General features: G+C 38.2%; 1 long non-coding RNA gene and 1 other non-coding gene across 2 annotated transcripts in view; both read left to right on the plus strand.

Annotated features, from left to right (window-relative positions):
• LOC116874511 overlaps nt 1-3723 on the plus strand; it is an 11466-nt gene extending 7743 nt beyond the window's left edge. Inside the window, exon 3 of the long non-coding RNA XR_004384015.1 lies at nt 3703-3723. This is a non-coding gene — a long non-coding RNA (uncharacterized LOC116874511). The remainder of the gene's footprint in view (nt 1-3702) is intronic.
• Nucleotides 3724-19926: 16203 nt separating this feature from the next.
• On the plus strand, nt 19927-20061 carry LOC116874582. Its single transcript, XR_004384036.1, has one exon. It is a non-coding gene; the product is annotated as a U4 spliceosomal RNA (small nuclear RNA).
• Nucleotides 20062-72089: the final 52028 nt, after the last annotated feature.

A 72089-nucleotide genomic window follows, 5' to 3' on the forward strand; every position in this document is an offset into this window, starting at 1 on the left:
TGGTAGCATTTTGAATAGGCATACTTTCATCTATCATATATTACACTGGATTTCTAATGTAATATGTGTATTAAATGCTATTTCACAATTACTTTTCAAAGAGAGTTTCAGAGGACATCTGTTTCTCTAATTAGATGATAAGCAACTTAAGAGAAAGTTGGTAAAGAAAAAATTGAGAATCACTAGCTTTGAAATTACAATAATCTATAAAGTTCAAAACAATCCCAGGACATCGTCATGAGAATGGGGAAGTTACCTAGCTTCCCTAAGCTTCAGGTTTCTTATTTGCAAAAAGGAAGAGAATATAACTATCTTGAAAGTATATTAAAGGTTAATTAAGATAATATTACGTAAAGATGGCAACCACAGAAGTAATGTAAGTTACTCTCAGTAAATGTAAGTTTTTCTTTTCCCATTGTGTTCTCTAAGTAGCTTACTCACAGTGGGGACTTGGTCAAAATTTTTGTAACAATTTTAAATTTTTAACATTTCTTAGGAAAAAAGTTGCTAGACCAAAAGTGCATGCAAGATGATAGAGAGTAATAAGGTTGACAATGTCGGCTGGTGCAACCCTGAGGAGAGTGTGGATTGTCAGGCTATGGGCTGTTTTTCTCACTTAATCTGAATGAGACGCTGAAACACTTGACCTGAGAGTCCTGTGAACTATTGCTCTCTTTTTAACCTGCTCCCCTAGTAATACGTGGGTAAGAACCACAGGGAAGAAGAGGTGCTAGATATTTGTAAAAGCATGCACTTGGTTTCAGAAGGCTGGGTTGAATTTCTGGCCTTGACAGTCAATAGTTATGTGACCTTAGGCAAATCCCTTTACCTTTCTGAGCTTCTGTTTCCTTACCTGTAAAATAAGACTAATAATTTTCTTCTCATGGAATTTCTTTGAAGATCAAATGTGATTAAACATATAAAATAGAATTCATAAGACATGGGGCGCCTCGGTGGCTCATGGGTTAAGCCTCTGCCTTTGGCTCAGGTCATGATCTCAGGGTCCTGGGATTGAGCCCCACATCGGGCTCTCTGCTCAGCAGGAAACAGATGTCCTCTGAAACTCTCTTTGAAAAGTAATTGTGAAATAGCATTTAATACACATATTACATTAGAAATCCAGTGTAATATATGATAGATGAAAGTATGCCTCTCTCTCTGCCTGCCTCTCTGCCTACTTGTGATCTCTCTCTCTCTCTGTCAAATAAATAAATAAAATATTTTTAAAAAGATATGAAGTGCCACATGAATATAAAATGTTAAAATATGTGTCCTGTTTCTTAGATGACCGTATTCTTTAGATTTGGTGAGATACACTATATGGTTTATAAGTCTCCACACACACACAAAATAAGATGCAGGTCTATGTTTATGGTGGGATGGGAGTTTAACAACTAAGTAATGGTGGGGTGAATTCCCATTTCCAAGGAGGGCTATAGGTATAAAGAAAATAACAGTACCAAATGCAGTGAACCCTGTAGGATGGGTGCATTTAACTGCTAGTTGTCCCTTTTTCTTTCTTTGGTCTCAGTGCTGCCAGATTTCAAAAGCAGGTGGAAATGCTATAAAACAAAATAATGTAATTTGACTGCTTACTAAATGTATAAGACAACATTGACCACTGGAAAAAAGTAATAGCATTACATCAAATGAAACTAAATTCAGACAGCAGAAAATTCAATAGACTATTGCAGAACAAAAGCATGCATTGTGCTTGGAGCCTGAAGGACCAACAGGGTAATGGTATTGTGGAAGCCCCCAGGTGAAGACATTGCTGTGTTTCTGTATTCAGAAATGGGAATATACCCTGTGAGATGCAAAGGTAATTAGGCCCTAAACCTTATATGGCTTTATGGAGCAAAGATAATTCAATTCAAATTCAGAAATCAATAATCTGAAAATACCCACAAATTGTAAACAGAATTAAGGAATAAGTCATTATCAGTAATATTATGTTTCTTTTTTTTTTTTAAAGATTTTTATTTATTTATTTGACAGAGAGAGAACACAAGTAGGCAGAGAGGCAGGCAGAGAGAGAGAGGAAGGGAAGCAGGCTCCCTGCCGAGCAAAGAGCCCGATGCGGGGCTCGATCCCAGGACCCCGGGATCATGACCCGAGCCGAAGGCAGAGGCCCAACCCACTGAGCCACCCAGGCGCCCCAGTAATATTATGTTTCTTGGTATCATTTAGCGGCATTCATCATTGACTTTCTGGTTGCAGAAAAAAAAAGATTATGTTTCTTTGGTAACAATAAGTAATACAAAAGCAGTATTACATAACTAAATCAGCTTATAAATTTCTGGATTGGAATGTCGATTAAGTATACAAGATACTTAGAAGACAACTCAGCTAAGTTAATATCACTAGCCTTTTACTGAAAATGAACTCAGAGCATAAGGACATGAAAAAAGTTTACTCAAAAGTCTAGCTTTGATTATATAGTTTAATTATTTCTGGCTTGTATTTAAGCCTTCAGGCTTGACAGTCTTCCCATTTAAGGTTAAAAAAAAAAAGAAAAATCAAAATACATATTACTTTTAATTAAATTTCTGGTATCAAAATATTACAGAGTTTCCATTGATAAAATCAGCCCCAACAGTGCTTTTGTCTTTTCAGTCAATGATTAGTTTCATGGTGTTTCACGCTATTTTTTTTTTAATATTAGGATATATAGTGCTTGATTAGGCAGTAGGATTTCACTATTTCTAAGTTACAACAGCATAAAAAGAAACAAGTACCCATACAGGATTCAAACTCTTTGTTGGAATATGTATGGAAAATCTTTTCTTAATAATATGATATGCTTGGTTACTTAGTTGCAGAACTCTGAAGTTTGTGAGAATGAGTTGTTTTTATTTTTATTTTTTTTTAAGATTTTATTTATTTATTTGAAAGACAGAGATCACAAGTAGGCAGCAGAGAGGCAGGCAGAGAGAAAGGAAGGGAAGCAGGCTCCCTGATCCTGGAATCATGACCTGAGCCGAAGGCAGAGGCTTTAACCCACTGAGCCACCCAGGTGCCCCGAATGAGTTGTTTTTAAATACCAAAACATATCTTTGGATTTCTTAACAGATCAGATGCTTATAACTTACATCTGAAGCTTTATCTGTAATTTAAACATCAACAAGGCACCGGGGTGGCTCAGTCCTTAAGCATCCCAAGGTCCTGGGATCCAGGGGCTCCCTGCTCAGCGGGAAGCCTGCTTCTCCCTCTTCCTCTCCCCCTGCTTGTGTTCCCTCACTCACCGTCTTTCTGTCAAATAAATAAAATCTTAAAAAAAAAAAAAAAAGTAAAACATCAAGAAAAAGGCCATCTTGAAATTCTTAGGTCTTCAATAGGTATGTCTTATTTTAAGAGCACATGCTAAATTTCTAAGAACTTTTGAGAGAAATGGAACAAGACTCAGGTTGTCATTAGAATTCTTACTGGCAAAAAGTTTTCAGATTTCTGAATAAAAACGATCTTAAACCTAGAATTCTCTACTTGGCTAAATTACCAATAAAATCTGAGGGAAAGTTAAAAAGATTTTTAGATTTTTAAGAAGTCAAAATATTTTCTTTTCATTTATTATTTTAAAATATTATAAGTAGCTTACTTTATTTTTTCCATATAATTGTAATTGTTTATTATGGTAAAATAAACATAATATGCAATTTATGATTTTAACCATTTTTTAAAAGATTTTATTTATTTATTTGACAGAGAGAGAATACAAGCAGGCAGAGCAGCAGGCAGAGGGAGAGAGAGAAGCGGGATGCCCATGGAGCAGGGAGCCCAATGTGGGGTCAATCCCAGGACTCTGGGATCATGACCTGAGCTGAAGGCAACTGCTTAACTGACTGAGCCACCCAAGTGCCCCTGATTTTAACAATTTTTAAGTGTATAGTTAAGTGGCATTAAGTACATTCAGTTGTTCGCAACCATCACTATTATTCATCTCCAGAACTTTTTCATCATCCCAAACTGAAACTCTATAACATTAAGCAGCAAATACACATTGCTCCCTTCCCTCAGACCCTGATAACTACTATTCAAATTTTCTACCTTTATGAATTAGACTATTCCAGGTACTTCATAGAGGAATCATACAATATTTGACCTTTGTATTTGGTTTATGTCACTTGTTTTTAAGGCCCATCCCTGTTGTAGCATGTATCAAAATGTCGTCTCTTCAAAAAAGAAAAAAAATGTTGTCTCTTCAATGGCTGAATAATGTTCCATTGTATGTATATATCACATTTTGTTTATCCATTCATCTGTCACTGGAAGTTTGGATTATTTCTACCTTTTGGCTATTGTGAATAATACTGCTGTGAACATTGGTGTACAAATATCTGTTTGAGTCCCTGATTTAAATTCTTTTGAATAATATCCAGAAGTGGAATTTCTGGTATATGTTTAATTTTATTAAGGAGCTGTCATACTGTTTTGCACAGCAGCTGCACTATTTTACATTCCCACCAGCAACGCACAAGCATTCCAGTTTCTCTATATCCTCACCAACACGTGTTACTTTTGGATTTGTTTGTTTATAATAACCATCCTAGGGTATGAAGTAGTATCACATTGTGGTTTTGATTTTCATTAATGCTTAGTGATGTTAAGCATCTTTTCCTGTGTTTATTGAGCATTTATGTATTTTCTTTAAAGAACTGACTATTCAAATTCTTTGCCTATTTTTTCTCCAGTTTGGAATATAAGGTTTTATTGTAACTCCTTGGTTTTGTCTATGTTTTTTTTTTCTTTTGCCTATTTTTTAATTGGGTTGTTTTTGTTGTTGAGTTGTAGGAGTTCCTTATATATTATGGATATTAATACCTTATCAGATGGTTTGTAAATATTTTCTCCAATTGTGTGGGTTGCCTTTTCAATCTGTTGATCGGGCTCTTTGATATTCTAAAGCTTTTGATTTTGATGATGTCTGTTAATTTTTTTGCCGATGTTTTTGATGTCTTTCCACGTTCAATGTGATGAAGATTTCCTTGTATGTCTACTTCTAAGAATTTAATAGTTTTAGCTCTTATGTTTAGGCCTTTGATTCATTTTGATCCAGTAATTTTTGCATGTAACATAAGGTAAGGATCCAACTTCATTTTTAGCCTGGAATATCCAGTTTTCCTAGCACTATTGGTTAAAAAGACTATCCTTTTTCCATTGAATGATCTTGACACCCTTGTTAAAAATAATTTGACCATGTATGTGAGGGTTTGTTTGGGGCTCTCTCTTCCATCCCATTGGTCTGTGTCTGTTTTTATAATGCTCACCAATTTTCAAAGTGATTTATAGAAGTGTTCCAACTAAACCAAGAAAAAAGACAAGGTAGTCTTTAGGAGATAGAAGTGCCAGACCAGAAGATCAATGGTATGTAATCCCTAAATCACAGTTTTACCGAGACATAAAGAGTAACTAGTCCACATATGAGCAAGAGATAGGTTTCCCAATCCAGACTTGGAAAGAGAAGGAGATTTAATTGATTAAAGAGAATGAGAGTTTTGATAAGCTTGGCAATTTGGTAAAGACATGTGGTGGAACAGAAAAAGGAGAATCCATTTGAACCTGACTAGGAATGTTTCCTTTGAATGGCACAGTGCTCATGACATTGGATCTGTATAAAAAATATAATCCAGTCATACAAGTTGGCTCTACAGGAAACAAAATTTACATACTCATAATACTGTAAATTTTAAATTATTCATTGAACTTTCAATTACAAAAATTAACTCATGGACAAATCAGAGACTTAATTGTACTACAAGAAAGAATGTAAAGGTTATCCATCTTTATAACATAAAAGGTATGAAATAAGGAGATGGGTTAGAGTTGAAGAGATGGATAGAAAACTGGTATATTGGTGTCTTGATCATTTATAGTGGAGGTCAAGAGATTGATGGCTGTGGTTGTTGGGTTAGGAAATGGAGATTTAATAAGTTGTTTAAAATTGCAGAGGCATCCAGTAGAAGAATTGTTAATAGTGATAAATGATGGGGAGGTAAGGAAAAGGGGAAGATGAAGTAGGGAGATATAGGTGAGATAAACCCTCATCTTTCAGTAGGATGTCAGTAGACACTGTCTAAAACTATTATGAAAACAAACTCTAATGAGCGATGAGCAGTAGTGAGCAAGTTAAGAGATTGTTGAGGCATCACAAAGGAACTAGAAGCAAACATTTTTTAAGGGTTGTGTCTAGGGGCACCTGGGTGACTCAGTGGGTTAAAGCCGCTGCCTTCAGCTCAGGTCATGATCCCAGGGTCCTGGGATCGAGCCCCGCGTCGGGCTCTCTGCTCAGCAGGGAGCCTGCTTCCCTTCCTCTCTCTCTCTGCCTGCCTCTCTGCCTACTTGTGATCTCTGTCTGTCAAATAAATAAATAAAATCTTTAAAAAAAAAAAAGGGTTGTGTCTAAAGAGCAAACTGGTGGGTTGGAAAGATACAGCAGCAGATTCCTCAGTCTATTTGACTTTGCAACCACAGGCATATTTTGTTTTGACATTGTAAAGTGAAATACAAAGTGCAATGACAAAAAGAAATTGTGAAATCAGATTAGAATTCATAAATCAGAATAATTTGGGGTACTGATTTGATTACAAAATATTACTCAATTTACTAGGGATTCAGTGATGGACATGTTTTAAATAGTTAGGGTGCCATCTGCATTTCATCATTAGTCCTGGATCATAAACTGCTTGATAAAGAAGGTCTTCAAGCTAGAAAATGAGAGAAGTAGAGCTATTAAATATTCATCTTAAAGTGTGTCTGAAATGAAAATGTAAATCATTTGCTTAAATGTTTTTCTTGAAAAATTCAATTCGTAAATAACTGATTTATAAAGTGAAGGCAATTAAAAATGCTGATATTATGTCTGTGTCTATAAACAGCAAAACTTCACTAATCCAGATCTCAAATATCTGACCCCTTAATCTATCCTTGGAAAACACACAAGAATCAGGATGTAAATTACAAACTTCTTAAAAGATAAAACCTCCTTAGTATCCCAAATCTATGAAGAACTTTATTAAAAATGGGAAGAAGACCATAGGAATAGACAATTTTCCAATGGAGACATACAAATGGCCAACAGACACATGAAAAGTTCCTCAACATCACTCATCATCAGGAAAATACAAAACAAAACCATAATGAGATATCACCTCATACTTGTCAGAATATCTAAAGTCAACAACACAAGAAACAACAGGTGTTGGTAAGGATGTGGAGAAAGGGGAACCCTCTTGTACTCTCTTGCACTGTCGGTGGGAACGCAAACTGGTGCAGCCACTCTGGAAAACAGTCTGGAGGTTCCTCAAAAAGTTAAAAATAGAACTACCCTAAGATCCAGCAATCACACTACTGGGTATTTACCCAAAGAATACAAAAATACTAACTCAAAGAGATACATGCACCCCAATGTTTATAGCAGCATTAACTACAACAGCCAAATTATGGTAACATATATATATAATGAAATATTAGTCAGCCATAAAAAGGAATGGAATCTTACCATTTGCAACAACATGGATGGAGCTAGAGAGCATTATGCTAAATGAAGTAAGTTAGTCAGAGAAAGACAAATACCATATGATTTCACTCATGAGGAATTTAAGAAACAAAACAAAAAAATGAGCAAAGGGGACAATAAAGAAAAAGAGGCAAACAAAGAAACAGACTCTTTTAACTATAGAGAACAAAGTGATGGTTACCAGAAGGCAGGTGGGGGAGGTGGGGATGTGTTAAACAGGTGGTGGGGATTAAGAAGTGAATGTAATGTGGTGAACACTGGGTGATGTATGGAAGTGTTGAATCACTGTATTATGCATCTGAAACTAATATTACACTGTATATTAACTAACTGGAATTTAAGTAAAAACTTTTGAACTTCCACATCTCAGTATTTACCAAGATAGCTCCTCCTGTTGGATATATTAATAGATACTGACATCAGTATGTACACACAATTCCAAATTTGGGGGAGGAGTAGCCAATCTCTATGTACAGAGTTTTTTAGTAAGTAGTCAGAAAAAGAAATATAATAGGAGGTACTTCACAGCATAAAGAATGAGTTTTAAAAGCAAGGGAAGAGACATTAAAAAAAAAAAAAAACCCACCTCAAATGATAAAGTAAGCACAAAAGCTTGAAAAAAAAATAGCAGTTGGAAGCCATTTAGTTTGCTAACAAACTGCCCCACATACCAGAAACCCCAGAGAGCTGGTGGAGCTCCAAAATTGCTATAATGAATGACAGACCACTACCTATATGTAGATGACTTTCAAGAATGGATTTCTAACAGACCGTTCTTCTGCATTCTGGACATACTTATTCAACTATGCGCTGGATGACTTCCAACTTCTCTTCCTCATTCTCTTCTGGAAGCTACAACTCGTCCTAATTTCCTGTCTCAGTGGCATGACTCCTGTGCACTAATCCACACTGTTCATATCTGCTGGATTTTATACACAGTTTCTTCTACTTGTGTTGTCTTCCTTTTGCACAGATCCCAAGCTGTGGGAAATGCGTGGCCATTACCTACTCATTTTCAAGACCCAATTGTGGAAGCATCAGCTTGCTGGATTAAGGTTTCCTATCCTTTCTGGGTCTCAAAAGGTGGCTCATTGCACTCTGTTTAGACAGACATTTCTTGCAGTGTTTGTAGCATTTTATCACGGGGCAAAGAAAGGGAGAGAGAGAACCTTCAAGCAGATTCCTCACTGAGTATGGAGTCTGTTGTGCGGCTTGATATCGGGCTGTATCCCAGGACCATGAGATCACGACCCGAACCCAAACCAAGAGTCTGAGGCTTAACCAACTGAGCCACTCAGGTACCCCCAGTCTGTATTTTAATTGCCACTGGTGCTTAGTTCCAGACTCTCACTATCTCCTCTATAATAGTGTTTACTGAGCAAATGAGTGAGTTATATAGAAGTTATGAAGTTTTTAATAAAAGCAAAGAATAGTAATAGGCAGTTCTGAAAGGAGAAAACACAAATGTCCGATGAACATACAAAAGATGTTCAGATTTGTACCTTGTTAGGGAAATGCAAAAAAAAAAAAACAAACAAAAAACCACCCAATAATTTAGAATGCCAAAGATGGAAAATGTTGATAGTTTCTGGGCTGGTCAGGGTACATGAATCCAGCATTCTCAAACACAGTTGTTGGAACTATAAAATATTATAGCTATTATTGCAAGCAATTTCATAATAATTATGAAAATATAAAGTGTATATATTCTTTAACCCCAAAGTCTCACTTCTGGGAATATATCTGACAAAAATAAGAGGGTAGCAACTTATTAGAGAATTGTTTTAGTAGCAGTTTCTCCCCAAACAAACAACAAACAAACCAACAAATGAAAATGTTCCTGGAAATCTAATTAATATGGTAATCAGTGGGTAAAATTAAGATACATCCATGCTGTGGAAAAATACAAAGAATAAAGTAAATCTATGTGCATTGACTGGAAGAAATTATCTAGGGGTGCCTGGGTGGCTTAGTCAGTTAAGCATCTGCCTTTGGCTCATCTGTAATATACTGAGTCAAAAAAACTTCCAAATATGTATTCTTGCACAAGCAAAAGAAAATGTGGCAAGATAAAATTGCCAGGGGAGACGGACAGAAGATAGATTTGCTTTGTGTATTTATACATTATTTGAATTGTTTTTTAATATTTTAAAATTAAGAACTTTAACATATGGGAAAGTACAGAAAATATAACTGATACCTTTTTTCCATCACTTAGATATATCAAATGTCAATACTTTAACATATTTCCTGCAGTTTTCTTTTTACTAAAGAATTTAAGTGTCATAGATAGAGTTAAAGCCATTTACCCACGTTCCTGTTCCCACTCTTCCTCCCAATCTCCCCAGAGAAAACCACTATCTTAACATGGGGATAAATCCTTCCAGTGCATGATTTCATAGTTCACCTGGGCACACATGCTTTCATAGGCATCCCAGATCTCTTTTGGTGTTTAAGTTTACATAAATGGTATCATTTTTACCTATGGTTCTATTTTTTATACTCAGCATTCCTTTCTAGCTTGACCAGTGTTGATGTAGTTAATTCATTTTAATTGCCTATAATATTCTGTTGTACAGGCTTACCACAATTTACTTACTCTCCTCTTGATGGAGATGAATGACGTAATGAATATGTTGTCTACCTCTCTTGCGCATGTGCCAGAGTCTCCCTGGTTATGTTATGTAGCAAGAAGCAGAATTGTAGGATCACAGAACATTTCTTTTTTTTTTTTTTTTAAGATTTTTATTTATTTATTTGACAGACAGAGATCACAAGTAGGCAGAGAAGCAGGCAGAGAGATAGGAGGAAGCAGGATCCCTGCTGAGCAGAGAGCCTGATGTGGGGCTCCATCCCAGGACCCTGAGATCATGACCTGAGCCGAAGGCAGAGGCTTTAACCCACTGAGCCACCCAGGCGCCCCGATCACAGAACATTTCTATTGGATTGATCAAGTTTTCTTTATTCCTCACCATTTTACCCATCAACCGGTTGAGAGTTACAGATTCTTTTCTTATTAATTTAATAATTATTCTTAAATTCTTGATGTGCATTCCTTTTTTACAATAATATGTGAAGATGAAAATTTATTACTTTTTAAAAAATAATTGATAATGGTTACAGTATCATTTGTTAAATAATCTTCCCGTTCCCTGTTGCTTTATTAAAATGCTTTATTTAAAATCTTCTAATTCATTTGACGTATTCTGGTTTTTTGGTTTTTTTTAAAGCTATTTTAGTTCATAGGCCTGTTTCTTCATTCTATGTCATTTTACCATGCGTAAATGTATTACAGCTTTATAGCATGTTTTAATGTTACTTATAGTTGCAACTGGGTCCTCAAACTCCATCGTATCAACCTTGCTTTAAAAATATAATTTTAGCTGTTCAACTGCTTTAATCTTTTAATCTTCCACATAAACATGAGAGTTTAGAGGGATTTTTTGGGTAATATTTAATTGAGATTAGTTTAAAAGTATAGGTGAACTTCTAAAGATTGGTGACATGCATTCTTGAATCTAAAAAGCTAATAATTGGGCGTCTGGGTGGCTCAGTGGGTTAAAGCTTCTGCCTTCGGCTCCGGCCATGATCCCAGGGTCCTGGGATCGAGCCCCACATCGGGCTCTCTGCTCGGCAGGGAGCCTGCTTCCTCCTCTCTCTCTGTGCCTGCCTCTCTGCCAACTTGTGATCTCTCTCTGTCAAATGAATAAATAAAATCTTAAAAAAAAAGAAAATAAAAAGCTAATAATCAAAAGGTCTGGCTTCAGCTTGAACTATAGAAGCATTTTAGAACACTTGTAATCAAATTACAGCTCTTCCTGTGGTCCGTGTCATGACTGGGAAATATTTTAGTTCCACCTTATTTTTAAATTCTCTCACTCCAAATTAGTCTTTGCTCTTGTTTTTATGGCATGTTTATTTGGATTTACCAGATGTTTTTTAATGCCTTTGTTCATCCCTTCTCCATACATCCTATTCTACTCCTTCCTGGTCACTTTACTTATTCCTAAAGTACATCTGTTAGTATTTTTTAAAATATTTGCCGAAAAATGTTTTTTTAATCTAATTCTTAAATGGTAGTTTAGATATTTTTTAAAACGGGAGGATCACAGCTATTTTCTCTCAGTAGTTTGACTTTGTCCCATTGGTTTTCAGCCTCTATTATTATCTTTGAGAAAATAGCCATCAGCCCAATGTTCCTTTGCTGATAATCTATCTTTTACCTCTGGGTGAATTTTAACAATCTTCTCAGTGTTTATGATGTTTCGCACTTTTTTTTTTTTTTTTTAAAGAATTTATTTATTTGACAGAGAGAGATCACAAGCAGGCAGAGAGGCAGGCAGAGAGAGAGAGAGGAGGAAGCAGGCTCCCTGCTGAGCAGAGAGCCCGACGCGGGGCTCGATCCCAAGACCCTGAGATCATGACCTGAGCTGAAGGCAATGGCTTAACCCACTGAGCCACCCAGGTGCCCCAATGTTTCGCACTTTTACTACGATTTTTTTCCAGGTGCAAATTTATTTTTGTTCATTCCAATGAGACTAGATGTTTTTTCGTTAATCTGTGGATTTCTATTTTATTTAAGTTCTCAGTATTTATCAGTTATCATATCTCTTAATATTCCTGTTTGTTATACACTCTCCTTCTTGATTCTTTACTCCTTGTCTCTTAACAGCTGTTTCATACTTTTATCTGTTTTTCTCAATGTGCTGCATTACAATGAATTTCCTTAGAAACATATTACATTTCATTATTTCTCTCTTCTACTGTATCTTACCTAAAATCTGATTTATTCACAAAGTTTTTAATATCAAATAGTTGAAATTTTTATTTCTGGATATTCCTTTTTATTTAAGAATATATGTTTTATTTTCTTAGAACATCCTGTTTTTGCCTGTAATGTTTCCATTTAAAAAGCATTTTTAACATTCTAGATACAACTACTTCTGTGACTTTATATATCCTAATGTTCTGAAAGTCTAATCTGTCTCTTTCTCCTGTCTGTTGACTTTTGCATAAGGTGGATGATTTCCTTGTACATCTTGTAATTTGGGGAGGTGAGTTTATCTTCAAAGGGGATCATTTTTTCATGAGAACCACACGTCCTTTGGGTTGAAGTATGACCTAGAGAGGCTGTGAATTTGCTTCTGCCTGATGTCCCAGTTGTTGGCCCACATCTGGGCTAGTTTTTGGCATTAACTTCTTATTTTGATGACTCCCTTACTATGCATTTGGTAAGATTTACAGGTACATGGCTCAGACTTCTATTTCCTTTCTTACCCACAGCTTTTTATCACTTCCCTGGACAGACATATTGGCAGAACAAGTTTTTCAAGTTCTTTTCTTTCTTTCTTTCTTTCTTTCTTTTTTTTTTTTTTTTTTTTTTTTTTGCTTCTTTCCAGTGCTCAGTTACGTGTAGGTGCCTCAGTTGTAGCTAAACACAGTGAATGGATCGAGCCCCAAAGTAACACCTTCTGTCCTGGCATGTCAGCTAAAACCTGAGTTCCTAGACCCTCCCTCTATTTCTGATCCTACATCCCGTGGGTTGCTGCAACTCTAGCTGGTGAGTTTTAGCACCAGGAACTTTCTTCTCTTTTTTCCTAGCTCAGTTGTGTATTTTTTCAAGTTTCATCCTTTATTTCTATGAATTTATAATAATGAATTTTCTTTGTTAGTCTGCAGTAGGGCCACAATGAGTTTCCCCTTAGAGTTTGAAATATTACAGGGAACAGGTATTAGAGTTGTAACTTGAAGGATAAATAAAAAAGTACTCTTGATAAAATAAGGATATTTCATATAGAATAATATTCCTTTGAAATTGATACAATTCTAGAAGTTTTGAATCTTGACGTACTGCTCCCTTAGCTCTCTGGAAGATGCAGTTAGTCAGAATAATGTACTCTTCAGGGTAGTGGACACTCTAGTGTTCACCATACATCAGCTTTAGAGATTCATATATAACACTTTATGATACAATGTTGTATTATCTAGATTGAAAACATGTAGGAACTTATTTTATGACAGAGATAGCATCTTAACTCAGAGACGATAGGATTTTATGACAAAGATCATTCATTTTCAATGCTTGGGTAAAGCCTAAAAAGTAGCCTCTATCCAGCCAAAGGCAGGTCCCACTGATGCTCTGATGACAGGTCCCAAAATGCAGACACACCATCCAAGAGAGTCCTCGCCATCTCAGTAGGACTGACCTGTGTTATCAAAAACAGCACGAACATAAAAACAACTTTTCTTGAATCTCATGTACCCCATGCTACTCAAAGTGTTTGAGCCAAAGTATTTGGCAGCTCACTGATTCTCTCACCAGGTGAAGTAGACACTGTTATTATCCCATCTGACAGATGAGAAACTGGAGTATAGATAACTTTACTCAGTCATAAATAGTAGAGCTGGGCTACAGATTCAGGTTCTCTTAAACCTGATCCTAAACACTCTTCACCTCACCTAGGAGCAGGAAGCACTAAAAATAACCCTCACCAATTTTGCCACTTTGCCTCAGTTTTTCCTTAGCAGGGTAATTCTATTCCCAGGTTTTTCCCCCCTCCATCCTCACGTAGAGCCACAGAAGGAATCATTCTTCTAAGTGTTCCTTTTTTCTCAACCTTTAGTATGATTGTTCTTCCTGATTGAGCACCTACTTGTCCTTCAAGTCCAGCTGAACCAGACCTCTTTGGTTCAGCCTTCCTTGATTTCAGGTGCTCGTTCACCCGTCTGTATCCCTCTTTACACAGAGAATGAGCTGCCTGTGATCAGGGATTGTGAAAAGTGTTGGGTCCAGAATCCCTGTGAAAGATGTGAATGAATGTTTGGCCATTTGCCACTGGGATGCTTGAAAGAAGCAATCCGCAGCTACACTTGGTGGTTGTTTTCTCAGTAGAGTGGCTTAGTAGTTTCTCTACATCTTTATCTCTGAGCTCTACAGAAATGCAGAAGCAACAGGCCTACAAATGTGTCATCACTTGGGCTGTAGAAATCCTTATATTCTATTAAATGAAAGAGGAAGAATAAAAATAAAGGGCTTAGGATCTGAAAATAAGGTCAAACCAATATGACAGAAATGTATACAATTTCTTATCTACTTTTACTTACTAGTATTTATGCTATATGGATATAAGTATATATATTTATATGATTATGGGCCTGATATATGTTTGGGCGAGGAACATAAATTTAAGGGTGGGCCAATCATTCCCACACCCTTTATCTAATACATATTAAATGTCTACTACATGCCAGTCCCTACCCTGCATTCTGGTACTTACAGGTTTACATTATGTACATACAGCTTTTTTTTTTTTTTTTTTAAATAACTGAAGTCAAAAGCTCATTCAGATTCTAATGTCCCTTTTCTGTTCCAGGATTCCATTCTGGAAGCCGCATTCCCTTTAGCTGTCACATCCTCTTACATTCCTCCAGGCTAGGACACTTTCTCAGACTTCCCTTATTTTTGATGATCTTGTAAGTTTTAACATACTGGTGGGGTATTTTGTAGAAGGTACCTGTTTGGGAGTTTTTCTGGCATTTTTCTTCATGATTAAATTGGGGTTTTGGAAAAGAAGATCCCAAAAGAGATCAAAGATGACCCACAGATGTTAGGTGTCATTCTCATCACGACATAATATCCCCCTGACTTAGAGCTGTTGATGTTGCTCCTCACCACCTGCCTGAGGTACTATTTGTCAGGTGTCTGCTCTATTTTCTCACCTTTAAATGCTATACTTTTGGGAAGGCAGTCACTGAACAGCCCACACTTAAAGATCAAGGAACGATGTTCTTCCCTCTTGAGAATGGAGTACCATAAATCATTGGAATTCTTCTACAGAGAAAGTCTGTCTTTTTTGCTTATTTATTTATCCATCATTTATTTATGTTGGTATGGATTTAGAGATTTTATTTTATACTTCGGGTTATAATCCAATACTAATTTATTTTGTTCCTCGAATTATTGCCACTTTGGCTAGCGGGAGCTGTTTTCATTGACTTCTGTGCCCCTTTGACATATTCCCATCATTTTTGGTTTTTTGAGGACTTTCTTACTTTCTTGCACTGTAGGATGCTCTGGGCTCATCTTGTATTTCCTGTTCCAGTTCTATAATTAGCCATTTCTCCAAGGATGCCTGGTTCCTGTTTTGGAGAATGGTACTAGACATCAAGATCTGGGCTGTAAATGTGCTCGTTGCTACTGGGGTGTTTTAATTCTAGGACCTCCCTGTTGACAAAGCAAGGAAATACATATGTGGAAACAAATCCTTATTTATATGTGTGTGTGTATAAATATATATATATGTGTGTATATATGCATACATATATACACACACCTGTATATATGTATGCATATATATTATATATATAAATATGTCCATCTCTATTTATAGTAAGTTATACATTAGTTCACACTGATGTCTCTAGTTCTAATATATTATCACATGGATCATTCTGGCTTTCTCCCCTTGCTTTTCTGTAATGTCCCACTCCAACAGTGAGAAACCTGTCTCCCACCTTCTACCATCCATTTATTTAATTGTCCAGTTCCAGCATACATGAATAGCGACTTCAGTTTATAGGCTTTTATTGAAAAAAGTTGAAGCCAGTTATTCATTCCTGAGTACCATTATGGACTGCCTGTAGCAACAGAAATAAACATCGGCCTACTATTATTAGTGCCATTTGGAGAGTGTTAAGAAGATTAAAATAATCCTCAAATATTTGTCTTACATGTAAATGGATTCTGTTCGATTCTACAAACATTTGCAAAGAGGTATCCATATTGACAGGTACTGATAAAGGCATGGGTGAATCGAAAGGACCCTTCAGAAAAATAACTACACATGGTATAGGCGTTCATTGAGTGACTGCTGTGTGCCAAGCATTGTTCTGGGCTTCAAGGAAGCAAAGATGAGAAGGGTTCACTTTTAAGAGTTTGAAATGTAATAGAGCAGACAGATGAGAAGCAGGCACAGAACTAAAGAGAGGCACATGGTCAGAACCTGTTAAGTATTGGAATATTTGCATAAGCAAAGAGGAGGAAGAGAGTGCTTTTTACCTGGGAGTACCTAAAGAGAAGGCTTCAAAGAGTTGATATTTGATCTGGGCCTTGAATACACGCAGAAATGCAATAGCAAAGAGAGATAAAGAGGAACCTGGGCCAAGGGAATAGCACACACTAAGGTACAGAGGCATGAAAGTATATGTTGTTCCTAAAAAATCCTCAGTATCCTATTCGACTTATCCTGATAATATCCTATTACCACTTAGCAACATTATTTCCTGATAAACCATTAATATAAAAGATTAATGGAGCTTTGTGCTTTGGAAACACAGTGACATTTATAACACCTGCACTATTTCCAGTGTGGGACAAACAGTGCAGAAGTGAGTTACTAATAGCATCCTCAGAGAATTAGCTTCTTACATCAACAGACACAGAGATTATGCCTGAGGAAGCAATGGAATAATTAGGTTTTGTGATCTCTTGGGTCTAATAGAACAAATCGCTTCATTTTTCACTTGAGATTAGCCCAATGACTAAACTATACTTTTAAAATGTCGTAATATTTATCACAACTTTTCTGAGCATGTGACCCTAAACACTACATAATCTTCTTCAAGGTTATATGAAAATAGAGAATTCTTATAAAATAGCTATCACCAAAAGTATATTCATTTTTATCTGTTTGGGTCTATCATACTTAACAAGTTGCTTTGTCCTATTTTTACAAAAGTAACCTTCATCCCTCTATAATGACATTATGTTCACATGTTCCTTCTCCTTCAGGATTGTCATCATCACAAATAGTTTCCTATTATATCATCACTGGAATACCCATCACCATTCCAAATCCAGAGCCATATAGTGTGACTACTGAGAATTTGCAACATCAACCATAATCAAAAGTTATTTTGACAAAAATACCATCAGTAATTTCAACTTCACTCTGAACTATTAGGGTTAATCCTAGGAAATGGAATATCATGAGGCCTAAAGATTTTCAATAATACTAATAGTAAACCAAATGTCATCTGTTAAATTAGAATAAAGAAAAGTAACTCCAAGGCATAAAGGGAACAAACTTTGCACATAAAAAATTCCTTTATGAACAAGAAGTCAAAAGAGAAAAAGTGTAAGAACTAGGAGATTGACAGATATTATATGCATCTATATATATCCTATACAAAAATACCAAACTTGGCTAGATAGGATTTTTGGGTTTAATACATGTTTCTATTGGTATCAAGGATTGGTTTTGGTTGGAGGATTTGCTATGGCATCTGACATTTATCAGACCTTTGGGCCCCATCTACTCATGCCTTTGGTAATTCCATGAATGGGCTTGCTATAATGAAGGATGCTGGTACGCTGATCAGATCCCGCCCACAGCCTTTTTACCTTCCTTCTACTTCAGTGTACTCACTGCTATTAGATTGTTCCTGCACATTTCTTCAAGAACCACTATTAGGCTACTCCAGTTGCTTCACATAGACAACTAGAGGTGGAGGTGCTCAAGAATTTACCTATTCTTCCCCTAACCTGGAGCAACCCAATGGCTGATATAGAAATATGAAAGACCAGCTTACTTCCTGGAAACACAATAGACCCTGTGTTGTTATTTACACTCCAGACCTTCCTACAGGCTCAGGCTAAGCCTTGGGATTCACCTGAAATCACACCTGTACTTGCCACTCAGGCCCTATAGACATGGCAAATCCTATCATGCTAGAAGGATCTGCTGGAAGATAAAAATGCCACATAGAGTCTCTGGCAAGTCACAATAGGAATGTCACAGCACAGATTCCTGGGTTCTAGAGCAAAGTCATGTCATCTGCAGCAGAGAACTATAAACCACTTGAAAACTTGCTCTCAGTATTATTCTGGACCCTGGTAGAGATTGAGTGTCTGTACCATGGGGCATCCTGTAACTATACAGACCAGGCTGGCCATCATGAGATGAGTGCTGCAGACCCACCAAGACTTAAAGCTCAGTTTTATTTCACTGTACAGTAAAGGTGATACATCTGAGTTCAGGCCCAAGGAGTTCTCAAACTCATTATTTTCGCACACGGCCTCTCCTTTAACTCATGTCTATGGCCTCATGGGGGATTGCCTATGACTGACTGCTGGAAGAGAAAAAAATGAGCTTGATTCATGGCTTAGTATGTTGGTGAACTAGAAATGGATTACCACTGAAATACAGTCCCATTTAAGGGTACTTCTGAAAGATAATGGCAAAGTAGAAATATTCCTAATGACCATTTGGTGATCTACTTTGTGTTGAAATAAAAGTGCCTGAGATAAGAATTTACTTGAATTTATGGGTGGGGGTCAATATCTTTAGTGGTTGGTTAGGGCCCAGAGGAGTAAGATTGGAAGATTGGCCATAAGGTCAGGGAGAGTGCATGTTGATGGACCAATGGAAGTTGGCACAAGTGTAAGAGTCTTAGTATCATATGTTAACATACACTGGGGAGCATCTGCTACAGAAGAGACATTAGCATACAGGTGAATTGAATAATTAGTCCAGAAAATGATGGTCACTCTCTGTCCTTGGCTACCTCAGTGCTAGGCAGTGGGTTCGTGTGTGGGGTAGCTATGGTGGAACAGAAGCTATATATGGCCTACCACCATGGATCTCTCAACAAGGCTGATATATCTTTTACTGCTGCTGAATGTCCAATTCATGAGCCACAAAGACTGACTTTACACCTCCAGTATATTACTATCTTGGAGGAAACGAATCAGCTACTTGGTGATAAGTTGATTACCGTAAAAAGATCCGTTCTTTCCTGAAAAGGTCAGCAATTTTTCCTTATTGCAATTGAATCATGTTCTAAGTATACATTTTCCTTTCTCAATGCTGATCTCAGCCTCTATCAGGTAAGACTTAGGGAGTATCTGAATACTGGCATACAATTCCACATAGCATTGCCTCTAACTTTGATAGCAAAAGAGATACAGCAGTAGACATATAATTATGAGAGTCATTGGTCATGTCACACACTAAATCCAGAAGCTACCAGCCTGACAGATTTTTTAAAACAATTTATTGTTTCAAAAGTGTAAGAAATATCTGGTCTTCAATACCCTTAGCAACCTGAGTTCTACCCATGTTGACTCTAATCCTACTTTAAGAGTTCTATCCTTTTTTTTTTTTTTAAGATTTTATTTATTCATTTGACAGAGACACAGCAGGAAAGGGAACACAAGCAGGAGGAGTGGGAGAGGGAGAAGCAGGTTCCCCGCAGAGCAGGGAGCCCGATTAATAGCTCTTTCTTAAGTAATAATATAAAATACAAATAAAAATTTATGTAAAATAATTGTCAAAACATTACTGACAATACTAAAAAGCTGGGACAGGTCCCACATCAGAAAAATTGAGAGTTAAATTAAGATATGTACGTATAACTTTGCTCAGTGGCAGTATCATAGCCAATGAGGTTTATCCGAGGCGCAATTATTGCTAATTAAAAACTTTTCCCGATACCCCGAGACTTGAAATATAGTCAGCATTGGCAATTTTTGACAGTCTCTACGGAGACTGAATATATTGTTCTCAAAAGACAGTATAAAGCTTACCTGTTTATCCTGTAAAAATAAAAAAAGATATGTACATATGATGGAATAATATTCAACTATTAAAAATTATTCTTATTAGCAAAAAAATTATTCTAATGATTTTTAATAATTGATATAATTTTAAGGGGGAAATGCTTAAAATATTTAAGAAAATTTTAACTTAAAAGAAAACAGGAAAAAATATTTGGGCTAGCAGATACCAACATTAATTATAAAGCTGGAGTCATTAAAATAATTCAGGATTTATGCAAAGGCCTACGAATATTAATGATGACACTAACAGCTGAATTTTTTTGGCTTTTACTGTGTGCCCTCTACTGACCAAAGTAACAGATAAGTATGAACTCACTTTATCCTCACAACAACAACAATATGAAATACACACCTGTACCATCTGCATGGAGAGGTTAAGGGTCTTGCCTTTCTGGAATTGAATAAATTACTTAAAAACAGACCCAAGTGTATGTGCTACCATGGTGTATGATAGAGAAGCCACTGTAAGTCAGTGGCAAAGACTGGAACTATTCAATAAGTGATGCTGGACACAAGGCTTTCCATATATATGGGGGAAAATGACATTAGTTCCTGACCTCATGTGCTGTGCATAAACAAACTCTAAAGAAACATTGAAATTATTAGAAGAACATATATAAGAAAATATTGATGACTATATTGATCAGGATCTGGGCAGGAAACAGGTAGTCACTCAAAAGTGGTAACCAAAGAGAGCTTAATGACTGAACCACTTACAGAGCTATGGGGACAGTTAAGAGAAACAAATAGGGAATCATGAATTCTTCTGGGACTGATGACAGCCAACAATCCTGTTACAATCCCTAGGCTTGAAGGGGAATGGGAAGGGATCAATTAAGGGAAAGCCAGAGCTACAGAAAAGGGCTACTCAGCAGGACCTCAACCCGAGATAGAGGAATGCAATATTTCCAAAACTTCGTATGGCAAAGAATAAATCAGGAATGCAAATACCTCAGTTTTTCTCTCTTCCTGCCTCTCAATCTACAGATGTTTCCCACTGGCGAGACTCAGCTGGAAGATAGAGGCCAAATGAGTCCAGCTGGCACAGAGCACAGAGTAGAGAAGGGTGGAGGGTGAATCTGGAAGGGCAAACAGTGACTATCCAACAACACAATGACAGAGTCAAGAAAGGGACTTTTTGGATAAGATAAAAAAGAGCACAATTATTAGGGCATAAGACTGATAAATTTGACTATTATCAAAATTAAAACTTGTATGATAATCCAGTTTAAAAGGCAAGAGTCAGATTGAAAGAAGGTATCTGAAACATAATAACAAAAATTCATATCCAGAATATTCATGTATGTATAGGTGTATAATATGTGTTTATGTGTATGTATGTTTATACATGTGTGTGTGTATGTGTGTGTGTGTGTGTGTGTGTACCAAATATTGGTAGGCATGTGAAGAAAAGACCTCTCATTCATACAGGTGAATCGGTACACCCATTACAGGGAGAGTAATTTGGCAATATCAAGTGAAACTAAAATTGTGTATACCTTATAATCCACGAATTTCTCCTCTAAAAATATTGTCCAGAGAAATTCTTGCAAATGTGCTCCAGGAAGTCATATTTTAAGAATATCCACTGTAGTGTTCTTTAAATATAAGAGAAGAAATTGAAAAGAACTAGGTGTTATTCAGAAGGAATAAATAAATTGTGGTCTAGTCATATAATGAAATATTACCTAGCAGTTCAAATTTATAAGCAATATATTTACCTTTGACAATAAAGATAGATTTAAAAAATAGGTTGAATGCAAAACAGCTGCATTGAAGAAAGCTTTAGAACAGTATGGTGGCATTTATGCAAACATTTAAAAACAAAAATAATATAATGCAAATGTGTATGTAACAAAAATATAAAATATTGACTTGAAGGATGTGTGTCACATTTTTGAAAGGATAATGGATCTGGGGAGGGAGAATCTAAAGTACTTCAATTTTTTTTTATTATAATCATTTAGCCAGCACATAGTACATCATGAGTTTTTGTTGTAGTCTTCAATGATTCATTAGTTGCGTGTAACATCCTGTGCTCATCCCAACACGTGCCCTCCTTAAAGTACTTCAGTTTTATTTATAACCTTCTATTTAAAGTGTGCGAAACTTCACAAAATGAATTGGGCAGAGGTATACTAAAATGTTAATAGAGACTCTGGAGAGTGGCACTTTAGGCAATATTTTTCCGTACTCTTTATATTTTTCTCTATTTTTGAAATTTTCTAAAATGACCAATTGTTAATTTTATAACTTTCCCTTCCCCATGTTTTTTTTTAACCATCCATGTTATAGGAACAATCATAGCAGGCTCCATTTTATTTTATATTTTATTTTATTTTAAAGATTTCTTTCTTTACTTTGAGAGAGAGAGAGTATAAGAGGGGGAGAGGGAAAAAGTAGAGAGGATCTCAACCAGACTCTCAAGCAAACGTGGGGCTCAATCTCATGACCCTGAGATCAGGACTGAGATCAGGACCTGAGCCAAAACCAAGAGTCAGATGCGTAACCAGCTGCGCCACCCAGACTCCCCACAGCAGCCTCCATTTTAGAAGACAAATGAGTTGTGATCAGCATGGGATATGAGGAAACCCTGGTGATATGTGTTCCTGATGCTCTCCTCTAGGCAGGTGTAAGCCACAGTGACCTTGAGGTGAGATAATTTAAGATGTTCTGACTTCAGCAATGCTTATGATTCTCTCCTCATGTTGTACTCAGCATGTAGAGTCATGGTTTTCATTAGGATCTTCCCAGTGTCATGTCCAGGTTAATGAAATATATGGGTGAATCACCAGTGACTGTGTACATATTTAATGCATGTCGTCTGTTTTTAGGCATATTCAAAAATAAAGCTTTTTGGTACTCTTCCTAAATTTATTATGCCCTAATTTTTTTCCCCTTCTCAAAATTTTCTTACTCTACTACAGTTAGCTCTCTTAAACTGATTTCTCTGTTCCCCCATGCCTTCTTTTTCATTCATCATTTTTAAACCAGTCAAGCCCAAAGCCAAAAGGCACGTTGTCCCAAGGTGATCAACATGGAATTTGAAGTTGGACATTATGGGTTTGAGTGCAGGCTCTGCTTCTAATTATTTGCATAATATTGAGCAAATGACTGTCTTTCTGAGCCTCAGTTTATCTCTAAATTGTAGACTGTATCACTTGGACCCAAGGTGAATGACCTCATCAATATAACTAGATCACAGGTGTCAATGTGATTTGCAAGCTGTAAAATGCCAAAGACAGGGTTTACCAGCTCTCTTGGACTAAGTGGGTAGCTCCAGGATACCCAAGGAGGGAGGAGAGGGGAAGGGGCTAGCCATCTCCTTGCCAAGGAGTGAGCCAAAAAATTTGTAGGAGGTGGCCCTCTCAGCAAAGTACTAGTCAGTCTGTGAGCATGCACATAGAAGATGCTGTCACTCTGATGATCAGTGACCACATGATTCCTAGGTAGGAAGATAGCAGATCGATGGCACTGATCCTCAGTTTTTATAGCTTTTATAGCTTTACATCTTCCTTTCTTTTCTTTAGAGGAAAGGGGCAGAAGGGGAGAGAGAAAATCTCAAGAGCCCATGCCCATTGTAGAGCCCAATACGGGGCTGGATCTCACAACCCTGAGATCAGGGCACAAGCCGAAATCAAGAGTTGGTTGCTTAACCGATTGAGCTACCCAGGCACCCCTAGCTTTATATCCTTCTGTACTTGGACTTCTTGACCCACGTCCCATGCATTTAATTAAGTGCATGCTACCATAATCCAGACCAAATGCCAATGCTAGAGTATTGATAGTCATTCCTTCAGTTTTAAAGAGCATTTTCTTATGTTCTGGGCACTGTCAGAAGCCCATCAGTGAACACACAGATGAAAATTTTTGTCCTTCTGGAAGATAACAGCAATAAGCCAAACCAATCAGGAAATGATAAGGAGTATTAAAAAGTGATATATGCATGCTGTAGAGAGTGAGGCAGGGGAGGGCTCGGGAGTAAAGGGCTGGGCTGTGCCTCTCCATGGGTTGGAATGGAGGCCTGCCGAATGTGCCTCACAGACCTCCAGCTACAGGGTGTGTTTGTTTCCTATTGCCACCATAGCAAGTTACCCTAAACATTGTTGCTCAAAACAATACAAACTTACTATCGCACAGTTTCCATAGGTAGGAAGCCTGGATGGGCTTGGCTGCTTCTTCGGCTAAAATCGAGGCGTAGGCAGGCCTAGAATTCTATCTATAGGTTTCGGAGGAGAATTTGCTTCCCAGCTCACTGAGGTCTTTGGCAGAATTAGTTCCTTGCAGCTGTAGGACCCAAGTCCTCATTTTCTTGCTGACTGTCCGCTGGAGCTTCTTGGCTCCTAAAGAACCCGCATTCCCACAACAGTTCACTAGGTTTTTCTCTTTTAAGGTTTATGTGGTTGGATTTGTCTGCAATTCAGGAGAGTCTCCCTACTTTAAGATCTCTAACCTTCATTACATTGGCAAAAAAAAAAAAAAAAAAAAAAAAAAAAAAGTAATACTTACAGGTTCCAGAGATGAGGATGTGAACATCTTTGGGGGTGGTTTGCAGAATTCTGACTTCCACAAGATTCAGGGGTGCCAGCATCAAGGCAGGCCCATTCCTGGGACACCTAGACTCTCCAGCTGACTTTGGCTTGAGAACTCCCTGAGGGCTTTATGGAAACTTCCATAGCGTATGTGGCATTCAAAGATGCTACCACCCAACCTTCCTTCCCTCTCCCCCTCACCAGGGTCAGACTTGCATTATAGGAAATCCTCTAATAAAATTCAGGCACATTTAATCCCATCTTGGTGTCTGCCTCTTGGAAGACTTGGACTAACAGAAGACCATTCTCGGTGAGGGAACAGCAGTAGTAAAAGCCTTGAGAGGAGCCTTTCCTGCTGTACTCAAAGAGAAGAAGGCTGGTAGCAAGGGAGGATGGGCTAGAATCCAGTAGCTGCAGGCAAGTCTGTGGAAGTCGGTAAGGGGAAACTTTTACTCTCAGTAAGAAGGAAAGAAACTGCAGGATTTTGAGCAAAAGAATGGCATGATCTCACTTAATGTTTTACAAGGATCTTTCCTGCAGCTATTTGAGAATTAGATTGTAGGAGGGTGGGAGCAGAAATACCAGTTGGAAACTATTGCAAGATTCAGGTCAGGATGATGGAATTGCCTTAGGGTGGCAATGTTTGGAGTAATCAGAATTTAGATGTATTCTGAGGGGAGAGATGGCTGAATTTCAAGAAGGACTGATTGTGAGATGCCAGAGGAAAATGGTGACAAGAAGGGAGATGCCACTAATGAATGCAGAGAAGTGAGGAGAGGCAGCAGGCTTGAGGGGGGACCTCAGGGGGGCTGGACATGTTAAGTTTGAGGTGTTCATTCAATTCATGTGTGGAGATGTCAAGAGGCAGTTGGATGTCTGAGTCTGGTGTTAGGGGAAGAAGTCTGAGCTGGAGATAACAAATTTGGGAGTTGTCAGCCGTAAGATGGTATTTTAAAGCCATGAAACTTAGACAAGCTTACCGGGGAGTGACTGTGGATAGCAAAAGTGTGTCGTTAATAAAATCACATATAAGCCAGTGTATCTGTATTACTTACACCCAAATATCGACATTCGAAAAGTACCAGAACATCTGTATGTTTGTCTCTATATCTGAATTTCTGAGAAGCACACTGAAACACTACATCTCTGCCTAAGAACCAGTAGAATAAATTTTTACCTCCAACTTTCCTGCTTAATTAACAAGGTTGAGAACCAAAAATGTTAGTTGTTTTTTTTTTTTACATCATTATTCTACCTGCAGAAATGAAACCTAATGTTAGGGCCAGAGGCCAATTTGCTTATTAAGTTCACTTCTCTGTATATTTTAGACCTGAATTACATTCATTAGTATTTTCCATTTTCTTCGATCTCTGCTGCATTAGGACTAAAATAAAATCTATTTTCTTTCTTCTATACTTACAAAAATTGTGTTAACTACTTTGAATCAAATAGTTCTGACTGCATTCTTGCAGGGCAATTTCCTACATATACTTCTTCCACAGAACAATGCCAAGGAAACTGTCCTATTTCCATTACTGGAGAAAAGATTTACTCAGTCTGTCTACACAACCTGTACTGCAGGGGAACCTTAAGGTACATGGCTGAGGGAGCACAGAATTCAATCTCCCTGGTCTTTCCTTAGTTCCTACAAAACACAATAGATATGTATTGCAAGACCTTGATTAGACTCATGAATGTTTTGGGCTAGAAGGAATCATTGCAATCACTTACTATCTCTCAACTTATAAATTATATCAAAGATGAAGCTCTTATCAAATATTTGCAATTCTTGCGTATGTATCTTCTTTCTCCCTATATCAGTTCCTAGGGCTGCTGCAACAAATTAGCACAAATCTGGTGATTTAAAACAGCAAGAATTTATTTTCTCACAGTTCTGAAAGTCAGAAGACACCCCACAGGTGTCTGTGGGGCCATGCTCCTTCCAAAGGTTCCAGGGAAGGATCCTTCCTTACCTTCCAGCTTCTGGTGGTTCCAAGTATTCCTTTGTTAGTGGCAACATAACTCCATCTCTTCTTCTGTCTTCCCATTGTCTCTTCCCTCAGTATCTTTGTGTCTCAAATCTCCCTCTCCTTTATCTTATAAGGTCCACCCCAAATCTAGAAGGTTCTCATCCTGAGATCCTTAATTACTTAATTACATCTGCAATGACCCTATTCCCAAACAAGGTCATAATCATAGATACCAGAGGTGTGAAGCTTGGACCTAGGACTTAGACATATCTTTTTGGGAGATAATATTCAATCCATTACACTTTCCTTCCTACCTTTCTGTCTCTCCCTCCCTCCCTCCCTCCCTCCCTCCCTTCCATCATTCCTTCCTCCTTGAGATGTTGATTCAGTATACATGTGGAAATGTCAATAGGAAGTTGGCTATATAAGTCAGGTGTTCAGGGGAGAACACCTAATTTGGTCCCTGCTACTGATAGGTTAGTCTCAGTCTTCAGCAGTAGCATTGGTGAAAGGGTGCTCATGTTTTAGGTCCATGAATAGGGTTCATCTGTACCACTCGGGGTACTCTGTGTAAATTCTGTGTATAGTCCTCTTACATACCATTTTTGTGGTGACCACAGATGGAGCCTGACTGATGTCCCACCATTGGATTATGAAGTTTAATCTCTGGGGTGCAATGCCGTGAGCACAGGTGCCTTCCCAATCTGTGCCACTTCACAAGTCCACCCACGTTTCACCCTCAAACTCCTTGCTTCTATTCTCCTAACATTCCAGGCTCTTGATCAACCATCCAAGCCACTGGAGTCTGTTTATATTATTTCCCAGGCTATTTCTTCCTTCATATAAATTTGATGACCTGAAATGTTTGCAGCTCCACCCACTGAGAGGATTTCCCTACACCATTATCCTTCAGGGCCAACTCTGAGTGGGACTGTAATTTAGCAGCAGTCCATTTTTGGCTTGCACCAATGTACTGAGCCAACCCATCCATTAAGGGAGGCTTGAGAATTTTCCTCCCTTATCAGCTGGTCATGGGAAAATTCCTGAGTTCTTAGGTAGAAAGTGAGGGAGCAGTATCAGTTCAATAGTATTAGGTGAAATGAGAGTCTTAGACACATGTTCATGTATTTTACTAGTGCTCTCTGGACCAGGCTGGGCTTGATCCCCATTGGATAATTTCCACTATACAAGGAATTGTTCTCACACCCACTCTACATTGTGACTTTGAATATGTGACAGTCACTGATATTGCATAGTCACTGATATTTCACTATCAAGCTTTTAGAGCCCTACTGGGGCTCAGGAGCATGCCAGGACCTAGTTTTCAAGTGATGAGTAGCCCTTTGCTGAAGAACATAAGATCTTGCTCTAGAACCCTAGGACCCTTCTGCTAGGGCTTGTCCTCTCTACCACCATTAGATCTGCAAGATCCTATGACCTAAGAGGCAGGGAAGATTGAACTAGAGCTTAGACCTGCTGCAGAACCCTTTACTGATTTGGGTTCCCCTTAAAACTGATAGCCTTCTAAGTCACCTGATGGAGAATGGGTTGGGGGAATATTCTCAGGTATGGCTTATAATGTCTCAAGATCTAATAAGTATTGATATATATATAATATTATATGAAATATATTAAATATAAATATTAAATATATTAAGTATTAAATATTATATTAAATATTAATATTTATAAATTTATATTTATATAAGTGTGTATGTATATGTGTGTATATATATATACACCTCTTAATGTCAGGGGGTACATGGAGCAATAATTTATCCTTTACTTTAAAGAGGTTGTCTTGGCATGTCTCAGATCAATGGACTTACACAAAACTTACCAATATGATGGACCTATAAGTTTATTTCCTATTTCTGACATGCAAATATGTTGGCAGAGTGTCCAGAGTACTTGCCACTTTCTGCTGAACATGAAGTTATCAGAACATCGGAGCAATGTATCATTCTGCAGAATTTTAAGACAGTCAGTGTCCTACTATGTCCTACTATGTTGTGACAGAGAGCATGAGAGTTAACACAGCCCTGGAGAAAGACATCAAATGTGAACTGCTGTTTTCTCCATATGAAAGCAAACTACTTCTTCTTCTCTTTACTTATGGGGATTAAAAAGAATTATTACTAAGGCAATAGCAAGAGTAAGGCATCCAGAACTTTTGTTGATTTCTTCCAACAAATATTTGTTTGGTTCACATAACCACTGCAGTGGCTCTAAGATGTAATCATTTAGGATACATTTATCACCTGGCCTCAGTAAACGTCCATGACAACCGTTATGATGGAATTTGGGAACCTCAGGTATTATTGCTTCCCCAAGCCTTGCATGTAGCAGCTCTCAAAAAGTCTGAATTTTCCCCTCTATTCAGTGTGAAGTTACTCTGATAAACAGCATCCCATCTCTTTGGGGAATTATTGGAGGAATATTTATTGAGTATAATTGCAGTGATGATCAGGGTACTTCCTCAAGAAGAAAACGTCTCTGCTTCAACCAATGGCACTTGCATCTGAGATTTGACTCAGATATGGTAACTGAGCAAGGAATTGCAATGCCCTATTGAAGTAGTAGATGTTAACCTTCTTGCCAGCTCTGAATTTTTTTTTCTTGTTTTACAAATCAAGCAATTCACTAGTCAGCTGACCACCTATCTCATCCCTAAGATAATGATCTATTAGTCATCGTGATAGATCAAGATAGGCCAAGGTGTGTTGTTGACCACTCTGGCTTAGTTACCCATTATGGTACTTCTGTCTGCCTTTGCAGTGTCTTCTGGCTTCTGCAACTCTGAAAGCATGTCGCCTGCCCTGAAACTATAGATTCTGTTCCATGACAGCATCTCCTACTCTCTACCTTGGTGCTCAGAGGACAGTCATCATTATCCAAATATGACAGTGTCCCCAACAACTGGCATTTCTTATTGCCTCAATAAAGGGCATTTAGGACACAGCCCTAAATTTCTTAATTAATCTGTTCTCTAATAAAGGACTACAGTATGTGTTTAATAGATTGAGGCATACTTGTTAGATACAATATCACATCCTCTTGACCCACCTGATTTTAACCAAGAAATACTGAACAGTTATGTGCTGTCACATCTCTCTGCTTGGCTACTCCTTAAGCTGTACAGAGCACTCACATATGACAGGGACCACCCCAAAATCGGGAGGTGTTAATGTCTCCAAGCTCAGCCTTCAACCTCTGGGGAACAGGTGGTGGTAGAATGCTTCAGTCTCCCTGTCCTAGAGTGGGACAATTCTGATATGCATTTTGTACAGCTCCTCAGAGGACCACCAGCAAAACTGCATCCCATAGGTTAAGACACTCATCAAAGCACCATTGATTGGTCTCCCTACCATTCACTCTGTGGTATGCAGAATGGTCCCCCGAAGATGTCCACATCATAACTCCCAGAATACATTAATATATTAACTTACATGGCAAAAGAGACCTTGCCAATATGATTGAGTTTAAGGACCATGAGATGGGGAGATTGCCCTGGATATTCCAGGGGGGCCCAAGCTAATCACAGGAGGCTTCAAATGCAGAGGAACTTTCCTGGCGAGATGTGACTATGGAAGACTAGTCCTAGAGAGGCAAAGTCATTGGATTTGAAATTGGCAGAAGGATTCATGAGCCAAGGAATATAGGCAGGCCTCTAGAACTGAAAAAGGCAAGGAAACACATTCTCCCCTAGAGCCTCCAGAATTGAATGCAGGCTACTGACACAATGATTTTAGCCCCTTGAAACCTCTGTTCGACTACTAATCTACAAAACTCTAAAATAATAAATTTGTATTGCGTTAAGTCCCTAAATTTGTGGTAACTGGTTACAGAAGCAATAGGAAATAAATATGCCTGTCTCACTTTTCTGTTTCTTCACTTCTGTTTTCTAGAATAATCTGAAATAAATTACCTGCAGCCGACTCCTTGTCTCAGAGTTCAAGTAGCTGTGCATTAAGGGACTAATGGTATATAAACAAAGTAAATATCCAAAGGGAAGCTTCAGGAATAAGGTCAAAGAATAGGGAGATCGCCTTTATTTCTACTTGGAAGAGATGCTCATTCAGTTTTCCAAGTTTGGGGCCCTTTTGGGCCATACTATTTTTAGATAATACCACAGAGAAGAACGAATACTTGGCTTGGACTCATTTCCCTCATTTGTCAGTCTGGGTCCTTCAAGACTCAGCTAAGACACTTCTTCTGGGATGCCTTTATGGACATGGTCCAGAGAAAGATAACTTCTCTTTGCTTAGAGCTTTCTATTTTAGCATTACCATAGTGTTTTATAATTGCTTGTCTATGTGTCTGTTTTTCCTTAAACCTATTAGTCATTTTTCTTTTTCTTTCTTTCCCTTAAATCTATCAGTCATTTTTCTGTCTTCCCTTTAATCTAGTCATTTTTCATTTCTAGGGCCCAGCATGGTTCGTTGTGTATGTGTGTATGTCATATCATATCATATCACACTATATTATACTATACTGTGCTATATTTCATTTCATTTTAAGGTTTATTTTATTTTTGTAGATTTTTAGTTCATATCCTTTTTCTACTAATTCTCCCTAATGAGGTATTTGTATTTTTCTTGTTGTCTGTGAGATCTCTTTATGGAGGAGAATATCCTTTTGCAACAACTCCTCCCTTTAGAGGTCACTAAAATGAGTAGTAGTGGTTGAGCATCTCTCCAAGGAGAGCAGTGGGAATGAGCAGAAGGGTTTCCACTGCTGGCATAAACAACCCACTGTCACCAAAGAGGCTTGACTGACCCTCACTCTACACATATCTAGTTTCACCTGTCTTTTTTTTTTTAATTTTATTTATTTATTTGACAGAGAGAGAAATCACAAGTAGGCAGAGAGAGAGGGGGAAGGAGGCTCCCTGCTGAGCAGAGAGCCTGATGTGGGGCTTGATCCCAGGACCCCAAGATCATGACCTGAGCTGAAGGCAGAGGCTTAACCCGCTGAGCCACCCAGGTGCCCCTAACCTGTCTTTGAGATGGATGTGAGGCAAGGATATGAATAAAGTTAAGAAATGATTCGGATTTGAGTAACTCTGGTATCATATTCTCCCTCACTCCATTGCTAAATCTTTATGGGGAGAGATTATATCATTCTTCTCAGTATGACCAGTGCTCTTGTGCTACCACATTGTTTGGTACATAGCAAGAACTAATTCAATGTTATTTAAATATTAATCAGTAGTCAGCATTATGGAAAAGAAAGGGACTTCAGAAATTATCCCATGCAGAATTTCCTAAATTGTCTCTGTTTTCTTCGTAGTAATATCATGACATTGTACTTACTGATATCCAGCACATACATTTTTCTAAGGATTCATCATATTCATTAGCATACCAAAGGCCCTGAGAAGTTCTGCAGTTTAGAAACATTTTATTCTGTTTAATCTGGTATGAAATGCTCTTCCCTCCCCCTTTTTTTTTCTTAATTAACAGAATGGTAATGTTGTGCTCAAGGCTATTGGGAAGAGCAATTCTATTCTAATCACTTAATATAGCAGAATATTTAGTGAGCTAGTTAAGCTTCTCCCAGCTGGTTGATAGCAGAGCTGGGGCTAAAACCCAGTCTCTTGAGTTGCATTTCAGTGCTTTTTCCCACTGTAAGATGCAGCAATTGTCACTCAGTGGTAATGATTGGTGGCACCCGTTGGAATGCCCCTGCTGCTAAGGGAAGGAGACTAAAGAGAAAGAAAACATCAGCAGCACTTTATGAAAAAATTTTTCAAAGAGACACCCATCATCCATATTGTACTTTAAAAAATTTAGGAATGAGAGAAAATTATTTTCATTTGCACGTTTAATATTAATGAGAGTGGCATATTATTTGAAGCAATGCCAATTGCAAAGTGAATTAGAAAAGGGGACCTGAATGTCTTATTTGAAGAAAAGAAAGATAATTTAAAGGAAAGCTAGGTGATGAAAGTCTAAATCAGACATGAAGTCTAGGATGAGAGCTTGGCTGGGAACAAATTTTCAGTTTCCCATGATCCATAAGAAGCATAACAAAGTAGAACAAAAGACCCAAATAAAGCCTTTTTATTAGTTTGAAAAATTGAATCTACCTGTTTGAAGAAAATTAGAGGAGGATACTATTCATTGAATGCTTCTTTTAATCAGATATCATAATGTTATTTTACCTAATTGTCATAAGACATGTGGAAGATGACCATTATCATCACCCCTTTTTACAAATAGGTAATTGAGGCATAAGAAGGTTAAATTTCTATAGAAATCATAATTAGGAAAAAATACAAGATCCATTGAATCTTAAAGTCCAAGTTCTTTCATCATTCCATGGTACATATACTAGTCTTAGCTCTCAAAGGAAAATACTGAAACAAAGACCTTGGATCTTTGAGAATATCCAGGACATGTGGTCCAATGCTTCCATTCTGAGTCTTCAATGGAAGGGTCTGATGGTGCTCAGGAGGCTGCAAAGTCTGTATCTGGGGGTGAAGGTGCAGCTTCTTTATGATCCAAATGCTCTGCTTGGGTCACAACCTGCAAGGTAGTAAACAAAAACAAACACAAGGGAAAAACAAAAGCAAAAAGAAACTAGTCATCACAGGGAAGGAAGCCATTAAACAGAGACAGATTAAAATTTTTTTTTCTTCTCAACCTTTCTCAGTAAGCAGAGCAGAAAGTTGTCATAAAATATTAGGCATTTCAAAGGAAATTTAAAGAAGAATATTGCCAGTTAGGTGTAGGCTAATCAAATGGCCTTTACAACAAGTCCACAGTTTTCCCCCTAGAAATGGCTCAGTAAGCCAGTTTGTATGGTGACTGCATTTTGAAGCAGATTAAGGCAAACATCTTAATAAAATATGCACAGTATCTCTTTGTGCTTTCAAAATAAAAAGAGATGATTAGTGTTATGCTAAATACCTTCAATAATGCAACTTTTTATCCCTGCATGTGGAATCTTTTGCCAGTGATGAAAGATAATGCTATTTTCTGAGATGGCCTTTCTCTTTCCATCCATCCAGATGACAGGATAATAAGACAACATGTGGTGCGCACAGTATCTCTTCCCCTGTCCTTCGTTGTCCCCCATCCTCCCTGCCCACTCAGCCAGCTTAGTTACTTCTTAGCCCTTCCCCTCTACGTCTGTCTCTTCGATATCAGACTCTCAAAATCCTCTTTGGGCCCACCATACCTACCACTTCTTTGCTGCTATTACATCAACTCACCTTTCCTAATGGGTTCAGACTGTCACACTGTTCCACTCTTACTTGCTGTCCTCCTCAACCAGGTGTCCCGATCAGAAGGAGCTAAACAGCAACTGGTGCTACCCTAGGTCCTGTGCATTTTAACCTTCCTTCCCCCTCCTCCAACCCGCCATCCTTCCCTCTCTTAGGTTCTTACTCCCATGAGCCTGTGCAACTCCCACTGTCTGCTTTCTTTTCTGTTCTTTAGGCTTCTAGCCTCTGAAGAACAGAGACCATGAAAGTACACTGAGTAGGGATCCCATTTGATGCCAACCATGCAGCACTGGTTAATTTTGTAGTTATCTAAAATTATTAGTTAATTGAATGTCTCTCCCTGAGGTAGCTTCCTAAGAAAACATTCATGGATATCCCTCCACATGCCAACCAGTCTCAGGCACCCTTGGACAATGACAACTAGCAGGGCAGACTGAACTCTACCCCCTCAAGCAGGGAGTCTCAGTTCCCTACTCTATAAGATCTCTCCACCAACGTAGGCTGTCTGCACAACCCTCAGCTGAGAGTTTTTATACAACATGTACTATGTACGCCACCCTGGCCTCCCTCTCTGCCATTTATTTGATATTTTATTGAACCTTTCAACACAAAATAGCATACAATTGATAATGAAACTCTTGCAAATGAGCAAAGGAAGAGGATCGTGCTGGTTTTCAGAGGGCAAGTTTAAGTTATAGAATTAGATAATTCAAATGCTTTTGATTTCAAGTAACAGAAAATCCTGACCCAACGTGGTTTAAATAATAAAGAAAAATATATTACCTCACCTAATTGGAGGTTAGATTTCAGAACCGTTACAGTGGCTCAACATCATGACGGACCTTGGTTCTGCATTTGTTTCTTTGCCTCCTCCTTATGTTAGCTTTGCTCTCAGTTTGTCTTGCCTTAAGACTGTAAAATGGCCAGAGTGGTTGCAGAGATATCAAGAGACAGCAATGCTCAGAGACAGAAAGGGTCTGGCTCTTCCAGGGCCTCCTCCTGTGGCGTGAACAAAGATTTTTCTAGACCCTCCCCCAGTAAAATCACCATGACTTTGCCTGGCTACCAGGACCAGCTACCGGTTACAATTTACCTTTGGAGCTGGAGATGAGGGAAAAGGTTGGACACCTAAACAACTCCAAGGATGAATCTTAACTGACTCAATGTTATTTGCCTATGGGAGTCATGATACATTATTGCTGGTTCTAGAACCCCAGTTCTGGCAGCTCTTCTTGCTACTTCTGCACCCTTCCTTGGTGCACAGAAATCAACTTTGCTGCCACAAGACTCTGAAATGGGTCCTGAAAATCCACTCTGTGGCTGAGACCCGAACTATGTGTACCTCTCAGGCCGACAATGTCATCATCCTATTTCTGTTCCATCCTGAGTAGCCTTGTCTGCTGAGATACTTGATGTTGCCATTTTTCTCTTATTATTCTATCTCTCCCTGAGGGTCTGTTCAGGAAGAGAGGCTCTGATCTCTACTCTCAAATTCTACAATCAATCTGGACATTGTATTATCACTTACTGTCCCCTACCCTTACCACTCTCCCAGAGCTCAGTCCAAATGGCACAGAGTTCAACGAGTATCTAAACTCCCTTTCCTCTGAAATTTCCTTCATACTCCCATGTTCTTACTTTGAGAATCTTTGTTAAATCTTATTGATGTGAAGTCATGCTCTGATTTATCATCATTTTATTTGTACCAAATTCTTTCAGCACCTAATCTTATGAAAGTCAAAGTGCACATAGGTATATAGGAGAAGGAGCACTTAAGACTGAGTGGCAGAATCTTAGAAAGCTTTATGGGGAAGGTTTTTGAGGAGAGATCTAAAGAATGAATAGGAATTTTCAGGAATAGTAAGGTAGGGAGTGGTTTTGATTGACATTGCCCAGATGATTAATGCTATTGAGCACCTTTTTTATGTACCTGTTGGTTACTGCATGTCTTTTTTTGGATAAAAAATTCCTTTTAGATCTTCTGCCCATTTTAAATTGGATTCTTTATTTTTTTGTTATTGAGTTATAGGAGTCTTTAAATATATTTTGGATATTAACCCCGTATCAGATATATGACTTGCAAATATTTTCTTCCATTCAGTAGGTTGCTTTTTCATTTTTTTTTTTTTTGATGGTTAGGAAGTTCTTGCTCTTCTCTAAAAGAATACTGACAAGACCGCACAATATGTTAGCAGTAGGAAAATGGCAGTGATAAGTGTGATAAAAGAACTTCTGATAGAAATTGATAACTGATTCAATATAGAGTAAGGGAAAGGAGAAATTTAGGGTGACCCTCAAGTTTCTGGCTTCAGTAAGTGGACATTTGTGTGCCATCTTATATGACAATAGATATCAACCATAGGTATGCTTCTCAACATGTTGAGTTGGGGAGGTTTCCAGGTAGAGTAGAGTCAAAGGCATCAACTTTGGACATAAGGCTCTGGAAAGGGCAGCTGTAAATTTAGGAGTCTTCCGTACCAAGATTATAATTAGACTCATTAACACATATATGATTGTCCAGGGGGAATATTTAGTATGAGGAAGGGAGGGGATGATTGAGGAAACAGAAGAGAGGGAGCCTTGAAAACATCTACAGTAATGATTGGACACCATAAATCTGTCCTGCAGGACCATCCGCAGGACCACGTGTTATCTGCAGTGGTACTAAGCAACCCAAGTATAGGAAGGGAGAAGGGTATATAGGCTTCTTTAATTTCACCTTCAAATCAAAAACTTCTTAATCTTCGGGGCGCCTGGGTGGCTCAGTGGGTTAAGCCGCTGCCTTCGGCTCAGGTCATGATCTCAGGGTCCTGGGATCGAGTCCCGCATCAGGCTCTCTGCTCAGCAGGGAGCCTGCTTCCCTCTCTCTCTCTCTCTCTGCCTACCTCTCCATCTACTTGTGATCTCTCTCTGTCAAATAAATAAATAAAATCTTAAAAAAAAAGATTATCATTTAAAAAAAAAAACAAAAACTTCTTAATCTTCATTCTTCCTTTTATCTGTGCCTGTCTTTTTGCCTTGACTAACTCATCATCCTTGCATTTACTCCCAGTGCTTCCAGCATTTGCAGGAGTCCTCACTCATTGACCATATTCATGCTTACATTGTTGCATTGTTCTCTCCTTCTGCTGATTCCCTCTCCTTTTCCTACAAGATCCTGGCTCTCTAACTTAATAAAACACTTCCAGCCTCCTCTTGCCGTCCTTTGTTCAAATCTGTTCAATCCCTTATGTTATAACCTTACTTGTTTTATCTGTTATGGAGAGGGGGGATGTTAAGATCTCTGACTATAATTGTGAGTTCATCTATTTCTTATTTCAGTTTTGCTTCATGTATTTTTAAAGCTCTGATATTAAATATGTAGTGTGGGAGGAGATCACTGAGGGGACACGGCTATTATCATTATTTTTTGTTTCAACAATTATCTTTAAAAAAAAAAAGACTAAAAAGTAAGAAAAGTTTCATTCCTAGGAGTTTATTATGTTTTATATGTTCATCTTGAGTAAAACAAGAAGATCTTCAGGGACCTTAAATTAATATGTCCACATTTGCTGCCTCAATTTTATTTTTCCTTTCTGATGAGACTACAGTGTTAATTTGGTAGGAAAAATTTTCTCAACTTTCTTATCAAATGACTGTACACCTCAGTTTTGTAATTTTCAATGTGTTGCAGAAGTAGAAAAATTTCCTATGAATTGTGAAAAGTATTTTATAGAATAGAACATAAAGTAACTTCCCTTGTTCATTTACATGTTGGGTATTCCTTAATGAATCAATAGATGATTATAATAATATTTTAGAAATAAAGTATATCATGCTGAAAAATATAGAATAATTTTACCTATATTTATAGAGATATTATATGAAATATAATAACCTGTCCTGTATTTCCTACTTTGCCTGAAAAAAAAAAAAAGAAATCATGTTGACTTGTGCACAAGGTAGAAAACTACCTGTTGTTTTATTTGTATTATTCTCTTTTTCTACATTTTATAAATCTCAAAAATATAATTGAAGTTACTGTACATTTTGGTGAACTGAAATAAGAAAGAGATCCTTCAATTTAAGTATTTAATCTAAAAGAATGAGAACAAACTAGAATAGCACATGGCTTGAGAGTTTATATAATGAAGAAAAGAAAAAGAACTAGTGAGCCATGATTAAGAATAAGTATGACATTTAAAAATTTATGAAAATATGAATAATGAACAGAGAACCTTAAAGTAATTTAATTTTTTTAAAAAAATTATTTTAGTGATAGCTGTATGATTTATACTGGTCTCTCTGATGCATACACAACTACTGTCAATATAGATGATGATGGGTTTTAAAAATTTCAAGGGGCGCCTGGGTGGTTCAGTCAGTTAAGTGTCCAACTCTTCATTTGGCTCAGGTCATCATGATCTCAGCGTCATGATCTCAGGGTTATGAGATTGAGCCCCGCATTGGGCTCTATGCTCAGCAGGGAGACGGCTTGAGATTTTTTTCTCTCTCCATCTCCCTCTGCCCCTTCTCTCCCCCAACTCTCTCTCTAAAATAAATAAATCTTAAAAAATATTTGCTTAAATAATTACTCTCAAACACCTACTTTTCATAAATATTCTTGCCTCATGCATTTTGTCATACCGTGTAGCACTGATAAAGAGAAGTGACATTTACTATAACAAAAGAAGCATATCTGGGGTGCCTGGGTGGCTCAGTGGGTTGAGCCTCTGCCTTCGGCTCAGGTCATGATCCCGGGGACCTGGGACCGAGGCCTGCATCGGGCTCTCTGCTCGGCGGGGAGCCTGCTTCTCCCTCTCTCTCTCTGCCTGCCTCTCTGCCTACTTGGGATCTCTGTCTGTCAAATGAATAAATAAAACCTTAAAAAAAAAAAGAAGCATATCTGTGTGTGTGTTTATTACTAGGTTCTAAACAAAAATAGAATCTCTGACATGTACATAGTTATTTCAGAAAAAGCTGTTTGGTATTTTTTAATTAGTTTAAAAACTCACCTCAATTTGTCAAGATTGTGCTCACTTCGGCAGCACACATACTAAATTTGTCAAGATTATTACAGGCTGCATGGAAGATGATTATACTGCACATAATTTGCACTATAAATATTTGCATTCAATCTACCAACAACTTTTCCAACCCCTGACATAACTATAAAAGGATACTAGTCTATCATTGGGCATCATTTTTTTGTACAGAAAGAATGGAGGTAAAATAAGTGCTTCTCATTATATATAGGATAATGTTCAAATGTTTTAAGAAGATGGGATTAAAAATTCACTGGAAAGAGAAATAAAGATAATATAAAAAAAGATCAATATAATAAAACTGTTTTTTTAAATTATTAAAAAAGATAAACCTGTGGTGATATGGAGCAGCAGAGAAAGACAAGTAGCATTAGAAATGACAAAGCATATATGGATGTGAATCCAGCCGAGGTTTAAAAATCAATTAAGTAACATTAAAAACAATCTTATTCCAATACGTTTGCAAAGCTAAATGAAATTTATATACCTCTGGAGAAATGTAACTTACCTAAGAGAGTCAAGAAGAAATATAAAATCTGAAAATACACATAGCCATTAAATAAATTAAGAGTTAAAATTCCTTTACAAAGAAAACACTAGGTTCAGATGCTTTAATGATGCAGCACCATCATACATTCAAGAAACAGATGATTTTAATTGCTTACAAGGTTTTCTGAAACACAGTAAAAGGAAATACTCCCTGTGATTGATTTTAGGTGGCTTTCTCACTAGCTTTGGGCTTGGATGTGTGAGGATCAGTCTCAAGGAGTAGCTGCTCTTCAGGCTAGTCCTCGATTGAGAAGACATCTAGAACTCAACGGAGTACAGCCTAGTGCAGCTTTGCTGAAGCTGATCTGCAGACCCTGGGCAAGAAGTAAATATTTCATATTTAAGTCATTTCAATTCTGCAGGCATTTGTTACCAAAACATAAACTGACTATATGCTTCCCTACTCATTCTAAGAGATGGTGTAACCTAGAAACATTAACCTGAACAGGATAGTAGAATAACAAATATATATATCTATAGTAAAATTTCATTCATGCTTAAAGATGCAAAAATCCTGAATTTGATAATAGCAAACTTAGTGATGTTTAAAAAAGATTGTACCTCAAGTGAGCTGGAATTCAAGGAAGGCTTAACATTGGAAAATCTATAGCTATCATTCGTCACTCACATTACCAGATTAATGGGAGAAAATCATATGAAATCTCAAAACATGCAGAACATTTAATAAAATATAACATTTATTCATATTAAAAAAACTTCTTAGTAAAATAGGAATAGAATGTAAACATTGTTGTCCATGGTAAAGCATTATAAAAAAGACAACCATACTCAATATCACTGCTTCTCTTCAACAGTGTGCTCAAGGTCTTAGTACAGCAAAACAAGATAAAGAATTAAATAATTGTGGAAGAAAAACAAAACTGGTTATATTAACAGTATGATTACTTCCATAGAAAACCCTAATAAAGCCTAAAGATAAATTTCTAGAACTAATACCAATAAAGGATGTCTGCACTCCCAGTTTTCAGTCTGGCATGTAAGGAACTTAGAAATCATCATTCCAGACTAAAAACAACTAAAACTGAGACATCAGTTCTTTTTAGGTCCATCACCGAAATGAGTTTACCTGGAAAACTCCTGCCCCCACCCCGCCCCGCAAACTGGAGAGACAGCCAGGTGAAGACAGAGAATCACCACTTATCAGAATAGAAGCCCACAAGCAGACATTTTCACGACAACCAGTATCAGGCTAGGAAAACCTAAACTGTAACTGACAAATTGCTAGAGGCTCAGAAAGCACAAGTGTGAGGGAATAAAAGTCAAGAGGGGCCCAGAAATAAAGAGGCCCTCACACTTTTGTGTTTTACCTCCAGGACCTCTAATAGTTCCTCACAGTGAATAAAGGAGAAAAATCCACCACCCCCACACCGTGCTTCAGGCAAGGGGAGGGTAAATGTAACCATTTTGAAATATTCAACAGCATTCTGTTCTCCTTAACAAGGCCTTCCCTCAAGAGAAACTGTTTTACCAGAGTGTAATCTATTGGGGTTTTATCAGTGTCTAACCTACCCAGAGAAGGAAAATACTGATCTTAAGCTCCTCTAACCCTCCATGTGGGGGAAGGGAAATACCCAACCAGAGCCCACTCTAGCCATCCTGTCCCACTTAAGGGGGATAAAAAACTGAGAAGCATTTATGGAGTTCACAGCTGACAGACAAAGGCAGACTAAAAGACCAAGACCTAACATAGGGCTATATAACACTTCCGCTCTCCAGAAATGTCACCACCACACAACTAAAAGTATACTTACTAGAGTACACCGTGTCTGCTTTTCAGCAAAAAGTTGCAAGGCATACTAAAAGCCAAAAACACAGTTTGAAGAGACAGAGCAAAAATACAGAACAAGACTCAGAGCAAAAATACAGAACGCAGTGATACTGGAATTGTCAGCATGTGAGTTTAAAACAACTACGATTAATATGCTAAGGGCGCTAATAGAAAAAGTAGACAACATGCAAGAACAGATGGGTAATAATGTAAGCAGAAAGATGGAAATTCTAAAAAGAACACAAAAAAGAAATGCTAGATATTAAAAACACTAAAATAGAAATGAATAGGGGCTTCAATGGGCTTATTGGTAGACTGGACACAGCTAAGGAAATAATATCTGGGGTTGATATATCAATAGAAACTTCCAAAACTGAAAAGCAAGGAGACTAAAGATTGAAAAAAAAGGAACAGAATATCCAAGAACTGTGGGGGCAAATATAAAAGGTATAATATATGCATTTTTTGAATACTATAAAGTAAAGGAAGAAAGAAAGAATAGTTCCTCCTTTTCTCAATGGCTGAGACTTTCCCCCAATTAATGGCTAGACACCAAACCACAAATCCAGGAAGGTCAGAGAACACCAGCAGGATAAATGTCTAAAAAAGACACCTAGATATATTATATTCAAAATTCCAAAAGACCAGAGATTAAAAAAAAAAAATCTTGAAACAAGAGGAAAATAATACCCACAGAGAAACAAAGGTAAGAGTTACATCTGACTTATCCTTAACAAACATGGAAATAAGAAGAGGGTGCAGTCAAATATTTAAAATGTTGAGAAAAATAACCCCCCAACCTAAAATTTTGTACATTGCAAAATCATCCTTCAAGAAGTGAAGGAGAAATAAAGACTTTATCAGACAAACAAAAATTGAGGGAATCTGTTGCCAGCAGACCTGTTTTGTAAGAAATGTTAAAAGAAGTTCTTCAGAGAGAAAGAAAATAACATGGTTTGGTAAAAGATCTACACAAAGAAAGAAAGAGTATAAGAGAGGGAATAAGTGAAGGTAAAATAAAAAAAAATTTTCTTGTTCCTAATTAATTTAACAACAATTTGCTCAAAATAATAATAGCAACAATATATTTTATTATACATGTATATAGATGATACACGGGACAGGAGGGAGGAATTAAGAATATTTTGTTTTTAAAAGGTACTTGCCGGGTGCCTAGGCATTTCAGTCGGTTGAGTGTCTGACCCTTGGTTTGGCTCAGGTCATGATCTCAGGGTTGTTAGATCAAGCCCAGCATAGGCCTCTGTACTCAACAGGGAGTCTACTTGCTGATTCTCTCCTTCTGCCCCTCTTCCCTCTTTCATATGCTCGTGCACGCTCTGTCTCTCAAATAAATAAATAAATCCTTTCTAAAAAGGGCACTTGCTGGGGCACCTGGTTGGCTCAGTGGGTTAAAGCCTCTGCCTTCGGCTCAGGTCATGATCTGAGGGTCCTGGGATCGAGGCCCGCATCAGGCTCTCTGCTCAGCGGGAGCCTGCTTCTCCCTCTCTCTGTCTCTGCCTGCCTCTCTGCCTACTTGTGATCTCTGTCTGTCAAATAAATGAAATCTTAAAAGAAAAAAAAAGATAGAAAGGGCACTTGCACTCCTAGTGAAGTGATGGAGTGTTATTTGAAGGTGGACTTGAATTAGCTGCAAGTTCAAGAGTAACCCTAAAAAGAGTATAGGAAAAAAGTATGCTTTCTCTGGTAAGAAAAGAGAGAAAATAATATCATAAAATGCTTAATTAAAACCAAAAAAGAAAAGGTGTGGAAGACAAAAATAGGAAAAAGAGTAAGGGCAACAACTACAAAACAATAACAAATATGGCAGATATTAATCCAACTGTGTGAGTAGTCACTTTGGAAGTCGGTGGGCTAAATGCACCAATTAAAAGACAGAGATTGTGAAAATGGATAAAAAGCAAGCCAACTATATACTGTATACAAGAAACTTAACCTTAAATTCAGAGACACATACAGGTCAAAAGTAAACGGATGGAGAAAGATATGCCATGCTAACACTAATCAAAAGAAAATGGGAAGAGCTTTCTTAATTTCAGACAGGGCAGACATCAAGAACAAAGAAAGTTATCAGGAATAAAGAAAGGGATTACATAATGATAAAGGGGTCAATACTCCACAAAAATGTAGCAATCTTTACTGTGTATACACCTAAAAACAGAGCATCAAAATATGTGAGGCAAAAACTGATAGATCTGTGAGGAGAGATAGATAAATCCACTATTATAGGTGGAGCTTTTAATACCCCTTTATCAGAAATGGACAGGTCTAGCAGGCAGAAAATCAGTAGGGTCTTAGTTGAATTCAATAGTGCCATCAATCAACAGGGTATAATGGACATCTACAGAGTACTTCAGCCAATGACAGAATACACACTCTTCCCAAACTCACCTGGAGCATTCATCAAGATAGACCACATTCTGGGCCATAAAACACAACTTCATAAATTTAAAAGAATAGAAATCATACAATATCTGCTTTTAGATCACAATAATGTTAAACTAGAAATCAACAACATAAATATAGATGGAAAATCCCAAAATACTTGGGGAGATCAGACAGCACACTTCTAGATAACATAAGGGTCAGAAAAGAAATCTCAAGGGAAATTGAAAAATATTTTCAACTAAATGAAAATTAAAAGTACAACTTGTCATCTCTTCCTGGCTTGCAGACAGCCAACTTCTCACTGTGTCCTCACATGGCTTTTCTTTTGTATATATAAAGAGAGAGCTCTGACATGTCTTCCTCTTCAAATAAGGACAGCAGTCATATTGGATTAGGGCCCCACCCTGACTATCTAATTTAACCTTAGTTACTTTCTTAAAGGAGCTTTCTGCAAACAGTTATGTCAGGAGTTAGGGATTCATTATATGAATTTTGGGGATGTGATTTATCTCCATAGCAATGAGGATATAAAGCAATGAGAACTCAAACCCCTGGTAGTGGCATGTGTGACAAATTGTTTCACCTACTTTAGAAAACATTTGACAGCACCCCAATGGTTGAAGTTGTACAATTCCCTGTAGCCTAGCAATTCCACTCCTAAGTATAAGAAACTCATACAGTTACTAGGATTAGCAAACAAAAAAGCAGGACACTTAGTTAAATTTAATTCCAGAGACACAACCAATACATTTTAGTATTAATATGTCCCAATTTTGCATGGGGACATACTTAAACTAAAAAAATTTACTTGTTTGTCTAAAATTCAAACTTCATTGGATGTCCTCTATTTGATTTGGTAACACTAGAAACTCATAGATATGTGTACCAGGAAACATGCGCAAGATTGCTCCTAGGAATATTGTTTGTAATATAAAAACAAAGTGGAAATGACTCACATATGTATGAGAATTCACACATGTAGAATGTGTAAATAAATTGTGGGGTATGAGACAGTAAATGCGGATGAGCTCTTGTTATACACATTGTCTTGGATGAGTATCACAACCTCAACAGAGGGAAGGAAACCAAGTCACAAAAGAGATATACAGAGAGATTCCACATATGTAGCCTCAAAATTATGCAAAGGGAAGCAGTGTATTTTTAAAGATTCATTTAAATGTGGGAAAACAATGCAGGAAAGTAAGGGCAAAATATACATAAAATTAAGGATGGTGATTACTTCTGAAGAGAAAGAAGGACAATGAGATGGGGAGGAGCACACAGGGTGCTTCAAAGATATTGCTAAGATTTTCTTTCTTCAGCTGATTGCTGAGCACGTGAGTTTATGGTTTCTCATGTTCTTTCATCCCCCCAGCTCTGGTGGACAGAAAGGCACCTGGGAGTCCCACCTGCAGACCACACAGCCGGTGGGTTTGCAGGCAGGCTGGAGCCGGCAGGTGATGAGGAGGAGGAGGAAAAGGAAGAGCTGAGCGGCTCCTGTGAGGAGGAGAGAGAAGAGCACTGGGCTGCAGATGAAGGGGAAGGGGATGAGGACATCCCAACTTCACCTCCAGGGTCTAGCATGGCTGTCTAAAACCCTATGCTGGGCTGGGTGAGAACAAGTGCTAAGTCCCTGTGCCGTCTGCTCCCCCCCAGTATCTCTGCTTTTGGACTGACCTGGAGGTATCTCCTCTCTGCCACCCAAGTGGGGAATAAAAATGGTCTGTTTTATTAAAAAACAAATCATGCATCTGTGTGGGTGGATATATTCTTTTAATGTCTGAAACGATATAATAGCAGTTTCTGTTTAATAAGGGTTTTTAGAAAGATTTATTTATTTATTTGGGAGAGAGAGCTAGGTGGGAAGGGGCAGAGGAAGAGGGAGAGGGAGAATCTCAAGTAGACTCCTGGTTGAGTGAGGAGCCAACCAGAGGCTGGATTTCATGACCCTGAGATCACAACCAGAGCCAATATCAAGAGTCCCACACTCAACTGACTGAGCCACCCAGGCACCTAATAAGGGTTTTAATAAATGATTTACATTATATATATATATTAATATACACATAACATATATTTTATTCACTCATTTATGAACTACTATATTCCAGATCCTACACTAGGGCTCAACAAACCTCTAAAGGACAACAATCCTCTAATTTGGTATTATAGTTTTTTTACCCTCGCTTTAGTGTTTTTTTGTTTTGGTTTGGTTTGGGCTTTTGGTGGTGGTGGTGGTGTGTGTGTGTAGATTTGTACAATGCCTGGTATGGAGAAAATACCTAGTAAATGACAGCTGGTAGCATTACCATATATCTCCGAGGGGTAGATACTGCCTTAGGCAGCATAGTTAGTAGATTGTGACTCTAGGTCAGGACTTGGTGTGATTTCAAAGTCCAGGTCTTTCTCCAGTTTATTTTCCTGTGTAAGGTCTTGAGTTCAAAGGAAGAAAATGTACTCAGAGCATTCCTCGTTATTCAAGTTAACTTTTTTATTTAAGATTTTACTTATTATTTGAGAGAGAGAAGAGCATATGTAAGCCTGATTGGGGGGAGGAGCAGAAGGAGAGAATCCCAAGGACAGTCCCCATTGGGCATATAGCCTGACACAGGGCTTGATCCCAGGACCCCAAGATCATGACCTGAGCCAAAACCAAGAGGTGGATGCTCAAATGCTCAATCTACCGAGCCACCACATGCCCCGCAAGTTGAACTTCTGTGTCCATGACCATGACATGCACCCTGCTGGAAGAGACAGTAAAAAATGGTAGCAGAACAGAAAACATCAGAGCACTCGGAATGTGATGAGGGTAATTGCTGTTTGTAGATATTTGTTGCCATTTCTGGGTACATGTGTATAATGATGTAAAATATCATTTTTGCTTGTGGGTTGCTTGAAAATTTGAAAGCCTGTGAAAAAGAGAAATCATTATTTTCCCTCCTAATTGGACTTTTAACAAGATTAAGGAAGGTGAAGCTGACACACAGAGGGTAGGTGTCTTCTCAGTTGTCCTACCAATAATTCCAGTTTTTGAGTCTCCCAAACTGTTTTAATGAGTTTTCCAAGTGTCTTAAGTCTTGTTGAATGGCACCACCAATCTACACATTCGGCTTGGGTTCTAATTTTCCTCCATTGTCCTGGCCACCACTTCACTTTTTAGGTCACCAATATCATTGAGCCTCTCCAAGTAAGCCCTGTCAAAATAGGTCTCTTGGCATTTTGTTTGTTCTAGCCATTCAAAATTCCTCCACCTCTTTACAGAAGAGTGAACTTTCTAAAGGATACATTAGATAGTGCTCCTCCTCTTACAACCTTCCATGGTTTTCTGTATGCTTAAATAGAGTTCAGACTCCTATTACAGTAAGTTATAGAATCCTACTTTCAAGCCCTATTCAGGCCCCCGTAGCCACACATCCTTCATTCCCTCCCCAGCAACCACTCCCCAGAGTGATCTGTTTGCTGTTGCCTTATCACACCAGACTTACTGTCACCTCCACTACCTGCCATCTACTAATCAACAGAGGCAAAAAATCCAGGCTAGGAACTCTGTGCTTCCCTTTTCCCTCTTTCATACCACAGGAAGGTACTGAATTACATTCTGTTCACTCATCCCATCCTTGCCACTGGCCTCCAAGCTCCTTGAGGTCATGGAGGACCTAGCCCAGTTCTGATGCATAGTCTATTTGAGGGTTGACTAAAAATGTTCATAGGCAGATTAATTCCAAATAAATCATAAAAAATTAATTCTGGAAGATTCTGGATTAGATCATCTGTAAATAGTTATTCAAACTTACCTCTCATTAGTCAGCTTCTCTGAATATGCACCCTTCAGTGATAACAGCCGTTCTGAAACCATTCTCAGAGGTATATAAATAAACAGTGGAATTACACAGTGGTGGCCTATTTAATCTTTTCCAGAATCATACCGATCATATCACTGGATGGAGGACTTTCTCCATGGTAACATTCCCTTGAATGCAAAAGCTCCATGCACTCTAAAAGCAATCACTCAGGGATGCTATACCTGCCAAATCCAACTCTCAATTAGCTGGAAACTTGGACCAAAAAGAGTGCCCATAGGACAGGTGATACATTGTGTCCTGTATGCTGAAAGGAAGATACAAACTGTGACCTGCATCTCTGCATTATAACTATTGCCATAAAAGATGGGTACATAATACCTTCCCTAAGAAACTCAATATAACAAATGTGTTCTTTGTTTTTAGATAATGAATCAATAGGAGCGCCAACTGACTCTTTGTCCCTTGACTCTGCTCAAAGATGCAGAACCTCCAGCTTGCAGAAGAGTTTACAATTTGTATGGTTAGATACTGGGTACATCTTGAACATTCTTTGAAACACCCAGAATTACTGAGATATGCAAATACTCAGTATTGGAGGCAGAAAGAGATGAAGTGTCAATAGTAAGCCATTGCTACAGCATTGAAAAGATAGGGAACATGATTTGAGGCATAGCAGAGTCTAACCAGTAATTAAAGTGACTACAAAAGCCAAAATACTGATAGACTTAAATATCTGATTTCAGCCATAGTCTATTTAAATTCTCTGTTTGGGAGAAATTTGGATGCACACCAGGAACAAAAGGTATTGTGAAATAATAAATAGCAGGATTTTTCTGTGTGTAATTTCTAAAACCTATAATAATGTTCTGAAAATGGTTGGAAGGAATTGTCATTTTGAAACTCTGTGATATGTGTTACTTCTTGGAGGAGGGAGTCATTTGAAGGTTTGATTTTATTTTTGTCAACTTGGTAAACTTTGAAAATGAAATAAATTGAAATCATTCATTCATTTAACAATGGTTTATTGAGCACTGATTATATATCAGGCAGTGTTCTAGACTCTTGAGATAAACAGTGATCTGAATAAAGTTCTCAACCCTTGTGAAGCTTCTATTCTGAGGGGGAAAGCAAGACAGATAATAAACAATAAGCATAAGAGAGGAGAGTAAACAATATAGTACAGTAGTCACCCCCTTGTGTGTGGTTTTTGTTTATCTGCAGTCAATGGTTTCAGTTACTTGTGGTCATGCGAGATCTGGAGGCAGATGATCCCCTTTTTGACATATACTCAAACATAGTTGTCCAACACTACATCACCATGCCCCATTAATTCATCCCACTTCATCTGATCATGTAGTCATTTAATCATCTCACATCCTTGTAAGAAGGGCGAATTCAGTATAATAGATATTTTCACAGAGAGGGAGAGACTACCTTCCCCAAAATTTTATTACAGTATATTGTTATAATTGTTTTCATTTATTATTAGTTATTGTTGCTCATATCTTACTGTCCCCAATTTATAAATTAAACTTTATCATAGGTATGTATGCATAGGAAAAAATAGTTTATATAGGAATCAGCACTACCCATGGTTTCAGGCACTGAAGGTCTTGGAACATATCCCCCCATGGACAAGGAGAGGCTATTTTGTAAATTAGAAAGTGATGATACTGTGTTAAAAGAAGAAGAAGCAGAAGAGGACAAGAAAAAAGGGGAGGAGGAGAAAGAGGAGGAAGAGGTAGAAGAAGAGGAGGAGGGAGAAGAGGAGAAAAAGGAGGAGGAGAAAGACGAGGAGGAAGAGAAGGGGGAAAAAGGGGAGGAGGAGAAAGAAGATGGAAGGAGGAAGTGGGGGAGGAGGAAGAGATCAGGGTAATATATATTTTTTATTTTATTATGTCATGGTAGTCACCATACAGTACATCATTAGTTTTTGATATAGTGTTCCATGATTCATTGTTTGTGTATAACACCCGGTGCTCCATGTAACCCATGCCCTCCTTAATACCCATCATGGGGCTCACCCATTCCCCCATCCCCCCACCCTCTAAAACCCTCAGTTTGTTTTCCAGAGTCTGTGGTCTCTCATGGTTCATCGCCCCCTCTGATCCCCCCCTTCATTTTTCCCTTCCTTCTCCTAATGTCTTTCATGCTATTCCTTATCCTAAAATTTGTATGGAACCAGAAAAGACCCCAAATTGCCAAGGAAATGTTGAAAAAGCAGAACAAAGTTGCCTAATTTCAAGCTATATTACAAAGCTGTGATCACCAAGACAGTATGGTAGTGGCATAAAAACAGACACATAGATCAATGGAACAGAGAAAAGAACCCAGAAATGGACCTTCAGCTCTATGGTCAACTAATCTTCAACAAAGCAGGAAAAAGTTTCCAATGGAAAAAGACAGTCTCTTCAATAAATGGTGTTGAGAAAATTGGACAGCTATATATAGAAGAATGAAACTGGACCATTTTCTTACACCATACACAAAGATAAACTCTAAATGGATGAAAGACCTCAATGTGAGAGAGGAATCCATCAAAATCTTAGAGGAGAACACAGGCAGTAACCTCAGGGTGCTATTTTTGAATGAACAGGTCAAGTACAAGTAGGTACCATAGACAATAAGAGTTAAGCAAACAGTGGTTGGAGGTGAGGGACTTGGCCATGCAGATGTCTGGAAAGGGGCCTCCCGAGCAGAATGAACAGTTGGTGCATGCTTATTTTGTCCAGAGAACAGGAAGGAGGCCAGAATGACCAGCATGATAATCAGTTTATTGGTTAAGCTAATGCAATGAAATTTTAATGGTTTCATTAGTCTTAATGGAATAGATTTTATTTTTGCTCACATGAAGTCCAGTGGGGAGCAGAGGCAGTAATTGTTTCACTCAGAAGCCCTGACTGATGGTGGCTCTGTCATCTTTAACATGTGACTTTCAAGGTCAGTCTGGACATTGATATCCAGCAGATGGTAGAAGAGAGTATGAAGAGTTACAAGACGGGTTTGTTTGTTTGTTTGTTTGTTTGTTGGCCTTTTTTTGTTTTTATAGGCCAGGGTTAGGGTGACTGTTTCCCATTTGCCAGGTTTCCCAGGATATGGGACTTCTGGAATGAAAACTGGGACAGCGCACCAGGATGGTTGGGGACTGCCAGCCAGGCCTAGAAGTGCATCATGGTAGGCCACATGCTGTGGCCACATGTAGCTGCGTGGTCTCACATAATGCATAAGGCTTAGAAATGCAGTCTACTGGAGTCTAGAAGAGACTGAGTGAAGTGAGGGAGGAATAGGGGACAGATCCCATAGGACAGCCGCTGGAAGGACTTGGAGTTTTACTCTGACTGAGATGAAAAGAATCAGAAGGTTTTAAGGAGAGGAGTCATATTTCACTTACTACACTTTTTAATTTAACAAAACACATAAGATTTTTTAAAACACCAGACACTCTTGAAAGCATTTGCAAATGTCTAAGTAATTTAATCCTCATAACATCCTTACAGAATAAGCCCTTGTATCATCTCCATTTTAGAAGGGGAGGAAACAGGCATGGAGAGGTTTGATAACTTGCTTAAAATCCTGGAGCTGTACGAGATGGAACTGGCATTCAAATCCAGGCATTCCAGCTAAAGCCTGCAGGCTTTTAACCATTCTAATATTCACCACTGAGGTAACTCCCCGGGGTTTGCAGCATCCTCAGGGCAAAAGCAATAGATGTGGCTTGTCCGTTACTGGCCCTTTTGTGTCGGGGAGCAGCCTCCCTCCCTCATGCAGGTGGACTTGTGGTCCTATCCTTCTCTCCCTGGGCCAGCCCTCCCCACTAATACCTCTCCTCTGGAAGAATGACAACAAAAGCAATAATCATCGTGCCAGTCTTTGCGGTGGGTGGGGAAACAGTGATAAAAAATGAAAAAGATGCTTTAATAATCACCTCGAAGACCTCCACCCCCTGTTGAATCTTTAGGCTCTTCTTCCTTCCTCCTTCTCCTGATTCAATTCTTTTGCAAAACCACACGGAACATTTGCTTTTAATCAGTATAAATATTGCTTCGTCATTGACTTAAATATAATTTCATAACTGAAGCTCATACTTTTGGGAGTTCTCTCGATACTGGAATCTAAATGTTGGAAAATCCTGCCATCTGTTAACATAGACTCCTAGTTTGAAAACAAAGTGAAGTAAGCCCTGTGAATATGTTTAGGCCAATTTTAGAATAGATTGAGTCACCATTAATTATCTTTCGTAATTAAGAGGAGCTGAAGATATCAAAAGATAAATATGAGACCTTGCGTATTTCCTAAAGAATCTTTAAGAAAAAATGAGATGCCATGGCATCATGCTGAGGCCAGTGCTACATACCAGCAGATTAGGAAAAAAAACTTGTTTAAACAAAGGAGACAAGGACAAAGCAGTCCAGAAAGCCCAATATGAGCAAGAAAGAAAAACATACTGATTTTGAGATTAGGGATGGGGTAGGAAACAGGTCTCCCTAGAAGCTGGTTATAAAATGGTGAACAGGGTCCAAATTCGCTTCCTATCAACTCTCCATCAGGTAAGTCTATGTTTCAGAGTTGACCTCCACAAAAATAGCTCAATTGCGATTTTCATTGCTGGGTAAAACAAGAGGTGTTTATGTAAAGCGGACAATTCGTGTTTCATCGCTCACATGTTTGTTCTTCAAAAAACATGAAAATTCACCTCTTGCAAGCTTGAATATTAGTGACTATTTCTAGTATGTGTCTGGAACTGCTGAAACTTCCTTCTGAGACCTGAACCGGTTATTTAATTACTTGCATACATTGGCAACATTGCAGGGATATAATTAGTATACTTTCGTTTCATTCATAAATTAAGAAGAGAATGTCTTTCCAAACATGATTAGAGAGTCATGCCCTTGGCTTCAGGGTAGACAATAAATCTAATAAACAGAAGAATATACTTCCTTTCATAGCATATCATTACCAGGAAATAAAGGAATTAGGATATATTCATGGAGTTTTTAACATTAAGGAGTTTCATGTAAAATGAAATTTACTCGTGGCTTTCAGTAACCAGACACAAATTTAAACAGGAGTTAAACAGTACAACCTTAATTTCCGTATTTCAGACCGACTTGAGTTATGAAAAAAAAGATGTATATATATAAACATCAAAATTGTTAGTCTCCGAAACTAGGTATGTCAGATGATATATTGAGGGTAAGAAAAAATTGTTCAAACTTCTATTTATATATTTTTTAAAGACTTATCTCTTCATTTTGGAGAGAGAGAGAGAGCAAGAGTGAGAGAGAGTGAGTAGGGGTAGGAGCAGAGGGAGAGATTCTTCAGGCAGATTCCCCACTGAGCACAGAGCCTGATGTGGGCCTTGATCGATCCTAGGACCCATGAGATCATGACCTGAGCTGAAACCAACAGGGTCACTTAACCCACCAAGCCACCCAGGTGTCCCTAAATTGCTATTTATTCAAATTTTATTAATATTAGTTTATGTATATTGTTTATATACATATATGTATACTATTATACCCACCTATGTACTATTTATACAGTTTATTAGTGTGACAGTACATGTATGTGATGTATAAATAATAACATGCATATATTTGGATTAACTTCTCAACTTTTTTTTAATTGATAGGGTATATAATTTTAAAAGCATGAAGACACTTAATATCACATGATACTCTCCTTATCTTTGGAGTGTATCAGTCTCTAGCTTATTATTATGATGAGAGAATGAAACAATCCATCCTAAAAGAGGTAAGAGCAACAGCTAAAGTAGACCAATTCTGGCTCCACGTGATGGGACTAGATGCACCAGATGGTGTATCTGTAGCAGATAGTCTTGTGCCCCAACATATACCCTTAGTCTCCCTCTAATTTCGGCTGCAGTTGGGGGAGGGCAGTTCAGTGGGTCCAGAGACTCAAATGACAGCAGCCACCCCCAGCCTACCCTTGGTCTCTCACTTTGTGCCTCCACGTTTTCTTAAAGCCGCCGGAGCCTTCTCATCTGGCAGTAGAAGTGCGTAAACATCTCTTGGAGCAACCCTCAGCCCATGGGGCAGGAGCCTGCGGTGGGTCAAGCCCCACTCCCCATCCTTTGGACTGGCAGTTCTCAGAAGTTCCAGGGGAGTCTGGTCTCAGCAGATAGCTAGTCTTTTTGTTGGCGTTTCCTCTTTCCCCATCTCACTGTCTCTGCTCTCTCATTCCTGGATTCCACTCCCAAGCCACCTACAACTGAATTCTTATCTCAGGCTCAGCTTTGGGGGAGAATCTGAGCTAAGACAATGTTTTAACATATTTCTATGAGTCACAACTGAAATATTTCAGTGGAGGAATTCAGAAATTATCATCAAATGAGAATTTGCTCAAATTCACTAGGTTCTGCAAAATCCAAATTGGAGAATGAGATGTATATTAAGGCAATTACAATTTTTCACTTAAGACATCAAATTGAGGAGAAAAGATACAAACTCCCAAGAATGGATAGAAGCCAGAAGGATGCCATGTTTAAACTTTCAGTTTTCTCTCTAAAAGAAAAATTAACCAGGATGATGGTGAGGTTTGAAACTACTCTTCAGCAATCAGTGGTGTTAAATACTAGGGAAAAGCTTATTGCTTCCTGGCAAAAATCTTCTTCAGCCATAATGAGACAGATGCAGTCAAGGTGCTCCGAGCTTGGTTATTGTGACTATCCCCAAAGCGTTCTTGGGACCACCTGGTTAGAGTTTTTCTACTTTCACATTACTTAAATAAGTTTCTTTAATTTGAACCTTGATAATAAATAAATGGTTGGGAAGAATCACAATGCTGCATGACCAACTTGTCATACATACACTGGTAACAAGTTATAATTTACGCAGCAGAAATGTGATTCCCCACTCTCACCTCATTTATTTTGTCGTGGCCCAGTAACTTAGTGTAAAAGACTCCCTGCTTTCTCTATTTCTACCTTTCATGTAGGGGAAAAAAAAAAAAAAAAAGCTAGGTGGAAACAGTTAAGTATCGTGCTCCAAGCACATCTGTTTTGTTATGGCGGGAATATTGGCAACTACTGGGTATTTCTGTTAACAATATGGTGTGAATGATTTATAGTTACATATCAATACAGGATGAACCAAAAAATCTCTGGCTAAACTTGTGTGAAGAAATGAAACTGGGAGTGTTTTATAATTCAAAAGCAAGAATAGCTGTAAATGCAAGTATGACCAATTTAAGCTGACCTCTAACCTTCTAGGTTCTCAGCTGAGACCCTCCTATAATAAGAAGACAGATCAACAGGAGAAAAACTCACTTAGTTCCATATGTATGGGAGCCCCATAAAGATATGAGACTCAAAGGCAGCCAAAGCAATGGAAGTTTATATACCATCCTGAGCTAAGGAAAGGAAGGGGGGCTTGGGACTTCAAAGAGGTGGAAGGCAATTCACAGGAAAGTGAAAAGAGGAAATGTTTGGTGAATACATGTTTGCCAGGCCATGCAGACATGTGTCTCAGATGAAAATATTATCTCTGCTAATAGCTGTCTCCCCAGTGGAAGCTCCCTTTCCAAATTCTTTTAGGCAGTTATTGGGGAGGTAAAAAGCTTTTCCTGATTCTGCTGGGTCTTGATTGTCTTTGGCTCTAAATAATCCACATGCCAAGTGTCCCATTTTGGGGTGGCATATTCTGCTCCCCTTTACCCAACCTCGCTGGTGCACTCAGAATGAGTGTTCCTTTCAGAAAATGATTCACTGGCAAATCCACATGTCTGAGACGGTGCAGACATGCAGTGGGCATTTCTCAGTCTTCCCAGCTTTGCATGGCAGCCAGATCAAACTTTCATAATGTGCCACTTTCGGTTTATGCAATCTTTAATAACCCAATAAGCTCCTTGGAAGTGATTCAGTTGTGTGTAAAAATGAATATCCATAGAAAGGCCTATAATCTAACTGATTAAAAGCTAAAGAAAGGATTTTCATTTTGTGTCAAGTTCTCCACCCGTTGCAAGACCCTTACGGCAGTGGGCAGGGGAGCATACTCCTAGGGTCACTGCCCTTTGGACACTGTAGCATCATTAGACTCTGCTGGCTCTGTGGTCTTTGCAGCCTCACTCACAGAGGAGATGGTGTTGCGGATTTCTGTCATATCTGCTCTTGTTTTTCATCTTCTATGCTTGTATTTTAATCTTTATTATATCTTTGGCTCTTTGCATTTGCACACTGCCGAGTGGGAGACAGTACCCTCTATCTATTTTGGAAAAACAAGACTCCTCTTTTTATCTTTAGTAAGCTGTGCTTGGGCTGTCTTCCTCAGCGCTGGGCTTAATTTCCCAGTGCTCCTTTTACTCCTGAATTTTACTCATTGAACTTTTGTTACTTTTTTGGTTTCACTTAAGTCTCGGGCCTCTAGTCTTTGGGTAACCAACCAAGGCAGTGTGGCAGCTAAACATGACTTCCCCACAGCATCGTTTTTTAGTACTTTTGGGCCAACTTGGGCCTCCCTACCACTTTGGTATCCAAACCCATTTCCAGTTTGTTCTAAACGAGGGTCTTAGGGTTTTATGTAGAGGAGAAAATTATATTTTTATAAGATAAATTTATAAAGAATTCCATTTCAACAGTTTGAATTATTATTTGTAATAGTAACAGCCACTAGTTATCCCAAACTTACTACTTACTAAAATCTTTAAATATGTTGTCTCATTTAAATTTTCACAAGTAATTTTATGAAGTAGAAATTATTATTCTTTGCATTTTTACAAATACAGAGTTTAACTACTTTTTAACAATAGTACTTAAGTTGAATTTATATGCATTGTATGGGGGGGTAGGGTTAAAAGTCTTATTTTTCATGAATCACACACACCACTATATGAATTCTCTATCTTTGATATTATGAGTTATTCTGATTTTCTCTGCTTTAAAATGCAAAGTGTACTGGGGTTGAATGAATAAGTATGTGGATTGTGAAGGTGGGAGCTACATTTCTCACTTTTGCATAAAGAAGTTGCAGATAAGCAAGGGGGAGAGATTAGTATAAATCTTATAATACAGGAGTAGAATCGGAGACATCAAAAAGAACTCATGTTTATCCTAATATTTACAGAGGTGGCTATAGAAATGATTGTAAATGTGTAGGTATGCATGGCTCAGTATAATGTATTTCTGTTCTAGCTTGGTCAGCTCAGAGGCCTTAGAGCCATGAAGCACAGTGGCAATGAGCACCCCCAGTGCCCAGAGCTTGGTTTCTAAATATCATTCTGCAATGGAGGATTTCAGGCTGCTTGGAGAAATAACTGAGTCTAGGAGCAAGATAGGGAAAATATAGGCTGATCCTTAAGCTGTGCCCAAAAATAATGTAGTGCTCAAAACATAAGGAAAAAGAGCATATAAAACAGACACAGAGCCAACATGAAAGAGCTGTCAGTGGCCAAAGCTGAAATAATCTGGGCACAATAAAAATTAATGTATAAGCCAAAGTAAAATATAGATGAGTTCATACTGATTTCCAAAAAAAAATGATTGAATGAATAATATGTGGCAGGGAAGGGACAAACCCTCTTTAAAGAAGAATTCCAAATAATATATGTAGATACTCCCTCCTCCTCTGGAAGGGGGAGCTGAATCCCTCCCCTTCTTCTGTATGCACTGGACTTAGTAAGTTGCTTCAGAGGACTAGAGTACAGAAAGGGAGTGATAGTAATTCCATGTTAAAACCTGGCAAATACTATTGAAGGGAAGCAGAGTCTGCCACCCCAAAATATGCCACTTTTATCTTGAATTTAAGTTAGTAAGAAAGAGCTGGTACAAGGAGAGCACACTGCCCTCCTTTGTCCCCCTGAAATTAGGAAATAAATCCCCCATGTGAAACATACCTAGAGGACTGAAGACATCCTTATCACCAGAAATAGGGAATTTAGGGTCATGAAGGATGTGTAAACAAACCTTGCAACTTTTTCACCATTTTACTCTCTAAGCTCAAACCCATTTGTCTTGTCAGTTCTTCATAAACTTATTTCTTTGTCTAAAATGTATAAATGCTGCCTACTTTGGACGCTTCTTTGAGTCCCATATTTTTGGGTTGCCCCATGTGTACAAAGCTAAAGTTTGTTTTCCTGTTCATCCATCTTATGCCGATTTAATTATCAGGCCAGCCAAAGAACCTAGAAGGGAAAGAGGAAAAATGTTCCCTTACCATTTCCTTACACTATCTTAACCAAGTTATTAAGGTGAAGATCTCCTTGTTATATTGTTCTGTCAAATACCCCTTCAAATACCTCAAATACCTTTCTGACAGAATGAGAAGGGCATCTCAGCCTCTGTGATATTCTTCCCTTAAAACCCATGCCCTGGTCTAATCATAAGGAAATGCATCAGACAAACCCTAATTGAGAGACACTCGACAAAATACAAAGCAGCACACCTCAGAGCTGGCAAGTCCTGAACAACAAGGAAGCTGAGAGTCTGTCATAGACCAGAGGAGGTGAAGGAGACGGGGAAATTCCATGCAGTGCGGTACCCTGAATTGGATCCCGGCACAGAAAAGGATATCAGTGGGGAAATCTAGTGAAATAAAAATAAAGTGTAGAGTTTAGTTAAAAATAGGCACTGACATTGATTTCTCAGTTTTGACAAACATACCATGTTAATGTAAAATGTTCACATTCATGGAAATAGAGTGAGGGGTATAGGAAAAGGTCTATTACCTTTGTAATTTTTCTGTAAAAATATTCTAAAGTAAATTTATTTTTTATAAAAGCAAAGTGGAAAACTGAAAGAATCATCCCTGCCTTTATCAACAGTAATAAAGTCTTCAGTTGCTGGTTACCTGGAGGTGGGCTGGGCTTACAAGCAGGAGAGGAGAGAGTCCATTTCAAAACAATGTTTTTACAATATCTGCTATATTCAGAAAATGCTAGGCCCTCTCTTTTCATTTTATTTTTAAATTTTATTTTATTTTATTTTTTAAAGATTTTGAGAGAGAGCATGCAGGAGCAGTGGGGGGCAGGGGCCCAGAGGGAAAGGGAGAAGCAGACACCCCGCTGAGCAGGGAACCCTACTCAGGACCCAGAACTATGAGCCCATGACCTGAGCCAAAGGCAGACACTTAACTGACTAAGCCACCCAGGCACCCCTCCCTCCTTCCATTTTAACTCACAGCTTCCCCCCACCCCTTTTCTTGCTTTAATAGAGGCTCTGAGCAGAGGGAGAAAGAGTTGTAGCAAAAGGAATTATTTGTTACATTCAGAACCCTCCATGATGGTACATCCTGGTATCTAGTGGACATCAGTGCAGAAATAGATCTGCAAGCCTTCGCCACGAGATTCTCAAGGCACACATTTATAGGTATTCTGCTAGCAGGTGGGAATTTGGAGGTCCTCTTCCTTTCAGAAGAGCTTCTGCCTTCTGAAAATCAGGGGTAGGTCTGTGGCTTAGGCTCATGGCCCAGGGGGAAGCTTCTCCTCCTTTCCAAGGACAAACTCACATCTTACCCCAAGTACCAAAAATGCAGTAATGGAACCAATCGAGTGTGTGTTTGTATTTGTACCTAAAGCATCCCAAGTTTAAGGGTGATTTCAGGTCAAGCAAATCTCCAGTCACTTAGGGTGATGGGTGGGTGCCATGCAGAGGGTGGAAAGAGTGACACAGCATCCTGCTTATGAAGAACCTTCTTACCTAAGTCTCTTGGGGAAGGGAAGGTGCAAGTGGTCTTGGGAAAGTTGACTCTCCAACACTTCAGGTACGTTTGAAGAAGGAATGTTGAAACCTGTTACATTCTTTTCACTTTTCCTATCCCAAATCTAAATGCTATGTTTCTACCTAATTCCTAAACATCGAGATATTGGCGCATATGCTGACACACTGACATTTTCATGCTCTTATTAATTAGCAATTAATGCCAAAAGTGACGAGCAGACATTTGCAAAGAGGCCAATTAAAGACTACATATTGTCAAAATGCCTAAAAGCCAGAAGCCCAGCGGGCAGGAGAGCCTCGGCAAGCAAAGCCCCACTGAGTGATTGTTCTTGTTCAAATCTTCTAAGTATGAAAACTTGTCAAGCTTCCTTGAAAATACTTGTTCCCAGGTTGGTACTGGTAGAGTTAATGCAATCTTAGTCAAGTTCATGAGGAACATATTTTCAGAAGCAAAAACAGTTAATATATACAGCGGTGTGTCAGTTTCAAACACTGTTGAGAGAGTTTCTTTCCTCTAATTAAAAAAAACCTAATTAGGCCTAATAATCCAAATAAATTAGATAATTATAAATAAATATAGTCTACATTCTATGATATAGCCTATTTACAAAGAATGTTGCAAGTGAGATTGAACATACAGGTTGATTAGCCCTAGAGTTCCATTTTCAGCCTGGGATTTAATAGTCAGTCATGCGACCTGGGTAGCCACTCTGAATTTCAGTTTTCCTATTTATAAAATTTAAATGGTAACACATGTCTCATTGGGTTACTGTGCCTATTGGGATATTTTGGAGCTAACTTTTCCTCCTTGTAAGTTTCCTGACCTCATCTTCCTCATTCTTTCTGTCAGTTCCCACAAGTGACTGGCTTCAACTTCCTCTGGGCAGGTGTTGGGGAAGAAGGGAAATTGAAGCAGCCTGAGAGACTCCGTCTGGCTTTATTTTTCCAAGAGCATAAGCTCATAGGAGAACTTACAGGTTTTGCCAAAGAGAAGAAAAGGAAGAAAGAGATGTGTGCAAAAGGAAAGGATCTGGAAAAACTTGAAGGATTTCTCTGTCTACTACACCAATATCCTGGGATGTGAGAGGAACAGAGAGGACTGTGGATTCTAGAAGCCAGTGGTGTTCATGCTGCTTTCTGGCAGTGTCCACTGAAGCAGCAAAACCACAAAGGGGAATGACTATGTGGTAGGTAGAGGCTGTTGAGGCCTCAGGAAGCTCCACAGTGGTCCCCTGTGACCCAAAAGTAGCTTAAAAGCCACTGAGTACCACTGGAGCAGAGAAGCCATGTGGGTAGGGAGAAGGCGTGTTTCATTGGGAATCTGTGAAAATGCGTGGCTGAGGAGCAAGGGTCCCCCACCCCCCACCGGTTCTTCGTATGCTCTCAGCATAGTATCACAATTCTAGATGGTAGGGGAGAAAACCCAAGAATGATTGTCATTAAGTTTCCTGCCAGCCAGAGGGATGGGCATGAAAATAAAGTTTAAATTGATTAATTTAAAATGAAGACAGGAACTATTTCTTGCATACTTGAATATATGGAATGAAATCCATATCACATCATATGTGAAACGTCATATGTGAAACACATATGTGACATACGTGTTACCCCAGGTATGTGGAAGATACTCGGTTAATATTAGCTACCATTATTTATCAGTTAGGATGGACAACTATAAAAAGGGTAATTAAAAAAACCCTCTAATATGAAACTATATTCTGTGAGAGACAAGTCTGGATATATTGGTACAATTTTCTCTGAACCTGAACTTGGAACCATTCCCCATTGTAATACTTAACTGAGTGCCAGAGTGGTTGAGATATACTTTGATGTGCTAGAGGAGGGGAGAATCTGATCAGTGATCAGATAAAACGGTGCAGTCTGGATTCAGTATTTTAGCCTTATTTAACAGGGTAGGGATGAAGCCTTAGTCCCCAGAGCTACACATACATCCAAGAGCTTTTGGACTGTTTTTATTTTGCTTTTAGTGCTTAACCTGTAGTGATGGAAGTCTCACATGGGGTAAATAATACATTTTGGGGTAAACAATGCCTTTGACTGACTGCTTTGGTGAAAAAGAGTACTGAATTGAGACCTAATGGGATCTGGCTCTTGGCTACAGACTTGGAGCTCTAGGATTCAGGCTGAGCTGAGAATGGGCGTGAGGGCAGCAGAGATGCCTTCAGTGTCGAGCAAGTGAACGCTGTTGCCTTCCACTAGAAGCAACAATCCCAGGAGGTCAACCCACTCTGTCAGAGTCACCAAGAAAGACATAACTCACACTCACACAGGCGCTGATGGAGCAACACTGTCCTCACACAGAGACAAAGCAGGACCAGCCTTAATAACGAGTGTCAGTCCCCCATCAGCCAGTGGGGCTCACCTTGTAGGTGACAGGAAGATGGTTTCTGTTGCAGGCAAAGGACTTTGTTCGCTCCCTGCCAGGAACAGATAGAGCAGTGGGATGGGTCAGGTGCCTTACCATGCACACAGTGAAGCAGAACAAACCCAGAACATGGAAAAGAGATAGCCAAGCAAATATGCGTGACCTAGGCTGACAGAGCTCTTTATCTCTCCATGAGGAAATGTTCCAGGCCAAGGACATATTGTTTTGTAACTGTTCAAATGTCAAAAGTCTTTACACCTGTGACTGCCTTTCTTAACATGTTGTTCCAGCAATGGCTAGTGTATCCTTAACCCATTGTTTTTGATCTCTCCGCACGCAAGTAGCTTCCTACCTTCCATTATTCTTTACCTTCTCAATCTTTAGAATTCTTAGAATTGGAGAATTGTTTGGGAGGGAATATATATCAGGCTACCAAAACAATTTTGGCTTTTCATCCAGGCAGAGAAGAAATTTTAGTTTTTCTATTTGAATTCCAACATTTGCCTAGTTATAGTAGCCTAGGATGGGAATTCTCTCCTGTGTACTGAGAAAGGAAAATCTGCACAAAAAGGTTGAGGAGAAAGAGGTCATCTTTGGCCTTCTCCAGGGCTCACCTCCAGGGCTCCAGATTCCTCAGAAAGCCTTCCACTGACCTTCTAATACAGGGATTCCCTGTGTGCCCGAGGTGACCATACATCTGGTTTGCCTTTGACAGCCTTTGTCTGCTTATCAACTTTTTCCTACTTCACCTTCCAAGTATCACTATCCCTTTGTTGTTCAAGATGGCAAATAGCTATTCTGATCAATTACTTCATTATTATTATTATTGCTGCTAATAATGCTAATAATAAACACTTAAATTCAGATTATAAGCCTACTACTTCTATGATAATGGATGAATTTGCCCCACATTTTTGGCTGCCTCAGCCAGGAGAGACATGTTACTAGTCTTTCATGCCCCAGAACCCAAGGTTTCTGTATGTCCTCCTAATCTAAAAAGTAGATCTCATAAGAAAACCTTAATAATACAGAAGGGATGGGATTAATGGACAAGTAAGGAGGTAAGATAAGGTGGAGATTTCTTGGAAAGCCAGGGAACTACTCTCGTCTTCCTTGAATGACCATAAAGTTTCAGCCCAAACCTAGGAAAGTACAAGCCAAACTTTTAACATCTAAATCATAGACATGAGGAAGAATGGCTTTCTCTTGGTCTCTTTCAATCTAGCAAAACCTTAACTTTTTGAGGTCACCCTGTTAGACAGAGTTGCAGGAAACCAACAAGGACGCTGTCAACTTTCAAAGGTTTCCTTGACACCAAATGGCAAATCCATTGGCGCAGAAGTGGAAAAATATAAAGTGATGAAGTGTAGTGGTTAGGGGCACAGGTTTCTAGATGAGAAACTCTCCCTCAGTCCCATATGTGGACACAAGTCACTTCTATAGATCCATAGCATGACTAATAACCAGTGAATGGAAAGTGAGACAGCTACCTGTCTCCAGTAAAACCTGACATATAGGACAGATAATAATAAATGATGATAATAATAATATATTAATTATAGAAATTCATAATGAAAAAAAATTTTTGATTCCTATATATTTAACAAAATTATAAATATTTTGCTTATTTTTAAAACTTAATATATATATTATTTTAAAAATCTTTATAATAGGGGTGCCTGGGTGGCTCAGTCATTAAGCATCTGCCTTTGGCTCAGGTCATGATCCCAGGGTCCTGGGATCAAGCTCCACGTTGTGCTCCCTGCTCAGCCAGGAGTCTGCTTCTCCCTCTCCCTCTTCCCCTCCCTCTGCTTATGTGCTCTCTAATAAATAAATAAATTCTTTAAAATAAATAAATTAATAGCTTTATAATATATAGTTTCCTAGAAAACTACTTATTGCAGTCACTATTTGTTAAAGATTCACTAAACAATGATTATTTTTTGTGATTTATTTATTAAATGATTTATTAAGTGTCCACTATGCACCAAGAGCTATGCCAGGCTCTCGAGAGACAATGGTGAGGACAGAGAGCCATGGTGCCATCATGGAGTTTACAGCCCAAAGGGAGAGACAATAAACAAACAAGTGAATACAGAAATAAACAAAATTAAAACTGTGATGTTTCTAAGGAAAAAAAGAAAAAAGGTAAATTACAGGGTCACACAGAAAAAACTACTTCAGATTGAAAGGTTAGGGAGAGGGGCGCCTGGGTGGCTCAGTGAGTTAAAGCCTCTGCCTTCAGCTCAGGTCATGATCCCAGGGTCCTGGGATTGAGCCCCGCATTGGGCTCTCTGCTCAGCGGGGATCCTGCTTCCTCCTCTCTCTCTGCCTGCCTCTCTGCCTACTTGTGATCTCTGTCTGTCAAATAAATAAATAAAATATTTTATTAAAAAAAAGGAAAGAAAGGTTAGGGAGAGCTTCTCTATGGAGATGACAAATTGAAAACAAAATAATAAGTAGTATTTTGTACAGTAAAAACTGGGGAAAGAGGACAACAGTCTGCCCAGGGATGAAGTGGCAAAAAGTTGGGTATCCTAGCCCGTCTCAGAGAGGGTCCTTTGTGGAAATGATGAGTGAGCCAGGCATCGTGGATCATGGGCCTGGACTGGACTGGTTGGGGACCAGATCATGTGGGGTTTTGCAGGCTCTTCTAAGGGGGTTGAAAATCATTCCAGGTGGGATGGAAAACCATTGATGGTTTTAAGGAAGAGAGTGGCAGAATCTGGTATTTAGCAGACAATCTGGGTAGAGCTGTGCAGGTGAGCGTTGACCTAGCTCAGAGAGGGTAGCAGGGGCAAGTATGGAGAGAAGTGGATGGAGCAAAGCTGTGCTCTGAAAACAGAGTGCACAACACTTACAGATGTCCTGGGGTGGCATGTGAAGGAGTGAATGGGGTAGGCTTGGAATTTCAGTTTCTATTTTACATAACTGGTGGATGAAGGCACCATTTATGGGATAGAAAATGCCAGAGGAGAAAGCTGATTGCAGGGAAAGATCAAGAGTTCATTTCTGGACATGCTATTCTCATACTCATGATTCCAGGCCAGCCCAGCTCTTCATAGACTCAGCGTAGGTCCCTGCCCCCTTGAGGGTGGGTGGAAAAAACATGTTGCCAGGTAGCGGAACACTGAATGAATTTGTGGTGCAGTATTTATGGCTGATGGTTAGCAAATGTGGGGAGATATTTACTGTATTAGGATTCTGTTTTGAGTGGCAGAAAACCAATTTAAACCACTTACTCAACAAAGGAAATTTATTGCCTCATGTATCTGAAAAAGGCAGGACTGCCCCAGGCACAGCTGGGTCTTCAAGTGTCCAAACGATGTTGCTCTCTCCTCTTTGTCTCCCTCAGTCTCTCTCCATCTGTCTCTGTCTACTTTGGTCTTTCTATTTTTCTTTCTTCTATACTCCTTCATTCTTAGGCTCTCCCTTCCCTCTTCCTAAATGGCTTTAACTTCAAATGTTCATACAGTCCTCATAGCTCACAATCTCAAAGGCAGTGTAAGAGCCTCTGCCCTAGGGCCCACATAATCATATACTCATGAATTCCAATCACGGTGGAATGGAGTTCCCTCGACAGTCTGGATCACATGTTTACTCCTGGGCAGGGTAGAATTGCCCCCACTAGAACCACAAGAAATAGGTTCTGCAGAGACAGTGGTTGAGTTCCCAGAGCGGGAGAAATACTGGGCAGGCTACAGACCAGTCAATGGCAAGAAATAATGACTTTATTTTCAGAATTGTTACCTGCAGCTCTTCTCTTTAGCAGGAATTGCATTGCCAGACCAGTTGTCTAACGAAGGCAGATCAGAACAAATCCTTGTCCTCTGTCTATACAACAATGTTTATATTTCTATTTCTAATAGTAGGAGGCATGCATCCACCACACCAGAGGTGACATCAAGTGGTCAAGATATAAATTAAAAAGAAGAGTACAAAAAAGGACTCTAAAGAAATAATCATCTGATGAAACAGTGGGGAGTATATTGAGGAATATAGATGAAGAAAGTTGATGATTGTTGGAGTTGGATATGTGGAAGTTTATTATACCATCCAATTTATGTGTATATGTTTGAATTTTTCCTTAATAAGAGGTAAATTTTTAAAAATGAGGGAGGTTGGCAATGAGTGATGACAGAACACATCATCTTTGAAATGACAACAGGAAGCTATTGTTTTGTGTTTCAAGATGTCATTCTTCCCAAACTCCGGAAATAGAATTACACTATGGGTGTGGTAAGGAAATCAGATATGAACCTGTAATAAAACCATCCATCATAGCACACAATTAGCCAATTATCTAAGTCAAAGGCTAAGGTTAAAAAAAAAGAAGAAGAAGAAAACTGCAAATAACCTTGTAGCATTCTCAGTAGATTTCTCCAAAAGAGAAAAATATATGATAGTTGCCATAATGGAAATGCCATGCACTAGGCCTATCTACTCCTTGGCTAGAATTTTGAAAGGGTTCTAGAATTGTAATCTATTAAAAGGGAGACACAAATTTCAAATGGAATGCATTAATTTAGTGAGTTTACTATCTTGAGAATGCCAAAGATTTCCTTTTTAAAATTATATAGACTGTATTTTGAGTTCCACCAATAGGGTTGAAAAGAAAAAACAACAACAGCAACAACAAAAACTAGTATCCACTTTTTCACAGCATTAGCTTGGTGGTTCTAGAGATGAATTGATCTTCCAAAGGGCACTTTATTTAGTTTAAGCCTTTTAATCCACTCCATAACAGGAGTGAGTAATACCCAGGTCCAGTAAGGAATTCTATAAAGTCCATACCTCTCTCTTAACCTTAGTTTATATAGTTGGGTAAATAAATTTCAAAGGTGTCAACTAAGAATAATCTCAGATTCTCTATGACCTTAACTCATTGACTTTAGATGTTATGTACCTTTTTTTTTTTTTTTAACTATACCCAATGGCCAAACTCAGGTCTTCTGAGATGAGTTTATTATTTTTGTTATACTAAAAAAGATTTGGAACATGAGGTTTAACATTATATTTCAGATTTAATAGGCTTACAGGTAGTTTCTTTCCATTTTTATGTTGTATGCCATTCCACTAACTTGGCTGTGGTATATAAAGATGGCTATGGTATATAAATTGTGTATGTGTATGTAGGCTAAAATGGAAATACACACATACCCCTATGGTAAAATAGTGCCTAGCGTGTTTCAAACATGTTACTTTTTTAATTTGAACAATTTCCCCTCAATAAATGTTTGTTAATTTGATTTATTTGTATAAAAATAGGAAAAAGTAGTATCTAGTGTGATTTGCCTCATCGGACTGACTGCCTATATGAACCCAAGGGAAAAAATAAAATCAGGAAATGTCATCTGGGGGCACCATCTTGGCCAAATAACAGACTTTTATGCTCATTCTTAGTTCTACCATATTGATTGGAAACAGCGCTTTAAAGGAAGTGCATCTGGGTCTTTGATCACTTGCGGTCTTGTTTCCTTTGTCCTTTGTTTTTGCTTAGTAATTGATATGGTTGGTATATCCAGAGAACTTTTGAGTACTGGGCACAGATTTTCACACTGAAAAATAAACAATGTAAAGAGAGCCCAGCCAAATCCACTGAGTGGGGATGCTCTGTACGGTCAGGTGTGATGTAGTCACACAACAGGCACGTGTTAAGTTGGTAAATGTGTCCCTGAATTGATGCATTTGTTTCTGGGCTACATTTGGCACCAAACCCTTCCCAACTTAGCAATTTCAATTCCTTCCATTAAACTGTCCATGTTCATCTCTTATTTTTCTGACCATCTGTGTTCAGAGTCTTTTATCACAAAATTCATAAATATCTTTGCTAAACTAAACAAATTAGTTTTTCCATAGATCAAAGAAAGAGACCTGTTTCAAATTCCCCAAATTCTGTAGAAATAAGAGCAGAAGGCTTAGTGTCTTTCTCCTTTTGGACCTAGATAAGCTGGTGGATTGAGACCATACATTTTTGGAACATCATTGTTTCTCACCAATTTTATAACATACAGTTCCTTCCTCATATTCTTTAAAATAAGAAATTATGTAGAAAGACATTGTGGTTCATTTTTTTTTTTTTTGCTCAAAAGATTTGAGATTCATAATTGCACCAACTAGCCAGTAGTTCCAAATGCAAAATATTACACACTGTACATATTTAAAAATAATCTATTGAATGAAATAATGAGTGAAAATTGCCTATTTCATTGAATTACAGCTATTTTTTAAAACACCCAACAAAGGCCTAATACATAGTAGGCTTCCAATGAGTACCAGGTAAAATTAATATACAAATTTAAACAACTGAATAAAATAGCTGTACATCAATGACTTTATTCATAAAGGTATTGATTTAACAACTATTTGGTCAGTATCTACTCTTTCCCAAGGACAGTGCTAATATTGGCTAAAATAGAAATGCAATTTCTGATCTTGTGGAGTACAGGTGTGAGTGCAACAGATATTAATCATTATTTACACTTAGGACTGTGTGATGCAGAAAATACTTTGTTGTATGAGAGAGAATTACAAAGAAAAATTCTGTATAGTGGAGGTGAACAAAGCCTCAACTAAGACTTTCCTGCAAAAGATGTTTAATCTCCAATCTAACGGATAAGCAGGAAAGATAGTTGGGAATAGGGTATAACTGACATACTGTTCTTGACAAAATGTTTAACCTGAATCTAATCTTGAGAAAGAAACAAACTAAATCAAGATTGTTTGAACTTTTTCAAAATAGAATGTTGGTGGGGGAAATGACGAAGGTAAAATGGAGTTCATATTGTAACTAGTTGTGTTAGCTATCTGTTGTGTGTACAAAATTACCCCCAAACCTAGTAGCTTAAAACAGTTTATTATCTCATAAACATTTACTATCTCATACGGTTATGAGAGTCAGGAATTCAGGAGCAGCGTAGGTGCGCAGTTCTGGCTCTGGGTCTATCCTGAAGTTGCAATCAGGGTGTTATTTAGAGCTGGAGTCCCCTGAAGTAGGGGTCAGCAGACAGCAAATATGTTAAGCTCCATCAGTCTCTGTCACATTGTCTTATGTTCTCCTCCTCTTCTTCCTCTTCCTCCTCCTTTTTCTTCTCTCCCTGTTTTCCTCCTGTCTTCCTTTTCATTTTCCTCCCCCTCCTTTTTTTTTTTTTTTAACCTCCATTAAAATATGTAAAAACTGTTTTTGGGGTGCCTGGGTAGCTCAGTGGGTTAAGCAACCAACTCTTGATTTTGGCTCAGGTCATGATCTCAGGGTCGTGAAATCAAGCCCTGCATCTGCACTGGGCATGGGGCCCACTTAGGATTCTCCTTCTCTCCCTTTCCCTCTGCCCCTGCCCCCACTCACACTAAATAAATAAATAAAATTAAAAAAAAAAAAACCCACTATTCTAGGTTAGAGTGCCGTAGAACAACAGGCCATGTGAGGGACTTGGCCCATGCGCCCATGTAGCTTGCTGACCCCTGATCTAAAGGCTACTACAAGACCCATTTCCAACAGGGGCTCATCCATATGGGTGTTGGCAGGAGGTCTCAGTTCTTCACTGTGTGGTTCTCACCATACAGCTGCTTGGGTGTCCTGTCAAGGCAGCTGTCTTCCCCCAGAATGGTGGTTCCAAAAGCAAGAGCTAAGAAGATGTCACAATTCCTCTTATGACCTAGTCTTGAAATGTATACATGGTCACTTCTGCCACATAAGAATCTAGCCATTATATTTAGCTTACACTGAAGGAGAGGCGACCCACTTTTAAAGGGAAGGATTATCAAAACTTTGTGGACAAATTATGAAATCAACACAACAGTCTTGTTGTGTTAACAGTCTTGTTTCAACAGTCTTTGAAATTCTCATCATATTCTTAATGTTGAGGAAAAGTTAGAAAACAGCACTGAGCACTTTAAAAATTTACCTTCTTTACTCCAAATAGCTTTTGTAGTTAAGAAATGAAGCAAATGATACTTGAAAGCAAAGATCTCTTTTAAAGAATTTGTAATATTGGGGAGCCTGGCTGGTTCAGTTGGAAGAGCATATGACTCTTGATCTCAGGGTTGTAAGTCTGAGCCTCACGTTAAGTATAGATATTAAATAAATAAACTTAAAAAATAAATAAGAAAATAAGGTGTCTGTAATATTGCTATCTTATAACCAAATTGGAGTTGACCTCCAAGTTTGAAGCAATGACAGCATGAAAACTGATAAGGGATAAAAAAGGTGAGTTAAAATGTCCCTTTTAAGGTTATTGTGCCCATTGAAGCTGCAATTAAAATACTATTGTTCTGAGGCCCAGTGGCTATAATGTATATTTTGGGATGCCATCTAGAACACAGAGTATACATAATGGGTGCTGATTAAATGCAATATTATCTCAACAAAGAATTATGGCCAGTATTTAAGCCTTTATGACTCTGGATGATCACTGGAAACTAGCAGGGTTAGATGTTACCTTCACATCCAAATTAAAAGTATAAATCACACACAAAATAACTGATGGAAGGAGCAATGTTATTTTGTCCTTGTCACAGCAGGCTTATTGCATTGAGAAGTTGCCTGCATTTACAAATGGACTAATATACTGGCTTTGTGTCCAGAGTGTGTGGTCTCCCTATTCAATGACATGGGACTTTAAGAACTCCAGAGCAAATAAGCTAATATTAACACTATTAATATGGGTTCTTCACACCAGTAGTAGAGGGTGAACTTAAAGTTGTCAGAATTCAAGTGTTTAGAAAACACATACATAATTGTTCTTGTTAGTTACGAACACAAAATTACTTTTCTTCTACATCAGAGATTTTAATTATAATACTGAATTAACAGTGGTAAAGTAAATGACTTTTAAATATATTTTTGAAATTGTTGATTCTTGTGTAATTGAACAATGACCATCACCAAAGGGCACTTTGACCTCAAGGCTTCTGTTGACCATTTTCACCATGTTTAAAAATGATCAACTCCAAAGTGTAGTAAAGTGAGTAACTTGTCACATTCTTATTAGGTACATTAATAAGTTCTAGGGGGAAAAAGATATTTTACAATTGTTATATTTAAGGTTTCTACAATGATTTACAAGGGAAACCTTTCTCCTTGATGGTACCAGCAATTACTTTTTTAAAATACTTTTTAAAATAATTCAAAGATCTCTTCTTAAAGGATTCTTATATAGCTAAAAGGCTCTAGTGGCAATATTTCTCAGATTTTTCTAAGGTTCTTTAGTGGATTGGAAATAAGGAACCATCCCTTTGATACAAGTTATTATATTTTAATGTCACAATATGCTATTATGACATTCAAAACTCAAAATATTTCTCCAAGGCAAAAATCACTGGAACAATGTGATAAGCCCAGTTAAAATATATATAATAAATCAGAACAAAGGTCACTTTTTTCCTAAAATAATGAGCAACACTGCCCATTGATGACTTTAGCTTCTTGGAAACCATTAATCAAAATGTAGCATTGCCCCTTCGCTGCTCAAACATGATGGTGCTAGAAGAAACAGATAATTGAGTCCTTTTGAAATGGATGAGCATTTCAAATAAAGGAATTGAAATATAAAAATGAGAGATGTCTTTGGCTCCCACAATTTCTCCTTCAACTTCAGACTTTGCCTCTGTTATCAGAAAAGTTAAAAAAAAAACAACTAGAACCCAATTTCTTAGACATTTTTTTCAGAAAATGAAGCTGAGACTGGTTGAAATCTTACGAGATGGCTAACCAGTTGAATGTTTTCAGAGGAATTTATGTATCCTTGCTTTGCTTGCTTTGGCATTTCTGCTGCAACCTGAAATCCAAGGGGTGATCTGTGGAAAGCATGGGGGGGGAGAATTCCTGCTTTCCTGATATTTCTAACACTGGAAGATGAGGTGATTTTAGTTTTTTGTAACATTCCTTTTCCTTTTGAACTGTTTCTGTTTAACATTACATAATTTTGATTACAAACCCTTATTTCTAAGGGTGGTTTCCCTATCAAAGTTTTGATAAGGTCCAAGAGAGGAAAAGGCCATTACTGAACTGTGTTACAGATAAGAGAAAAACTGGACACACTAACCTTTGCTCACATCATCACATGTGCTTTCCCTATAAAGTGTGATGATGTCATAAATGGTGCTCTATGACACCACTGTACAGTGAGGCCAGAAAGTGGTTGGACCAGAAGGGAGAGAGTTTTGATTTATATAAAAATACTCTGGTGGTTATCACCAGTAATGGCAAACTTTATATAGTAAAGAAAAAAAGAAGCATGTGGTGTTTTAATGGGCTTTCTGTAAAGCATTTTTAAAGCTCATTTGAATTTACATTAGTGCTCCTTGAAAACTGCCAGAAGTTTGATAAATGAGCATCTTAATAAAGTTAAATTGTAGCCAGTTTGAAACGACAATAGCATATATTTTGTAAAATTATTGCCTGTCACTTTGTAGACTGCAACTTTACACAGGGTCCAAGATTAAGGGAAAAAGAGGAAAAAATGGGAAGAAGTAACTCACAGAGGACTGGGACACTGTAAATCATTTAGTTCTGCATTCTTTAAAACTGGAAATTAGAAACTGAGGAAAGATTTGTAGCTGTGTTTGGAAAATAATGAAATATATGTATATTATTTT

This window comes from Lontra canadensis, unplaced genomic scaffold, assembly GCF_010015895.1.
Source record: "Lontra canadensis isolate GAN:19392208 unplaced genomic scaffold, GSC_riverotter_1.0 scaffold37, whole genome shotgun sequence".
Lineage (NCBI taxonomy): Eukaryota > Metazoa > Chordata > Mammalia > Carnivora > Mustelidae > Lontra > Lontra canadensis.